The sequence below is a fragment of the Harpia harpyja genome, chromosome 2, assembly GCF_026419915.1.
Source record: "Harpia harpyja isolate bHarHar1 chromosome 2, bHarHar1 primary haplotype, whole genome shotgun sequence".
Classification (NCBI taxonomy): domain Eukaryota; kingdom Metazoa; phylum Chordata; class Aves; order Accipitriformes; family Accipitridae; genus Harpia; species Harpia harpyja.
In genome coordinates, this window is record NC_068941.1 from 47,470,080 (window position 1) to 47,542,168 (window position 72,089).

Below are 72,089 nucleotides of genomic sequence, written 5' to 3' on the forward strand. Positions count from 1 at the left end.
TTTCAAACTTTGCCCATCCTATTTCCAGTTATATCAGCATGTGAAATTGGGATAAACTTTTGCTGTCTTGATGTCAGCAGAACCTGTATTAATATCCAAGGGGCTTTCTGTGTGACAAGATGACACTTGTTTGTCCCTGGATACTATATGCCTCAGCTATAGGAGAAAATCTAGTAGATAAAGGCACTGAATTATATACATAATCTCAGGTCACAGAGTGGTGTACCTCCTGTGTTTTGCTATGGCTATTTGACTAGCAAAGGAAAAAACCCAGAGAGTCTTGTCTTTCTGTGCTTCCATTGTAGGAACTCTTAACTTCTCAGAAATTTTTCCTTTGGGCTGGAGCTCCCTACCCTTGTTCTGAACTCGTGGGTGATTTCCGAAGAGCAAATCCAACAAAAATGCTAAAACAATAGCTAATGTTTTAATCCTAAAAGAAAATGTTACCAGCCTTGAAAGAAGAGGAATGGTGTGTTTGTTACCTTGCACACAGAAAGCCTGCACTCAAGATATTTTAAGCTGTGACATTAGGCAGGCAAAATTCGACCTGCAAATTGAGCATTAAGACCCAAACTTTGTTGCTTGGACCGAACTCCGGTTAGTAAAAGAACTGCAAAATCATGTCAGTAGTAGCTATAATAATAATACTATATCTGCTTTTAGATGACACTTTTCATTGATAGATCATCTTTTTCCTGTTTTATGGGTAACAGCCTCAAATGTGCAGAATTTCAGTCTATTTGCTGTACTAGTTGCAAAGCTCAGGTTTTCTGAATTCCAGTTCAGTGCTCTGTACTTCACTCTGATGGAGCTATGACGTTCAAGCTGAGTGCTTTTGTGTTCGGGTAGCATTGGAAGTGTCTGAATTGGTCATGAAGATGTAGACATTTATACTTTATCAGCTGGTAAAGTATTGCCTTTCTTCCTGAGCAAGGTTAGCATATATCTGTAGTCACAGCTGCGGCAGGAGACAATAACTGTGAAGCATGAAGCGCTATATGCCACAGAGCTTGAGCACATAGGCAAATCAGGCAAAGCCCTTTTCTGCAGGGCACAGAACAAGAAAACAGCTTGCTTTCTTAGATGTGGCACGGCCAGCAGCCTTAAACCCTACAGAGAATCTGCCAAAGCTAGTTGATAAAGTTTGCAGCAAAGAATTGCTAAGTGGCATCCTTTGTTTGCCCTCAGCAGAATTGCACATGCTGCAGCAAAACTAAACTCAGACTCTGCCTAATACCACAAAGTTTGCAATAAGGAAGCAGCTCTTTTCATTTTAAGCACAGATTCCATCACAAGAGGTGAGTAAAAGATAGAATATTAATGAAGAAAAAGACAGTATGACCATTGAGACTGAGTTTCTGCATGCTACAGCTAAAGATCCTCTTTAAATAATTTCTGCACTGACTACAACATTTCCCTTTCAGAATATATATACAACTTTTTAGAAATATATCCACTTTTGATCTGGGATTTCTAGGATGTATGCCTATGTAAGTTATTCCAAAAACCTATTTGAAGCTTCAGTATATATCCCTTTAAATTATTGCTGCAATATATACATTGAAGCTAACAACAAATGAATGTTTTCCACAGAAATAATCAGTAGGAATCACAGAGAAAACTCAAGACAATATGTCATGAAAGATCTTGATTCAGACTAGCAGGACTTAATGTAGTGTTTAGTGTAACCAGCTCATTCTGTCAATCACATCACATAAGAGAGGTCAGCCTAGTTTTGCTGGAATTCTTGTTTTATAACTATGAATATATAGCTTAGCTCAAAAGTATAAAATCTATTGTCTGCAATAGTCATTATTATTCACTATGTGTATATATCACCTCCTATTTGTGATTCTCAAGGAATTACACAACAGTAGGTATTTTTATTAGAGCTGGTTGGCAAGACATCAAGGATGATACTGACTTTGAAGGGCTTTGAAAGATAAGTTTTTCCCATGTTAATTTTTTGGGGAAAAAAAGTGCAAACAAACAAAAAAAGCATTTGTCTAAGTTTTGGCATATTTAGAATAATGAATTCTGTTGTGGGGTTTTTTTGTTGTTGTTTGAAATGATGTATCTATTTCAATTGCTTTCTTAGCTTTTATAAAAAAAAACCCTCACAACTAAAATGAATCAAAAGATTCTGATGGAGCAGAAATGGATTTTGTTTTGGTTTTATTCCCTTTTAAAAAGTTGTCCTCGTGTAGAATTTTGAAAATGTTGAAGGGCTTCTTCCCAACTTGAAATATCACTATCTTTTGCCAGGCAAAGTTCTGTTTTCCATCCAGGTATAGTCTCTATTATACGCTTGCAATCGCTGTCTTTCTCCAATAGCTACCAAATGGGGAAACTTGTGAAAGGATCTGCCCAGTGTGACAATGGCTGCTGGTAAAGCAGGACACCCCTTGACTCCAAAGCCACTTCTCTAAGTACCAGATTTGAGGATGGAGGTCAGGTCAGGTTACCCCAGATTCTCTTTTAGTGCACACACTCCCTATTTCTCAAAAGGTGAAATCACAGATCTGGAGGGGTGGCTGCCCACCCACCAGCCTACCAGCATCTGTCACAAATCAGCAACAGCAAATTGTCTCTTTCTCAAAAGTCAACCAGCAGGTATTGACACTTACAAATTACTAGGCAGAGCCACATACTGTTTTTCTAACAAATACAAAGCAGGCATCAAAACCACTGGCTCTGAGGTTGTTGGGCTTTTTTGGAGGCAAGTATAATGTATATTGTACTGTATAAACAATATATACACTACTTTATAAATAGTATGTTATATTGCATATTATGTATAGAATGTATATGTAATGTGTATGTTTATGCTACACAAAAGAATTTCATGCTGGTAAACAGTCAAAGAAAGTGTCAGCACCTCTGAATGGTGTGCAGCAGACTGGGGCTCAGTCCTCCTTTCTGCCATGGATGTTACATGTCCCTCTGGGTACACTATATAAAATGCAACCCTATCCCTGTGTATGTCAGTGACAAAACATTACTGCCATTTACCAGTGTAAGATGTGCCTGAATGGCACAATGTGAAATGGACGTTCTGAGTCTTCTTTTTCCCTTCCAATTTTCTTGCCTTGTCTGTTTAACCCTCAAGTTCTTTGCTTTCTGAAACAGAGGTGATATTTTATTATGTACATGTTTGTACTGCACAACAGAGACATGCATCTGAGTTGGAGCTGCAGAAATAAATAGAGTAATATAAATAAAATTCAGCATCAGATGATGTATCAAAGGCAGATAAGTAAAATGAGCAAAAGACAAACATGTATGCTTGGAAATAGTGCCTTAGAACAGCTCTTGCTTTAGAAATAGGGTGGCTTTTTTATGATACAGCAGCATGTTCTTTATTACCTTTTGGAGCCAGCAATGAGTTTTTGCTTTTGGTTTTGTTCTGCTCAGAGATTAATGTGGGATTCCACCCTTGCATGAATATTTTTACTTTGTTGAGTTAAACTTCTGTTTGCCTAGTCAGTTCAGCTGACCAAACTAAATTAGCTGCTCTGAGAATACACTCAAAGCAAAGCATTTTAGTATGGTTTCTCTCATAAAAGTTTAATGCATTGTATAATTAGAAAAGGTTGAGCGCTTCCATTAATTCTGCAAAACTTTCTCACCCATTTATTCTGATAAACCTAATATTTTGCTGACAGGAGGAATCTAGGCTCAATTAAAGGTATAGGCAAAGACATGCATCATTGTACCCCAGAAACAACATCCCACAGGAAGGGAAACAAAACAGGAGTTTTGGGGAGGCTCAGCTGACATTTGCTGTCCTCTCAGAGCTTTAGGGAAGATGGAGCACTCCGTGGGAATGTTAAAGTTTGGGAATCCCAGATATGTGGTTAATGGAGTTGAGCAGATCAGTAAGATGTCCCTGAGGAACTGGTGCCTCTCTGTTTCTGTTGCAGATCCCTTCCCCCTAATAGCACAGGCTGGGCAGAAGCCGCGATGTTGCCACAGTCATGTAGCAGCAGCAGTAGAAAGAAATTTGCAAGAGTTAATACTGCTTGAGGCATCATTAATTCCTAATGGGGCTTGAGGAGAACAATATTGTGGAGATCCTCTCCTGCTTGAAATCCCATGCAGTCTAATCTCTCTGTGTACTTGTAATAGTAGTGATGTAAAACTATGCATGGGTGTGTTATTACGTCTTCTGCTTTGCTCTCTGTTTATCTCTTTTTATTGGAAAGTTGGTTAAAATTAGGCTTTCACAGGAATGTGCAGAAAGATTTATCCTTAGGATTATGACTTTAAGACTCTGAATATTATGTATGTTTCTGCTGTACTTTGTGGTTATAGCAGCTTCCAATAAATCTTGGAGGGTACTATATAATTTCTTATTGAAATAATTTTAATACTGTTTCCAGACAGTATTGCTCACTTCAGAACAAAACTAATGTGGAGCAAATTAGTCCATAAATGTGTCTTACAAGACTCACCCCCACTTTTTTATTGTCAAGTTTCAATGCAAGATTTCACTGGAATGCATACATTTCCATATTTTAGTACACTAAGCTACAAGGTGTCTTTAATATAGACACCTGATCATCTCAGGGAGATGATTTCGTAGTCTCTGTTGGGTGGCCTCGTAATATGTGTGTGTGAATTCTTGACTCTTCTGAATCCAGTAGAACAGCAGCATTTTACCTCTTCTTAAAACACTTCAGACTGCTTGGCAAAATAACAGTTCAGTGATTCCCGAGCTAGTAAGTTGGCTGCTGCATCAGTTCCTAGCCAGGTCAGCACTGCAGCATGTTGTAGGTAATGGAAGGCAGCTCTTACAGCAGGTGTGTATCATCCTTCCTCTTCTGTGCTTGTATATATTGGGAGGGCTGTGTTTGTATGTGTGTGTGCACGCGCTTGCACATGTAGCTTTTCCTCCTTAGGTTTAGTTAGTTCATCACTGAAGTATGAATGTGTGGATGTTAAAAGACTTTGTACCTTTAATAAAAATTTTGAATAAGCAAACACTAAAGGTATGTTCAAATTCTTTCAGTGCTCCTTACTGCTTTCTAAGATGCCTGTCCTGCTCTCTACCCTATCCTACTCTCTGCACACATACAGGGGTACAAAGGATCCACAATTTAAATTATGTCTTTTAACATCTTTCCCATTTTTCCAAAAACAATAACTATATTGCAATATTGCTGCAACAATATAATTCTGTTCCTTAGACACGCACCCAGATTTTCTGAAGGGCCAAGGAAACAGGGAGCAAGGCTCAGGAGCCAACTGTCTTCCTAAGAAAAAAGTTAGCATAATTTTCCTACAAGAAGTGGAACATTAATCCACAGCCAGACGTCCTAACTGCTAGCTGTTTCTGTGAATCAGGACTGCGAAGTTACTCCAATGCTTCTAATTTGTACCAGAGCGTCTAGCACATAGGCTATAATAATCTTTGCCACGGTGCCACTGAAATTCATCAGGGATGTCAGGAATGGATTTGGCTCCACTGTTTTTTGGCCTTTTGTACTTTGTCAAAAAGGTTTTCCATTGTCTGTTTCCCAAAACAGTTGTGTCTTTCCATAGAGCACTGTACTGAGTCCAAAGTAGAGGGAACAGATTCCTCATCGTCCATTCCAATTAAAGAATTTTTAGAGGGAAGGAAATCCTGCCATTGTGCCTGAGTCACCAAGCTAACATCAGGGACCAGTATCTTGTTCCCATTGAGTGCTGAATTGATTCTTCCTGATATAATTAAAATTATATCACTTTTTCTGCTCTTGGGAATGTGGAAAATTCTTCTGGGTTCTTAGTTGCATCGTAATGTGTATCTTTTTAACTGAAATTTAAGACAGAACTCGCAGATACAAATACTCATGCACTTTCTGAACAATTTGTCTGAAGCAAGTTGTGTGCCACAGAGTCTTTGTTTAAATTTTAAAAAATTGGAAAGCAAAATGAAGTAAAAAAAAAATTTAAAATCCCAAAGACCTACTTGTCATGATTGTAAAGAAAACCTTAAAAATATGTCCCAGGCTTGGTTATATGATGTTATTCAAGAACAGCTATTCCTGAGTAACTCTGTATGTGTGTATTCTTATTCCATAATTAGCATGGCTCTCATTTTTAGCTCAGCTCCTTTTCAAAGTGCATTACGTTGAGCAAGAGCATAGCAGTTTGGGAAAGGAAGCGAAATTTAAAACCAGCCTCCTGAAGAGTGCCTCACTGTCTTAGTAGTGTAGTCAGGTTATAGGGTGCTTTGAAGAAGGAAAATGGGGGAAGACCATACCAAACCAACTGTCAGCCCAAAGTGTTGACATTATTATTGTGGTTGCAGTATGGAGCTAGTAATAAGCCACATTTTTTTTTTTTAATACAAAGTTACAAATACGCAATATGGACTGTAAAGTTCAGGCAGGAAATTCTTCGAACTGAAACACGTGCAGCGAGTCATCAGCACGGACAAGGGAATAATTCTACCCCTTATTGACAGAAGGAGCTGTATGGTGGGTTGACCCTGGCTGGATGCCAGGTGCCCACCAAAGCCATTCTATCACTCCCCTCCTCAACTGGACAGGGGAGAGAAAATATAACGAAAGGCTTGTGGGTCAAGATAAGGACAGGGAGAGATCACTCACCAATTACCATCATGGGCAAAACAGACTTGACTTGGGGAAATTAGTTTCATTTATTGCCAATCAAATCAGAGTAAGGTAATGAGAAATAAAACCTAAATCTTAAAACATCTTCCCCCACACCCCTCCCTTCCTCCTGGTCTTAACTTTACTCCCGATTTCCCGATGGTCAGCTGACATAGTGGATAAGGAGGAAAAAAAAAACGTTTTATGACCCCTGGCAGGATTTTAAATGGGAGGTGGCTTATAGAGGGTATCATTCTCCAGCATGATAAGACACTCTTTAATGATTGTTACCTGAGACGTGTGTGTCACTGAAAGAGGGAACCTTTTCTCAGGAAAATTTGCAACTATTCAACTGTACCATGAAAGAAAGGTGTAGGTAAAAAGATGTTTTTATGTGCATCTAACTTGTTTTGTGGTAAGAGTGATTTTGAAGTAGCTGGGTAATAAGAAGACATTCCACACCCAGGACTGTGGTGCCTCTAAAGCCATCACATCTGGGGCATCAGGGACACTGGAGCAAGTACCTGTGTGTTTTGCAATGTATCCAAAGGACAGCAGTTGCCCCATCCAGGTGGAGAGCATGTATTACTGGGGTCTAGAGAGGAAGAAGGGTTTTCTAGTGATGGGTTAGGGCTGATGGCAGAGTTCACTGACAATCAGAAAAATACTGGAGAGCACTCTTGGACTCTGGCTGGCCCAAGAGGAGTTCACTACAGTCAGCAACTACTCTTGGCTGGCACAAACTGCAATTTCAGCACCTCTAGTTTACGGGAGCAGTAAAAAATATAAGTATCACAGGGCACAAAATACAGACTCCATGCTCCACTATGCAGGCCACACAAGAGTGGTTATAGGGAAACATTTAACCCCCAAGACACATAATAGAGGTATGTATAGCACAGGGAGACTTTCAGAGTCTGCCTCAGTGACTTCATGAAGTCTTTGGAGACTCTGTGGTGGTTTTCATGGGTTGACTGAAATTGGAAGCAATTGTCTGCTGAAGTGTTGAAAAGAAACAAAAGGATCCTTTGTGAAAATAACACAGCCAAAAACCTCTGAAAAACACTGCCCCTTGTTTTGTGAGACCCTGTATTTCCTCTTTATGCATGAAACATAAATGGAGTTAACATTGCTTAGAAGTGAGGAGCTCCACACAGGAGTAGGTTTTATTTTTGTACCAGTTTGTTCTTCTTTAGCATATTTAAATTGTTTACTTTTTGCTATTTTCTTTCTGTTGCCTGGAAACATTTAGTAAGTTGTCAGCACTATAACATCAGCTGATTTAAGATTCAACTAGAATGAGCCTTAACACAGAAGCTTATAGTCTGTTTTTTTAAAACACTGCAAGAATATTGAATTAAAGGGGGTTTTGCTTTGTCAGGTTTTGAGCAACTAGGAATTAATTTTACTAGGACAACAGCATGAATGTACTATTACAGTAAGATCAACTTCTTGTCCTTGACTCTGTATGCACTGCTGAGGCAAAATTTCTCACCAAAACCTTTAGCCCTTTCTCTGAGAACCAGACTGATGACATCATTGCCTGTGTTACATGTCATTAATTCAATACAGATTTTTTTAAAATTGCACTTTCAACTTTCAACTTTCTTTTCTGATTTTAATCTCAGAAAGCTGAGGTATCTTCTGTGTGATAGGTCTATCAGGACTTTGACTCTGCAACATTTTGAACACCTCCCTGAGGCACGCTGTTAACTCCCGTTAGAGTTCATGGAAGTTAATGGTGAAGAGTGTTAGACCAGCATTGGTATTTCTGCAATACTGACCATAGGACTCAAGTCATTCAGGGTGAAGTTGCACTGTGTTGGACATATCTGCAAAGAGTTCATGTCTGGTATTTTAGAGTAAATATCCCATCAGCACTTTTAAATGTCTGGTTCTATATGTGAGAATCTCGAACAGGAATTCCTAAGCCTAAAGTAGGATAATTGAAATGACTTGATTATATGAAATTGTTTCCAGGAGAATTCATGTTAATGATTGGTCTCAGTTAATACCTCTCTCTAAATGTTTATTTTGCTTATGCGACTGTTTGAAACATGTCGATATCTCTCCTCTAAATGTACACCACTGCTCATAGGTGACAGAATATTAATAGGTTCACAATATCATAGAATCCACACTATTTATTTTTAAAAGTAGTTTAGTTTTAGAGTATTTAGAGTCCCAACTATATTGTGACTCATAAACCTTCACTACTTCTTCTGTAGTGATATTTCCCTAACTGAATGAGCTACCAGGATGATCTTCCTAAAAGTTCAAGCCAAACAAGAAAGCTAGCCAACAGTCGTTCTGATACATGTTAATTGGTTGAGATGAAAAGCAGTGCTGAGAACTTTCTGACATCTCATTTTAAACTCAGTTGTATGTGTGTTTTATGTGTCAGTTCTTCTGAGAGCCCTCTCCTCTCAGTCCTGGGGATGATCACATGCGTAGCCTGTGCCCCATTTTGAATTTCCAGGAAAATCTTGGAATAAACAGAAAGGCGGCATGCAGTAATGGAGAACAAAGGAGCAACAGCAGAGAAAAGAGTGATGGCAAATATTGGGAAAGAGCCTGCACCCTTCACAATGATACTATTCATATATATAAATCATGTGCTTATGTCTTTTTCTGGATCTGGGCCTAACTGCACAACTGGATTTCTTTCAAGCAGCAAGTAAGCGCAAGAAAAAGTAGAACACAAACTCAGAGACACAGATTCCTCTGGTGGAGGGTGTAGTTCAGGCCCACAAATCAGAAAGCCAAGGACTGTAAAGGAAAGCTGCAAAAGACCTAGAAAAGAGAAGAGAGTAGTATGTGACTTTGCACAGTGGTGATAGAGTGTTAGTATTTAAAATTGAAGATTCTTATCTGGTGAGCTTGAAGGTTCATTTTCCACCTTCTATTAAACTCTGGGTGTATTTTAAGAGAATGGGACTGGATGTGGACTAAAGCCCTTCTGAGGTAAAGAACAAGGCTGTATTTTGGTCTCTGAGGAGGCTGACTTCTGTTTCAGTGCAGAATAAGGTTTTGAAAACTTTGGTAAGAGTGCATTATGAAACCCTGAATTGGTAATGGATGGTGACTGTGAAAGATATCGAGGGTATGGGGTGTGGTAACAGATTGGTGAATATCCTGAGTGCTGTGCAGTGTAGAACTAAAGTGCATGTGGGTCACAGCAGATTCCCTTCAGATCTGAATGGTGTTAATATGCAGAAGGCAGAATACAGTTTGTTCATCTGCTGGATCAGAGATCCTGCTACCTTGCTTAATCTGTTCTTTTGTCACGCAGCCAGTTGGCAGCCTAAGCTCTGTGCCATACATTTTCTTATTTTTAATGCTTGTGTGTTGCATAATAAAAATATGAGAGGTGTGGAAATAAAATTGCAGCTTGGTCAGTTTCATTTTGAAGCAGATCATTCATTTGAATGGAAAATTAATGGCTATTCTAAACTGTATTTTCCTCTACACAAATACATATGGATATAGAAAAAGCATTTATTAATTGACGATACATTAATGTCATCTAAAGACGTAGTGAAACAGGAAGATAATTGGATTACTGTGTAAAATACAGTATTTGAGCCCAACAGATCTAACAAATGTGACACTGTGCTTTATCTAATGAGTGTAAATGAAATCTCACACGAGATTAGAGAATGCAGTACTTTGTACTGCAGAATCTTCCATTTCCATTCCAACCACATAACCATAATCATAAGTCATTCATGAGAAAAATCAATGATCTTAGTTTTCTGACAACTTTTGTTCACTGTTCCGAGGAACTGTTTTCTATCTTTTCTCAAGAGGGTATTTAGAATTTAAGCTCCCTCTCTCTGCTTGTTTATTATGTACAGTGCCATTCATTTGCCAAGTGACCATGGTGCCAAGTTCCAGCCTGGCATTTGTGGAACATTTTCCTTTCAGTCCCTTGAGAATATATGCTTTGGCCTCTCTGAAGCCAGCAAATTCTCTGCACTCTAATGAAGTGGTGTGGTCTAGGCTGAAGTGGGCAGAAAAGTTACCAGCATCTGTCTTAGTGTTTGTGGTTACAACATGGCGCAAACGATAGAGTTATCGACGACAGCTTTTGAAAGAAAAAATATGAAGGAAGACTTATTTTTTTCTGATTCTGTATTTGAATAAAATCTCTCTAATTGCATGGGTAGAGCATTAAAGTATACTAGTACATATTATATCCTATAGCAGACTCTTAAAGAGAAAAGAAAAAATGTGCAGCAGTAGGCCAGACTTGTGAAAGATTGTGTAATTCTGCTCCAGTAAAACTGGCCTTTTACAATCCATTATATGCTAAGTCAACATTAAGGCAACAGACCTCATTTACAAACTGGGAATTCCCAGTGTAGTTGCTTTCCAAACAGGGTACCTGATCAAAAGCATTTGCTATCAATTCTGCTAATTGACAGTACCTTAAAACCTTTTATTCTGTTACCTGGAGGCAAGCTGAGGACAACCACCATCATTGAGAAAATATTGATTTTTCTGGGACATCCTGTGTTTGTTCTGCAAATTGCAAATAGACACAGAATACAATTTATACCATTGTGAGAAGAAAGTCTTGTGATTAAGTCTGGAATCTGTGTTTTCCTAACCTTTCATTGCTCCATTTTCACAGGTTAAAAAAAAAAAAATCATATAAAACTCTCCTTTAAAACACAGCAATAGGTCAAGTTGTACTTTGTTAAATCTGGCCAGCATCCTGCCATTACAGAATAAGATGAATAAGCATACAGGGCTTAACCAGGCAGAGGCTTTAAATCTGTTAATTCATCATGATGTGCCTAGCTTCTGCACATTCTCCTTTAGAACAGAATAGTTGGTCTGTTGTTAGGTCTCTGAGGACTAGCTTTTTACTTGTGTGCTGGCAAGTGAACCCCATGCCTTCTTGTAAGTTAGTAATGGGGAGAGACAGAGGAAGAAGAGCCAGACAACTCTCCATTAGCATTAGTCAACTTTGTAGCTGCTCAGTAAGAAGCAAAAACTGACTGGTCAGAGCCTGAATAGGCAGAAGGACAAGGAGCTGTTGCTGAGCGGGTGATGGGTGACGTAGTTCTTTGGAGAAGAGGGGCTAGGGGCAGGGAGCTGATTTTGCTGGAGGTGTTTTTCAGTAGTAAGCGTGGGACTGTCATCTTAATTCCATGTCTATTGGACTGGCCCAGTCTGCCTCCAGCTCACTCCCGCCTGCCTCTTCTCACCTGCTCCCAGCTTGTCTAGATTCACAGCATCACAGCCCTTTTCCACTTGAATGCTGTCAGACCTCTGCGACAGTCTTTATCTGGTATGGTACAAAGGCAAGCTCACATCGCCAGTACAGCTGACCTGCTCATTACTCTGTGCATTTGCATGGTCTTCAGCAGTTACCTCACTGAAGAGCCCATGTTTAGTCTCCCTTGAAGAAGAACTATGAGGTAGTGCTAAAGCAAATAAAAAAGAGGGGTACTTTGGTCACAGTATCAAGCCAACAGGATGGAACTGGGTTCTCGTGAAAGGGTCTGACTCCACCATCCCAGCACAGAGACTTTGGTGATGCTCCCAGTGCCCTTCTCTGGTCAGGAAACAGGCTTGACTTTCAGATGCAGTGCGATCACCCGAACAGTCTGGGGACTGCATCTTGCAACAGTATCCATAGTCACCTGGACATTGCCAATTTACATGATAATGGAATAACATTTGCCTCCTTATAGTATCGAAGGTTACCCTGAGAAGTGTCTTTAGCTACTGGCAGCTGACAGCTACCTACCGGTTGTGATGAGCTTCCATGCTGCAGTGAGCTCCATCTTTGGTGAAATTTTAGCTCCTGCATCAATTTTACAAGCAAGATCCCTAATAATTACGTAGGTGCTGGGGTTTTTTTTCTGAAAAACATGTGAAACATTAAGTACTTCAGAGGCTTTCAGTCCCTGCTTCCCTGCTGAGAAGGGATGGGTATTCTCTGGAGTTTTTTTCTGAAATTGGTGTAGAGTAGGAACATAGTTCTCGGTGCTGTATCATATAACATTTGGCTAATGCTCTGGGGCTATTTCTGGTAACTGCAACAGGAGTTACAGTGTCAGGGTAGGTCTATTATATTGTCTAATAAAATAACCAGTAGTCTGATGCAGACTACATGAATAACAGAGATTTGGAGCCTTTCACCTCATTTGTGGCATATATATTAAACACTGAGCTCTGTGCTTAACAGAGATTACACGGGGATTATGAAATGTAGAAACTGTAGTTGCAAAAAGCAGTTTTATTCAGCAGCAGATTACTGTCATTTTACTGCACACTTATGAAAAACTGGAGTTTCTGGTTAAAAGAATACAGAAAAACAGACGCCATTAACATGTAAATATCAGCCTATATAGAAATACAGCATTTCAGTTAAAAAATGTGAAAAAGCATTTATCAATGCATTTGAAATTAATATCATTTACATAGTATTACCAAGCTGTCTGCAGTGTCTTCAAAAATATCTAATTTAGAGAGGCCCCTGCACTTGGCAAGCTATCCAATGAAAAAGATAAATGAATCCAGATAATGGATAGCTGATGTACAAGTGTAGGAACAGTGCAAATGTGCTATTGCATCCATGATGGGAAGCTAAGCAAAAAGAAACATGTTATTTAAGGCAGACATGTATCATATATAAGTTTTTTGAAGTGAACAAACAAAAGAACATAGCATATTCATAGACGCATATATGCCTGAGGACACTCATTTCACTTGTATCTTGGGAATTATGGCTTTACCTGTTCTGTTGATGCTGTTCTGCAAAATAAATCTGCTGCAGCCTATTGATTAGTTCATCCTGCACCAATCTGGGAGTAGTTAATTGTACATCTGCATAATTAAAATTGAATTATACAGATGGGTGTGAGCGATCCTGCCCCAAAACAGGCAACTGAAAAAACATTAGGATCCTCTGATTTATTTTAAAACGTGTGGAATTTTAGGGCAAACAAAACAAAATCCAAGCAGCAAAACAAAACACAAAAAAAAGGTATCAAAATGGAATGGGGAAAGGAAGCAAGAAGATAAATCTTCAGTGGAATATTGATTTTTATACACAAAGAAGAGATCACACAGGGTAGAGAATGTTTAACCAAGAAGAAGACAGCAGAAAAGAAACTCACTTCCACCAATCCCTTAAGGAAGCTGCGGTCACCTAAGCAGAACCATAAAAATGACTAGAAATATCTTCCCTGATAAAAGGTATCCTGAGAGAAGGGCTGGGCAATATGTTCCATATTTTTGTGATAATTTACTTTGGGGTTGGGGGTGAAAATTTCATTGTTTTTAGGAATGTCCTTTTCCTCCACTTGAGTATGTTTAAAAACAAATGAACACATGATTAAATGAGTTAGAATTTAATATACTCGGAAGATAAATCACCTGTGGAAGTTTCGAGTGAGGAGAAAAATTTTCCATTTTAATCTTCTTAAATTTATTTCTATTTTTTACCGCCTTTTCCTGAGGCTGTTTACTCTGCACGTATTAGAGGGAAGGATAATGAAGCATTTTAAAGAGGCAGGATCCATGCTTGTCTCCTTAGAAGGGAGCTTCTTTTTCTGGCTGATACTTTTTTTTCAATCCTGCTTTCCGACTAAGGTAGTGTTCACCAGCAGGAAGGAGTTAAAGGATATCCAAATAACTCAGGAGCTATCTGTCAGGGCTAATCTTGAGGTAGAAACAGTAAGAGGCTTCAGAAAGAGGGAGGTGGTGGCAGCATTTATTTTTCTTCTCTGTAATTATCAATTCAGAATGACTGGGCCCGAGCCATTAATAAATATGAGTGGTTTATTGGGTGGTATAATCAAAACCTATGCAAGAGAAGACACAGGTATTTCGGAAAGACCAGCTTGTGCATCTCAAACAGGAGCTCCCAAACTCCGTGGCTCCACAACAGGACAGGGTGGCAGTCTGTGGTTGGCCTTTGATGCATAGCTAAATAGTCCTGAAAATAATTTAAAAAATGGTAGATGAGGGAGACAAGGCTCTTTCTGATACCTCTTGTACTCTTTCCATGCCTAAGGTGCTTGCCCACACAGGAAAGGTCTGGTTAGAGTAGATATAACAGGAATCTGTTCTCAAAATATAAAGTGGCTATAGAATGGCAAACTGATTTGATACTGATGCTAAATTTCTACTCAATCATAAGCAAGGTTTTACATGTATTCTCCATGCTATACAAGGCTGGCTGTTATTTTTTCTCTTTCTTGTCTTGTCTTCTTGTAGTATGAAATAGCTTCTCGTTACATAACTTGAGTGTCCTAAGTCTGCCACATTTATTGTTTGCTGCCATACATTCTGATTTTGAGTAAGAAATTGGTAACTTAGCTTCAGTTTATATTACTGTCTTTGACCAATTTACAGACTTATACATGATACCATGGATTCACGAGTCAGCCTTTACTGTAAGAGTATAATGACTCAGTTTGGGCCTGGGAGCCAGAAAGCTAAATATAGGACATAGAATTAAAGCCTGGTACAGCTGGGAAAAAAAAAAGTCCATTTTGGGACTTATGAAAGGTCAGTTTGGCACAGAGGTGCCTGGAGTGCAGAAACACTTGTCCTGACCACTAATTTCACTCTCTTCTCATTTGAGAAGTAGCACTGTGGAGCTGGTGGGGACAGAAAAAAGCACAGGAAGGTAGAACGGAGAGAGGAAGAGATGGAAGAAATGGACACTGAAAAGGAACCGATTCTCAAGTCTCTTAGCAGGTTATTCCAGGCACTAGTGCAGGCTGTGGGCTAGAAAATATCCAGTCCTGTGGGAAAGTGGTGCTGTAGCGCTGCGAATATCTGGGGTACTAGCCCTGAGCTATGCACCATCTGTCCCTGGCTCGTCTTAGTAGGAGAGCAGAGACCTCCCACTGTCCCCATCTTTGTCTCTGTGGAGTTACTACCACCAGCAGCTTTTAGTTTTGGAGTGCCGCTATAGTACTGATGTAAGGCAGTCTCCTCCACATGATAAACATCTTCTCATCATAAGAAGTGCTGGGGGCAGCCTGTTTCACAGTCTTCAGGAGCGTAGCTCACTGAGACCAACTGGTTGGTGGTACCTTGCCTTCCTGAAAAATGCTCCAACAAAGCTGTTGGAGGAGTTCAGCATGCTGGAGCGGAGCATCCTGAAGTGATGCTGTTCCATATAAAAAAAAAGTCACAGCATGTCCAACTGCCCCCATTGCAAGACAGGGTCCCATGCTGAAACAATAAAATAGCATATGGTTCTAGCCATATGTATTCCATTTTTATGATCAGTTTGTGACCCTTTCACTATTTTTCATAGGTATTTGTAGATAAATTGTGGATGTCTCAGCCCCATTAACTCAACTGAAACTGTTGAATAAAAATGTTTCTGAAAATATTTTTCAAAATTGCAGCACTCTTTCAAACAGAAGAGTTAAAACATGAAATAGCTATTGTTTTCCTGCTATTGGCTATGTTTTTCAGCTTAGAACAGGCAGCTGGCAAGAGCAAATCTTTCATGTGTGAAAGGGCAAGTCCCCCCCACTCCATCTCTGTCAGTGACTGCCACTGGCTGCTAGTTGTGTAGCACCAGCAGAGCCAGCACAAGGTATTACAGTGTCTGCTTCAACTAGGTCCTGCTGAAGACTGTTAGGGCGTGATATAGTCCAACTGCTGTGGGACAGGAAAGCCATTTCACTTCATCCTTTTAGGGTGGATGAAGGAACGGGGGCAGGTATGGCAACACACACTTCTATTTTGTCTTGGTACTAGGGTGCCTCTGGGAGAAAAGACATTTACTTCATTGGCCCCAACTCTGAAACAGCAGCAAGACTTTTTGCAAGGCCCCACGACAGGGCTCAGAGGGGAAACAGCAGACAAAAAAGTCCTTTGGATTACATGTGGAAGTGCTGACACACTTCCAAAGAGAAGATGCTACATACATGAGCAATCTAGGCTATTGATAACAACACTGACTAACAATTGGGTCTATATTCTGAATAATGATAACAGCTCCCTTTCAGAGTTTTATTTAAACTTCCTTTCTAGGTAAATAACTCCTTCTCCTGATCAAAGTTTCTGGAATATTAGCAGATGTACAATGAGAGACATAGTTCACTTACACTTGAACTGGAGCCATGGCATACTCTTAGTAGGAAATTATCATCTTGTTGAGTGTGTACAAACTCAGCATACTCTGTGCAAATTCTTTATTGAAACAATGATCAATTTACAAGCTGGATCACATTTCATTTTGCCACTTCAGCATGAACTGGTCTCTTTGTGGTTTACGGCTGTGAACTATAAAATCATAACAGTTATTTAAATCAAAATACAGTAATTGCTTCTCAAAAGAACACATTCATATTTGTCTTACATTTCTTGTAAAATCAAAAAGGATTTCATAATAAATGAAATATAAGTTAAGATACTTTAGTGCAAGCATTTCCTTTGCATCTAAGAAGCTTTCAGTTGTCCCACTAAGTATGGCATTCTTAAGAGGCCAACTCTTAAAATAGCATGCTGCCAAGATATTCCATGAGAACTTTTAAAATTTGACACTGTTAACACTTTCCAGAATTAGTTGATCTGAACCAAATTGAACATCAGAAAGCCCTGGTTATAAGTTACAGTACTTTTGTCAAAGGGTAACTGCAAATTAAGGAACTGACATAGTATGTACATTAGAATAAAACAGGCACTGATTTTAAAAAAATCAACATCTGCCTGCATATGCCATTCTGCAAGTCTTATGATTATACAGTAATTTTTAAGCACAGGAGTGAACTGCTGTACCTTTCCTAATACCAATAAACCTGAATCAAAATGCTGATCTATGGGTGCTTATAAAGTTTTTTTAAATTACAATCTCAAAATATGACTGAAGGGTAGGTTTCATCACAAGCATATTCAAATCAGAGAGCAAAAAAGGATCATCAGTAAACCAATGCTACTCAGAAAGAAAATGTTGAGTAAGTAGATAGTGAGTACTATGTTCAAGTGGTCTGATTAATATGCTCTTACATTTAGTGAAAAAAGAACAGTAAGTGTGAAATTCAAATCCAACAGTGATTTCTTGTGCTGCAGAAATCTAGTCATGTTTCATGAAGTTTTGGCAAAAATATTTTAAAATCGTGTAAATATATCCTGCAAATCTCTCTTCCTTTCTAAGCCTGGCTTGGTGTTTCTTATGCTTTTAGAACACAAATACAGTTGGACTGGATTTTCTAGACACTGAGTATTTTAAGAACCATTAGTGTTTGGTGATACAATAAATAGAACAATGTAACAAAAGATGTGCATAGTCCAATGAAGGGAGCAAATCACTCTAATGTCCCTGAAGTGCTTAAGGTGCATGAAAATACACAACAGTGCAAACGTTAATGTTTTCTTAGAGCCATCATTAATTTTACACTTGTTGATTATGTTCTTGCACCATAAAATATCCATTCCCTAAGAAATACTGCCAAACAGAATTGTTTACTTTATAACAGCACAGCCAGAAAGTTTGGAACAGGAAAGAAGGGTTTGGGTCTTGCTTCCCATCTATCTCCCACAAAGGAAGTGCCTCAAAGCACGTAAAAAGCTTTAGGCTTACAGGTGTTACATGATGGATGCATAAAGATACTGAGCAGCATACATGAAAACAGAAAAAACCCCCCCATAAATCAGAACCATTACAATCTGTATTTTCTTCAGATACAGTGCTGTTTTGCTTTTATTCTGATAATACCACAAAGCTAAATGTCCAAAGAATTTATAGCAGACTGGCTGGACCAGTCCTACCTGTGAACTCTCAGCTGTGAGTGAGTCCAGCTCCAGCAAAGTCGAAGTTCCCTTTGACCTTGCAACAGCAGGAATTCAGCACTACACCTATTAACATGCATCTAATCCAAATAACTGTCGCTCATACGTGGTTTGCAATGTACGTTTGTGTGTACTTCAAATATATGCTCTTTGTGGGCAACCTTTGGAAAAAAACATAATCTGTATCTTCAAGGAAGTTTACACAGAGATACTGAAGAAAACCATGGGGATTATTTGCTTTCAAATGTTTCTCAATAAATAAATAATAAACAGGCTGGAGACCAGTCTGAGGGCAGCAGTCAGGATCAGAACTGCCTGGTACCAATCACCACATGAATACATGAAGGGGTCTGGTCTCTACTCTAAAAAGTTCATAATTAAAAAACAATTAAAATTAAAAAACTGTAGTTTACTAAATAATTTTGAAACTCTTTTTTTTTTTTTTAAAGTGTAATTTAGAAGTTATTTTTATGCTTTCAAGGAGAACATCCTTGCTCATCTGTGTAATCTTAGCTGGGCACCAGGCAGGTAACTTTAGAATGCATGAGCATTGTTTGTAAATACTGGACAGGCAGAAAAATCAAGATCCCCCTCTTTTCAGGAGGTTAAGGTGAATTAAAAGAATTTACTGCAAGTTCCTGCTTTTGTTTCTGCTCTTGTCCTTTTTCACACCAGAAGCAAATTAAGTAACTTGAAAAACTGATGTGAACACTAAACAGAAATGTACTTAGGACTCAGACAGGAAGTTAACAGTTTACATCAGTAGTATTTTCAATTGCACTGGTCAGAAGTGAGGTTCTTTATGGTATTCTCTTAATCTACCCTGTGTTCTAGATTTATATTGCTTTGCTGGAACTAAAATATTTCCAGCCACATTCCTAAAGGGACTTTGCCCTTGCATGTTTCCTTTTGAGCATGTGCAAATGCATTTTATATAGATACCTGCCACTGTGGTGAACACAAACAAATACTAGGCAACTAAATGCTGTCATTTTCACAAGTTGGTCGTAAAATCTGAAGTCCATTATTAAACATGTATTTTTTTTTAATAACCATAGAAAAGATATGGAGCCTTCTCTGCATCACCTACGTAAGTCATGGGGTGTTCCTGTATTACACTGCTAGGGAAGCTCTGCACTTTAACATGAGGAAGTTGACATAAGACCTCAGTTCATTATCAAGGGTTTTTTTAGATAGCTGCAACATTGACTTTGTTTGGTCTCAATTACCTGCGCAGTTAATATACCTGATTGCCTCCAATGGACACCTTATGCAGATGTGGCTACATCAATAAAATGTCCAGAGAGCCATCCACACATCGTCTGCCCATAGACCTAGGTGACTTCTTTTTCTGCAATATACTTGATTCCAGATTTATTTTGAGTATCTGTACTTACACTCCTTCTTAAAAACTGCAAGGTGATAGGTTGTTCATTAGTTGCAAATTAAATGTGTGTCAGGTAACTAAGTAATATGCTATTAATACTACACAAATTCCTCCTTGTAAGTGCTTTCTTTCCAGACTCACTCCGGAGACGGTCCTTTTTATTGTCTGTCTGCAATAGAAATTATCACTTCCCTTCCACCCCTGGCATTTCCTGGCATAAATGTTGATCCTTTTTAATGCCACAATCGCTGTGATCATTAAAGCTTTACTGGGGTAGAGTCACATGTACTCAAGCAGTGAACGTCCTACGTAGGTAGGAGGTTCTTAAAATACCAAAGCAATTATAACACAGTAAATAGTTTGTGTGATCGTCATTGTAATTTCACAGGACACTTGATTATAATTTTTTTTTTTTTTAGTTTGGATGAAACACTCTCAACCTTATGCTTATAGATTAATTTAGGATTGATCTTCAGAATATGAATCTGCACAAAATTGAGAATCCCAATAAAAGGCTCTTCTGCCGTTTCAGCCTTGTCATCAGCTGATTACGGGCGTTTGCAGGACTGTTAAGGAACCTGCATATCTTCTGGTAAGGTAGTGCATACTTACTCCTACCAAATTACTACAAAACAAGACATCTTGCATATTTGCTGCTGTTTTCCATATAAACTTCTGGCAAAGTAAAAAATGGTCAAATATATGCAAAAAAACCCTGCAGGGCTGTTGGACTGGAACTTTCTGTAAGATGTTTATGGGCTTTCCCATCTGCAAAATACACCTCAAAGTTGTTTCTTGATGTGAAAAAAACAATTATTGGCATCTTCATTCCATGGAAAAGGGAAAGCTATTTCCCATGTGCCTAAGCAGTGTGGTCTCAAATGAAATGGAAACATTTTAACTTTCTTTAATAGCCCTCTAAATCACAATGCAGCTGAGCAAACAGGCTTTGTAAATGGGATCTATTAGGATTTTATTTGACTACTGGAGTGCTGCCTCTTGGGCAATATTTCAAATTCACAAGATAATATTTGCAAAAATGCAATAGATGGAAATAACGAGAGTGAAGGAGGAAAATGAAAACCAGTTTTATGTTTAGTAAGTTCAAGTGTCCTACATCAAAGACTACCAATGACTTCCAGGAGGCCACTATGGGTGGCTCCAACCTAGAAATTGCTGAGGTAAATGTTTCTTGGAAATACTCCTAATTGAAAAGAGCAATTAATATTAATGTAATAGCAATTACTCTGCCATACATCATGGTAAACTAAAGTCAAACTGAGAAGAAAGTGCCAAATAATCCACATACATGCTTTTGCTATGATAGTCTCCAGGTAAGGCTTAGCGGCAAGTACAATATGTATATTTAAAAGAGCTCCACCTGATTTTCCTGCTATGCATAGATTCAGGAGTAACTATCATACATGGCTTTCATATATAATGCATGTATTTTTGTCATTTGCCAATGCTGTGTCATCAGAACTGAGTTCAGCAGAAAGCTCAGGAGGGGGCTCTGCAGGAAGTGCTGGTGTTTGAGGAGTGTCTTCTTCCTTGGTGTCCAACTGCATGCTTTCTTGTGACTGACCGTCCATGCAGTCCTTTTTGGACAATGGGTGAACTGACACTTTTATTGCAATCTGTTGAGGTGGCTCGTGCAGTGACGATGCGTCAGAATCAGCTGTGGGAGAGTCACTACGCTTCAAAGCATTCGGAATCATATACAGCTCATCTGTATCAGTGGTTTCCTGGCCTTCTGCTGTCTGCCGTACGAAATTCTGTCCTTGCTCCTCCAGACCGACAACCTCCATAATTTCTTCCATTATAGTCCTGCAGTTCATGATGAGAGGTGGCAAAGGTACACTCCGAGCAAGCTCTTCAATATAGCGAGCAAATTCCATGGTCTTGAACTGGGTTACTTTGGCAAGCTCGAGCGTTTTGGCTGAAGTGATAATTGGGATACGCTTTGCAATCTCAAAGGCTTTCTGGAGTTTCTCTGCCCCTTCTGTTCTGAAGAATTCATTGATTGCTTTCTCTGTTTTCTTCAGGTGACTGCTCATCATACATAACCGAGTAATGTTCAGTATCATAACAATGGTAAAAGCTACAAGGCAGACAATCATGTAATAGATTCCCATATCACCGGAGGTAAAAACAACCCTCAGCGTCACAGTATTGTTAACACTGCCATATGTATTAGATGCGACACATGTGTATTTACCTCTGTCTTCAAAAGACACGCTGGTAATGTTTAGTAGCCCATTGTCAAGAAACCACCATTTTCCTGCTGGAGAGGAGACAGAGTAACTTAGTTAGGAAGTATTTTGTTCACATGATCAGCGTAGTCTTAAAAATCAGCTTTGTCAAACTGGCTTCAGATTTTGGAAGAAGGAAATAATGTTCAGAAAAAGACAAAGAATTTACCGTCACAAAGGTCCGCCTGTCCCCAAGATCCTAGCTGTGTTACTATCAAATCCCTGACATCAACTGTGAATAATCAGATCAAGCCCTAAAAGAGTCTCATAAAAAAATGTTAATATGCATGACATCTATCACAATCTTATGGTCAGCTGAGTTACAAAGGTAGGACTACTTACTCCAGAAAGCCTCCCAAACACATGCCACACTTCCTCAAAGAACAGTAACAATGGGATTGTGAGGCAGAAAAACCTACTAAGCCCTCCCTAGTTTTGTTCCCTGACAATGCATTTTCTTACAGTTGGGTTATTTTTGGTGTTTTGTTACAGTATCTCATATAATTCTGTTAATGTAAACTTTAAAACCCCTAAAATTTCGGACATCATGTATTAAACTGCCTGGCCTCTGAGGTGTTCAGAATCTAATTTTGAAGTATGATTTTAAAAAAAGGGAGATAGGATAGGAGGAATAAGATGGATGGGAAAGAGAAGAGCCATGACGAGGTAAGAGAACATCTTTTTTGCCAGTATGAACTCCTACGCACCATGATGGAACTTCTTTTACTTTTAAAAGTCATTTCTATCAGTGTAATATAATTAACATCTTTGGTCACTACATGTAATTGTACATGTACATTTCATATCCTTTGAACCTGGCACAGCAGAGCAATTTAGCTATTAAACTGAGTTTGAAACAACATGTTAAAATCCAGCGCTCCTATCACTGCTAAAGTGATTCAAGATTCAGCTGGTTACTGTGTTTGCCATTATATATTGGTAACGAATTAGATTTTTAGTTCCCCAAGTGAGCTTTGTTTTTATTCAAATATCACTACTATTTAAGAACTGAGGATGTGTATTTTTTACTTTATTCAGTGTGATATGATTTATTAAATTGCAACTTTGTTATAAAAACCATGATTTGACTCCAATAGGAAAGCCTGGTGTCAATCCTTTCCTTCATGTAAACCCACCCCTGGAAGTGTTGACATGGTGGAGGGAACAGCCAGAAACTGTAGGAGTGCCTCTGTGCCTTCTGAACACTTCATACAGGGAGATGTCATACAGAAGATTGTCTTTTAAAATAATGACATAGGCTGATGTAAGCCAACAAGATCATCTAATACACACTGCTGCTCAGAGGCAGACTCAACTGTTTTCAATCAACGTAACACAATCCCAAGCCATTTCTGACAGGTATCTGCTGAAGGCAGTAATGGAATTTCAATAACCTTCCACAGGAAGGAATTTCAGGTGTTCACCTATCTTTACTATCAGAATATTGTTTTTCCTTAAACCTAACCTAACCAGCTGCAATTTAAGTCTATTAAGGTAGCAGAATCTGTAATTAGAGGACTAAACCAGCGCAAAACCCCCATGCAATGCATGTAAATCACAAGGCAAGGATTGCAGTCCTGCCACAGGTTGGTGTATACCTTGCTTCTATATTTATTTTATCTTTTTCACGGAAGTTCTTTCATTGTTAAAAAGATTATTCTATTTTTTTACTTTATTTCTTTCAAGGAAGGATCTGTGGACAATTCTGAAACTCATTAGGCAAAAAAAGCCTATAATTCAGAGTAGTTATGGGCTTTTACCATTTTGAAAGTTTTTCTAATTAAACATGGCTTATCCAAATTGTTTTTTTACATTATCTCCAGTAGAAGCCTATGTAGAAAGTATTCCCACAAGACCCCTGCCTCAGTTCCTGTACGGACAGTTCTTAATTACATCTTTTTATCCTCTTACTTAGAATTTTTAACTTAGCTGAAATACTATTTTTTGCCCTAGCTTAATTCTTGAAAACAGCTGAATCACTTTGCCTGAAATTAAAAAATATAGAATAAATAAAAAGCTCAGTCTAAAGCAGACCTTCCCATAAAAAAAATCACTTCAATCTGCTAAAGTTAGGCAAATTCAGAGGAAAACTCTCTTACAGAGGAAATGTCAGCATCTGTAACAGATGACACTTCTTTCTCCACCTCTAGAATAAGAAAAAATACAGAGTATTGGCTGCTCCGTAATTCTTTGAATTGCAATGTTGGCAAAGTAGGTCTTTATTAATTGTAACATCACAAGTCACCTTACTGATGTGTCCTGGCTCCAGCTATTATAAATGACATAATGGCATTGAACTGTGACTCAATGACCGGGTCTGTGCCAGTGGAACCTGGCAGATAGTATAAGCCTAATGAGAAAACAATGATAAGAAAAGGTATCATTGCTAGGTTTTGATTAACAATTCAATGCCATAATCAACATAATTGTATACATACTAAAGAAAGGTCTTGTGCTAGGAAACATTTCTTACAGGAAGACAGTCAGTTTCTTAAAGGAGGAAGTGCACTGTGGAAAGTCTAAGTTAAAGTGATGTTGTCTTAATACTACATCTGCAATTTTTACTGGTTTGGTCAAAGTTTTTGTTCATCTACCTAAATATTTATGTTAGTGGCTACCTCTCTCAGTTGACTATACAAAGACCTGAAGTTAGATGCCTAACTAAAGGAGAAAATTTCTGTTAGTGAGCCTTAGTAAAACACTCTAGTGCACTAATCACAGTATGTTGTCATGACCGCACAAATTATATCTGAAAGTCTGCTAACTAGCTCAAGTAGTTCCTTTCTCTAGCTTTACTCAGAAAATTATAAAATACTGTAATGTAAAATATAACCAGTTATGCAGTAAGCTTTTACAGATACACTATGCTGTTGCACATCCAGCTGGGTCAATCATTACTCCCGTCATAGCAGAGTTCTCCCTCTGGTCAGCTATTAGTTAGCAAGCTATCTTGCATTTAGTATGAATAACTAAGACTTTATTTCATCATGCTGTGAACAAAGCAGTCAGTATGGAAGGATTACATGAGCAAACCACCCTTCATCCCCCCTGAAACGTTCCCTAGAAGTATAACTAGGATTATCACCCAACCCTTCCGTTTAAGGAAAACAAGCTCATGTGTAATTAAGGTCTCTGGCAAATGCAACTGAAGAGTCTTAACTAAAGCCAGGAAGGCTCAAACTTGGCTTGTCCTTCTGACTGCTGCCTTATATAGCTTTTTCTGTTGGTCATTCAGGGCATCTCCTGTTTCTCACACTCCCATGGCACTATGCATAAAGGCAGCAGATATATCAGGGAGTTAGCTGTGTTGCATTCATGTCAACAAACTATTCGCATATGTCAAGAGAATCCTCCCTTGAGTTGGAAAATAGCTTTTTAGTCTTTTTTGGTGCCAGAGGACAGAATGGGAAATAGGATCAAACCCGGTCTTCCAGTGAAAAGAAGCCTGTCTACACCTTCTGTTAAGTGCTTCAGCTTGCTATGTGTTGCTATAAATAACACATTAAAAAAATGTTACTGTTTTCTTCCAAGGTGTGTACAACGAATTTATGACTGCCACCGGCTTTTCATATATTTTCACACAGGAAAATACCACCGTCAGGCCATTAAGTTCAGGTTATTACTCAACCTGCTGAAATCAGAAGTGTCTCTGGACAGGCTACATCAGTGAGAATACTAACATCTTACCTTTATTCTCCTCCTCTTGGAGAAGGTGGCCGTTGGAATTGTACCATCTGTAATGTGGACTAGGACTACCTTGGACATTGCAGTCGATCAAGGCACTACTCCCTTCCTTGACTATAACATGGTCGATGCGGGAGATCACCACAGGCACAGATCCCACGTTCATGTCAGTGTGGTTGAAAGTGCTGTTAGTCACATCCTTAGCAGTTGTCAAAGCTGCTAATAAGATGACAAGGCGTGTGGTAGGCAGAAAGTACAAAAAGTGGTGGCTGTTCAGTATGTTCATTTTCCTTCAGTAGTATACACAACTGGCTGGGAACTGGGATCGGTTCTGTTGAACACAGGCCCTTGAGGTGAGGAAGTCACACAAGAGTTCTACTTTGATCTGTGCAATTTTATGTTTGAAATATCCTATAAAATAAATAAATAAATACAATGAGATGGCATGTATAAACAATCCATTAGATGTGCTCTTTTGAAATAGTGACACATCCATTAATGCATTTCACAATCATCAGCTCAGTGACTTGTCTAAATGCTAATATTATCACAGTCCTTATTCTTACGGGAAAAAGATGCATACATTTTCCTGACAATAGTGTTGTTCGGAGTGGCAGGCGTGGGAGAAGGCTTTTATCACCTAGACACTTAGCAGCAATTTAGCTACAGCAGCAGCTACAGTTTTACGCCAAAAGTTCTACAGATTTTTCTTTTTTTTTTTTTTTCACATTTGCAAAACCAACAGGAAAAACAAAGGTACAGCATGTTAAAGCTGTCAGTACTAGTTCAGTGCTGCAACTCTGTCACGTGTCTGGTCTTAGGTGAATTGTGGAACATGGTGTAAGAAAGAACTGCTCCAGGAAAGGTTTTTGGAGCTGATGTTGGAATCCTTAATACACAATTTTGTTCAAATGCAATAGCACATACAGCAAAACATCTTAGACCATTCACTTTTCTTAAGCTACTGCATTTTTTTAAGTTTTCTGAGGTAAAACGTAGCATGGAAGAATATTCCTAAAAGTACTTGATAAAGTAATTTCAATGTCATTTTTAGAGCAGATTTAGAAAGAAAAATACTTGCTAGTGACATAATTATGGGTAAGGTTTCTCTGAGATACAAATGGAGTTGGGACTTTTCCATTCCTTATGTGGCATTAAGCATTTTGCCTGTATATTTTTTGCACACTCTCACTACGTTTTCCCTCAACTAATCATCTACAATAAGCCTTTTCTTAAACAGTGATTTCAGTTTGTAGACAGAGGAGGGGGGGTTTACAAATGTGCTCTCTATTGGCCTCATTATGCTCCCCGCGAACACAACTGGCATTCAGTACTGACTGAGGGCACAAGGTTGGTCTCAAAATGAGCACCTTTGAAAATTTCACTCAGCGTGTAAGGGCCACAAATGATGTTAAAATCACATCAGAGTATCTAACTACAGTGGTTTTACTCATGTGTTTTTGAGGTAAATAATTGAAACTTAGTGAAACTTATTAGTTAGAAGAACCTGGAATGCAAATACAGGTAACAATCTAACAGACTTTCCCCAAATGAACATTCCACTTGCAAAACTGTTTACATTTTATTAAAGATCTTGTTGACACCACGGTAACTCATCTACCTTAGCACAGAAAATGACTGCTGACAAGGTTAGGTCAGTTCCATATATAAAGGAAACACTAAAACAAAACCAACCAACCAACGAATCCCCTTCCCTCTTTTCTTCTTTATTGAAAAAGTCTTTCACTGGTAATATTTGACTTAGGTTGTTTTCTTCTCCATCCCCTGTTCTCTGTAAAGCGATTTGATTTCATACAAATAGATACAACTGTTATTAAAAGAGCAAAATAGTTTCCTCCATTTTGCAGGATGAATCATTACTTGAAATGACAAACTATGGTACCTTAGATAAGTTGCATGTATGGTGTGGATGCCTGTCACAACTCCAAGCCTGCCCTCATTTTTTCTCTGTTTTTCTAATTATTGCATGTGGAAATATTTGTCTTGAAGAGCCAGGATAATTTTAAACTTTAAATTAATATGCAAATTTCATTTGTCATATAAAGCTATATAAACAATGACTTCAGAAACCCATTTCCAATTATGCAAAGTGTGTACAGCCTGCGCTTTTTAAGTTCTGTATAGGTACAGCCTGTCTGAATTCGCACTCTGGACAAAATCCTTCAATTCTGCCTATTCACTTCAGTAACTATTTACATCTCATTTCTACTACTCCATTAACCTTGGAGACAGCCATTCTTTATGGTTACACATATTCATCCTATAAAATGTTTCTGTACAGTGTTATAGATCTGCACTGCACCATACAGAAAAGCCAAAAGACACGTCACACTTCCTGGCAAGGGAGCAGGAACAAAGACTGGCTGGATTAAGACAATGGGAAGGGCAAAAGAACAACATAAATTGATTAAGCTTTGTGTTGCTAATTACTGGCTGTGGCTTGTTATTATTGTATTTGAGCTTACCATATTTTTTGATGCAGAAAGATCAGTAGCAATCAAAAAAGGTGTTTAGCGTGGAAAGTAATTTGCATTCCAGAAGGAAATGAAATAGCATCACCCCAATGGGTGAACAGAAAACCTGTAAGGAAGGACCTGCAGTGTATTGGGAAGCTCAAGGCAGTTGGTGGCCCACTGAATCCCTACAGCACAGGGAAAGCGTGTGATGGCAGTAACAATGTAAGGTGTGGCTATTCTGTATGTTTACCTGTGTTTAACGCAGAGTGTATGAAAGTAAAAAACGTACCTTTGTGTAGTGATAACAAATGTGACTGGTTCTTAACATGTCAAAGGGCCAATTACTTGTCTGAAAATAACAGCAACTCCCTCACTCTGGCACAGAATTAAATCATAAATAACTGCAGTAAATTTTAAGAAATAGAGCCGAATAATTTATGTCTACTGTGGGAGATTCGTACCTATTCATGTCACTCCTGGGAATGTACTTTCCCATGTATGTTCCTGGAATGAAGAATATTAAGAAAACACTAAATACCTCTGCAGATGCATTTCTGTTTGAAATAAATACAGTTTGATGGCAAGTATGAGGAATAACCAGGCAGTAGGTTTAAAGCAGAATGTTTGGAAATGGTGGCTGCTGCTTTCACATGCCATCCAGGGAAGTACTCTTGATGGACACTTGAGTATGTTCAAGGTGTCAGGGAGAGATGTCTCTGAAGAATGGTGTTTTAAGATGTAAGTTTAGACAAATGTTCCCAGGACAACTAGGAAGTGATAGGCAATCTTTTCTTTGGTATGCACCTTCTGCGCTATTAGTGGGGAACAAAAAAATGGAAGAAACCAAAGAAGGTTTTCTCAGCCTCACCTAACACAAGAAAGTTAAAAGGTGGCCATGCAGGGACCTACATGTCCAGGACCCTCTGCTAACCTTTTGGGCAGGACCAAAAATGCTCAAGTCAGGTTAGGAAAGCAGGAAGAAGCAGAGGGAGAGAACTGAAAGTGTAGAAAATGTGCTCACACCACTCTGGTGCAAAGGGAGATTTCCTGAGAGTTTCTGTCCTACTGCTTTGCCATAGGCACAATAGCAGCCTGAGAATATCAGGGAAAACGAACCTGGGATCCAGCTGCTTTGTTAAACACAAGTGATGTAATGTGTTATGATTCAATCACACAACTAATGGGGTGAAGGCTAAAGAGACTGAAAAAGGACTGCTAGCGATGTCTGCCCACTTCTGGCAAAGAAGCAAGAGAATCCAGAATATTGGAGAAGCGGGTACAGTGCTGTCACCCTGGATCGTGGCCATGAGAGGCGGTAATTAGCTGTGGCCCATGATAAACCTGATGAAGGCAGCCAAAACTGTAACCTTTTAGTCTGACCCAAAGTCAGACAAAGCTGGATTGAGTAGACTAAAACAAAGATTCCTGTAATAACTCCTCACAACTGAGAGTAACACAGGACACTAATATAGGAGGACATCTGCAATTTTGAGTATTGCTCTGTAGGAACAGACTGAGTCTCTGGGAGCATTTTTTGCCACAAAAGGGTCACTATAAACAAAAAGTTAAATTTCTGGTCATGGGAAGAATGTAAGCGTTCTTTTCTCCCATCCCCAAAGCACAAGCTACCTGTAAAAGACTTATAAAAAGTAAAAGTTTATAATATATTTAATGTGGTTACATACACTTTTTTCTTTTTTTTTTTTTTTATTTTAAAACTGTGGTGCGTGAAAAGGAAAAAGAACACTCCCGGCTATTCTGAGCTACCTTTTCCACTCAAAGTTGTAATCAGGGACAGGCTTACCTTCCAAGATGGAATCAGATGAAGCCCCAAACTCTCCTCCAGCATCTAGAACATATATATAGATAACTTGCCCTGCTGTATTGTATCTGTAGCAACATTTACCACTGAAAGATGGTTGCCAGTGGTCCTTATATTAAATAGTTTTGGGTTTTTCTTCCCCAACCCAAATGGTATAAACTGAAAATCTGAAAGTAACAGATTTACTGCTCACGGGATTAACTTTCAAGGAAAATTGCACGTGACTTGAGCCACATGAGGGAACTACGACAGGCTTTTCTTCTAAGTGACACGATAGTCAGATCTAGCATGCTCTCTATGCATTTCTGTCCAGAGAAGTTCCCTGGAATGTGCTCCAGAACAAGCACAGCTGCAGGGTGGTGGTATTAATCCTAACTATGTGAAACAGGGACAAAAACTGAGGTTAAATCTTCCTTGTCCAAAATCAAGCATCAGTCTGAACAGAAGACACAGCTCAGACTGGCTGTGAACATTAATCACTCAGAGACATGTTCTGATTGACCATTTATTTTTTCATGTCATAGATGAGTTTGCTTCCCAGTATTACTGCCACCAAAGAAAATGACTGTGGGTGAGGGGCCATGTTTATAAGTACTGCATTTGTGCAGAACAGCATGATGACAGAGCACAAAAGAACAGAAAAGGAGGGCAGTGATGCATACCTTTTCCTGGCTCGCTCACTTCTGTAAGACTGGCCTGTTCTTGTTCTTGGAATAATGTGTAATCCTATTAACTGTGAGGTTATTCAATTCAGAAGTGAAGCACAAGAAACCAGCTTATTGTATAATGCATAAATTATGTTCCTATAGCTTTAACATCCCAATGCTATCTTGCTTGGCTTGTAAGTGATCAAGAAAATGAAATGATTTTAATTCTAGTTCTCATTTCTCTATGAATAAGTATTAAGGATGATGCTACAAAACAAAATTAAAGCTAATTCTTTATTATTTAAAAACTACTTACTACCTTTCCTAGTTTCCATGGGTAATGCCTTTACAGAGTGGGCAAAACTGAAAGTTAACAGGTTTTACTGGAACACGAATGCAAATGAAGGGACTTATGCCACATGGAAGGCAAGAAGCTCACTGACAGTTCAGGGCTTAAGAGTGAGAACCACCCACTGAAAAGGTTAACCTATGACGAGAAATGTCACTCACTCACAACTAGCAGAAACTTTCTGACTTATTTTTCTAGTCATTTGCTAGTGAACAAAATATTGAGGCTTGGTTCCAAAAGAGCTGCTCTGTTCATTCTCCTTGGGGGGACTTCAGTCCTTCATAACTTCATGGTTTTCTGCTTCCCTCACTATGTTGAATAGGTTGCACACTGGTGATGTTTGTAAGATGAAGAGCTTCCTTCTGCACATCTAGACTGGGGCTTCCCGACTGGGCAGCAGCTCCCAGCTATGTGCACTTCAGTCTCTTCAGCTGCTTTCAGCTGCCTGGGAATCCTTTAGAAACTCCTCATCAGGGCTGTGTGATACTGCCCCGGCCATGCCACGTGTGCTCAGCCACTTGGTGTCACACTTGCTGCCTTCAGCCACCTGATGGGACAGTATAGAGAAGACAGACCCAGGCTCCTCTCAGAGGTGCGCAGTGAAAGGACAAGACACAAAGAACACAAGCTGCAACAACAGAAATTACGACTATTTATGAATAAATATTTAAGCAGGAGGTCAGTCAAGCCCTGCAACAGGTTGCCCAGAGGGGCTGTAGAATCTCCATCCTTTGAGATGTTCAAAACTTGACTAGACACAGTCTGAGCAAACTGGTCTACACTGGCCCTGCTTTGAGCAGGGTGTTGGATCAGATGGCCTCCAGAGGTCCCTCCCAACCTAAAGAAATGCTCATACTCAAGAAACACAAATACAATAATTGCCTTGGAGAAGTCAATGTGAAAAAAATATGGCTAATCCTAAAAATTTCTATATGGGATGCTGGGAAATTGCCTTCATGATCCCCTTCATAATCCTTTTATTTTTGAGTAGCAGTATTTTAGAATGATGAGACAGGCTGAGAGTGTTGACTACAGTCCCCCAAAAAATTGTTTGGCCTTCTCCATTATACTTATATGATAAGTAAGTACAATGATAAGTCCTCTTTATCATATATAGAGGACTTATTTTCAGCCTAGGTAACTAATGAAATATCACTTATTTGGAGTGTCTGCAATAGTGAATGTTGGGGTTTTTCCCACATGTAGATAGTCAGACTCTAAAATTCATGGGTTATTATCTGCTGATAGATCTGGCTTCTTGATGCTAGAGAATTGTCAGTTGTGGTGAATCAAATCTTGAAATAGAATAAAGCAGAAATAAGTCAGACTCAAAGACAGACTAAGATAACCTTTTCAGACTACTGACTTCAGAGGGTAGATGAGTAAGAAGAGATATTATTAAAAATATACACAATATTGAATGGTTTAAAGAAGACAGCTGAGGCATATGTATTTACTGCTTCTCATAACACTAAAACAAGACAAATTTCACTGAAACCGAGGTGGAAGATGGGGCAGTAGGAGGAAAGAAAAGGAAGTTTTTGATTAACAATGGCTAGACTGCAATTTCTTGACACAAGATAAAATAAGGGCTGGGAATTCAGGAAGATTCAAGAGACAGTATAGAATTTACCTGCACAGGATCATAGATTATGATGGTTTATGCAGAATTTGGGGACTTAACTGTCTTCTGTGTATTCATTGTCCTCTGAGGGTACGGCCCTGGGCAGTGAACAAGAACGGCTGTCAGTATGGCAACTTGGAGCCCTTTTCTAGGACTCCTGACTAAACAAAATGATAATAAAGAAGCCTATAAATTAATTTGTTTTGTAAGCACTGGTAAGCTATTACAGGCAAACACTTCTCAATTTGTTTTGCAAGGTGACAAATGATAAATAACAAAAGAAAGAAAATGGAAAACTCAAGGGACGTAGCTTATTCTACCATTAATGGCAGAAACAGAGTAAGATTTGTAATGAGTATCTTCTAAAGTTATTTTGTTCTGAACACATCCACTGCTGTCAGGGATAACAGAGTAAAGTTAACAACTGTAAAGATTCAGTTGTCTTAGTTTCAGGGTTCCATAGTGTATCAATAAACTGCAGCAAGAAAGCACCAAGTAATAAGGTGATTTCACATTTTGTATGTGTGATTGAAAATGAATGCCATATCCAGACTTTTGGTGTAGGGAAAGAAGCACATGCCATTCTATTCAGCAATGGTACAATGAAGGAGTTCTTCATGTTGCCTTTATGAGTGTTTAAATGTTTTAGAATATTTCCGCTGTAAATTTCTTGTCAGTTTTGTTCCTCTTTATCCTACTTTATGTCTCAATATTGCAAAACTAGCAAGCATATGGCATCCTAGAGACTTTAAGACCCCCTTCACTTTGAATATTTGAATGGACCCATTCATTTAACCGTGTCTTTGAATGGTCTGATGTGCACTCCCCTCATGTCAATGAATACTCAGAGACCCTAATCCATTAACCTAAAAATAAATAGATGAAGGCTGTTGGTAGATAATTATTGGAAAGATTATTTAAAAGCACCTCAAGAATGCCAAACCTCTGAAACGTTCCCTTCTGATGTCGCAGCTCCTGTAATCCCAGCATCTCTGCTGTATTGAATCAACTTTTTGCGAAATACACTGAAGTAACAAAAACATTCAAGCAACTTGGATGCTTAACTTTTCATTAAATAAGTTGTAGTTCATATGTCCATTTTCATAACGACTGAGTGATTTAAGTGTTCCTTCTTGGAGGTATTTTAATGACTGCAGTAAAAGCAAAGTTTTATATTTAGTGGAGAAGCTTGCTGTTTTTAATCAAGACAGATGCTGTGGTGGCAATGTCGTACTGAGTTGGGAGCTACCCAGATCATAAAGCAGATTCAACACTATCAGTAGTGGAGACTTTTTAAGGCCCAGCTTATGTCTGATTAGGTACGCACTCTTTACAGAATTTTTAATCTTACAAATAAATACTTCATTTATGTAGATTATCTAGATTTATTCAGCATTTGTATTTATTTGGAGGCTGCACAATTACCACTGAATACAGTTTTGTGTACAAAGCTATTATTCCAGAAACATATGTATGGCTTTAAGAGACACTTGCTTAACTCCTTGCAAGCTTTCTGCATAGCTGCTGTTTTGCTGTTGCAGTAAACGCAGATGGATCAATGCTTAAAAGTCCCCTTTGTTGAGAAAGGAGGAACAAAGAAGATGCACAGAGAATGTCTCCCACACTTCCACATACACGCTGCCTGGCCTCACCAAGTTCTACATATCTTTCATTTTCTTTACTCACCTCTTATCTTTTATTTATACCGGCACTCTGTAAGCATTATTCTGCCAACAGTTTGAATACCAAAGTCAGCAAATACAACAGATCTCATATGCTCTTGGCATGGCTTATGTGACCCTGCTAAGAACATAGCGGGGCCTGATTCACTTCCCTCCACCACCTCTTTTGAGCTGTGTTTGCCAAAGCTAACCATCCTTTAAGCACATCTAATTGTTTTCTTTTTCCAAATGAAGAAGAAGAATTCCAGATATAGGACGTTCAAACAAGACATAAAATTAAAAATTAAGTTTTGTTTAAACAAAGATATGAAGGGCTTTGCAGGGCTAAAGACTTCTGCTGTTTAAATTCTGTATGTGCTTTGAATAAGAGAATGTTTTCAATGCACTGATACAGTTTTCATTATACTATTTTAACAAAAGGCTCCCATTTTACTTGGAATATAAAAGAGAAAAAAAATAGGAGAAAACAGATTTCAGTATGACTAATTCTTCTCTATCCCTATAGAACTGCAAGATGGATATAATTTTTAATGACTGGCTTTCCCATTCATTGGTTTCTGGGATACAGGGCAAAGAGGTTACACGTGGATGCTGTGATTAGGACAGGATTAGCCTTGTCAGAGGGGGAAGTTAAAGGAATCTAACCATTCATGACTGATTGCAATAGAAAAGGATCATTTCAGGTTAAAAGTGCCTGCGCCTACTTCCTCCACAAATAACAAAGGGGATAGCAGACAGGATTCAAAGGAGCTTGCCCTGCACCACACAACAACTTAAGTCTTGCTTGTACACAAATGTGATCAATTTAGCCCTTTCCAAGGATGCCTACATAAGCCATGCATATGCAATAATTTAGCTGGAAGTCCTCAAGAGTTTACTACAGAACCTCTATAATTTCAGACTTTTGTGCCAGTTATTTCTATGTCGGATTGAAAAATGTAACATAACTTTCTCAGCATCCAGTATTGTCGGTAGGACTCTGTACCACACAGTCACGCACATATGACTGTACATGCAGCAGCGCAGTTGCAGTGCCATATACATGCCCTGGCCCTGCATGACTTAAAAATATTAGCAGAAATCTTTTCTTTGTATAAAACTCTCAGTGGCAGAACCATGTCAATTAAAAGTTAAGTCTGGGCTAGGTAGATTATTCTTAATGTAATTCCTCCACGTGTGGTGGCCCTCTTCCAAAATAAGATATTTACATGCAACTGTACAGAGTTCCTCATTTCTGATAAACAGGTGTTACTCATGGTAATTACTTTTACTCTGAAATAAGAGTCCACTACCAAAATTTCTTAGATAGCTAAATCAAAGTCGCTAAATCTGTTTGAATTCCTCTATCCTGACACAAATAGGTACAAGTTTTATCTGCCCTTCGCGGCCTTCCTGGCAGATAGAACATATGCTACTCTAAAATGCTGCTACGAATGATTTCAATCATAGTAACTGTTGAAAAGTAATAGCATCTCCACTGTCTTGGAAATGACGGTTCTAAGATGGGTCTGTATGTGGATCAAAAATGCCACTGTTGTAGTTAACAGAACTAAATAAGAAAATTAAGACTATGAAGAGAGGTTTGCAAAGGCACACATGTCTGCATGGATGGATGGCAGCTAAGAATCGCAGGAATGAAAAAATTCTGGGAAGCATCCAGGACCTTGGTCTTACCCCACAGTCTTCTGGTGACATATTAATGTAGTCCACGATATCTCAAAGTAGGATCATAGGCATTTATGCCTGCAAAAACTTCTAGTAAAGGTACAACTTGCTGACAGTGAAAGAAGACCCTGCTAGCAAAGCTCAGTACAGGTTACTTTAGCTCCTGGCAAGCTCACTCTCCCTGTTACAAATTGCATCCATATCTCAGTTGTGCCTTACACTGGCAAGAAGCTTAAACCATAAAAGAAATGCCAGTTCCCAGATTCCAAACCTTCTAGGCAAGAACTGAAATGGAGATTGGTTTTGTTCCATTTAAATCCAATACCCCAGCACCCTATCATTGTGTCACAAACGTGACCCTCTCCTAAACTGTATGGGGGTGGCTTTGCATATTTCTGTTGGTTGGTTTTGGGTTTTTTTCCCCTGGTTAAAGTGACAAATACACTTTAACCAGGTTCCTGTGCTGACTCCATCCTCCTCCTCCATATTAGAGCAGGACCTGTCTAATTGCAGGGAGGCAAGGGGGATGGGGCAGGGAGGCAAATGGAGTTGTACAATATAGATCACTTCAGAATTCAGTGCTACGCTCCCACCATGTGTTAAATGTTTTATGATGGACTGATTTTATCTGTAAGCTTTCAGGATGGGAAACATGCTTTGGACAAATACCACATATCACTGTATTAAAGTAGGAAGAAAGCCTTTTTTTTGGTGGATGTTCTGCTGTTTGTCTAGACCTCTGAAAACTTCAAATTCTTCAAAAAAAAGGATGTACAATGTGTACTCCAGCTGTGTAAGTTGCACTCAACATCAACTGATGTTGATATACTGCAGTCTAAATGAGAAGGCTTTCTAATAAAAAAGGATTCCTACTACACCAACCACAAGTGTATCAATGGTGCTGTTGCTAACTGTACACACTAAGCCAGACAAAAGATTCCTGCCATGCAAACATCATCTCCATTGAAAAGAGATCTGCCGTATTTTGTCCTACTGCAGTGAAGAGAGAAACCTTCCACAACGTAATGGCTCTAAACAACTAAAAAGCTACATTTTTTTCCCCCTTTTAACTCCTTTGTCTTTTTTCCCTTGAACAAACTTTACAGTCCTTCAGGCAAATACAGTACCAAATGAGGTCACATTTAGTATTTAGCATTGCTTACACAGTTGGTGCTTTTATTTCCGGAGCAGGGTTATCAGGGAAGCTCCATCTGAGATACTTCAATCTAACAACTGAAAGAGGACTGTGAGGAAGCGTAGTCTCTTACAAGACTCTCCACATAAAGGCACTAGAAAAGTACCCGCTCCGTAGTGCTCTCTGTTCTCTTAGGCTCCCTCGTCCTATGCTGTTCGAATCTGCCCCGTGAAGAAACAGTATTCGATAGTTATTGCAGGACCGCTCTGGCTCTTAAGTTTTAGACTGTAGTTCCCTCAGGGCACTACCGAAATGGAGTTTTATCTCATGAGACTACCCTGTGAAGTAAAAGGGTAATTAAAGCAAAATATCACGAGGCAGCCTTTATTTTAAATTCAAAGCGGCACAACTTAAGCTTTCTTAAGAAGTCAGCTCCCCCGAAGAGCCCTCTGCCCTGAATCAATACCCCCCTTCCTCCTCGCCAGCGCGGGACAGCAGCGAGCATCCCGGCTCCAGCGGGAGCGCGGCAGTTGAAGGTCTCCAGTAAAAGCTTTGGGCTCGTTAGCTCTTTTGCCTAAAGAAGCGCATTTCCCTGCAAGCCCCGGTGCTGATTTCAATTACTCTCTTAAACTTTCACGCCGAACACAGCGTTACTCCGCTCCCGTTGCGCGGGTAGCTACCGCTCTCCAAGGCGGGCTCCCCGGGAGCTGCCGGGCGACAGCCGCCGCGGGAGAAGCATAGCGTCGGGCTTGCCAGGCTCGCCGTGCTCCCTCCGGGCACGGCCACCGTCCCCGTGCTCCGGACCTCTAGGCTGCCCGGGGGCCGCCGGCGGCGGGGCAGCGCGCCCGCTCCGGAGCTCGCCGCGGCGGCTCCCCGCCGGGGACCACGGAGCTCCGCAGCCGCCGCCGCCGCCGCCGCACAGGAGCCGGTGCGCAGGTCGCCGGCAGCCGCGGCAGGTGCCGGCGGCGCGGCGAGGCCGGTCGAAGCGGCGGCAGCGGGCAGCTCCTCCCCGGGACCGCCGCCTGCCCGCCCGCCGGGGGAACGGCGGCCCGCGCCCCCCGCTGCGCCCGCTCACCTGCCCGCCGGCTGCTCCCGCTCGCACGCTGCTGCCGCCGCCGCCCCGCGGCAGCGCCCGCCGCCGTGCCCCTCAGCGCGCCCCGCGCAGCACCATGCCGGGGCCGGGGCGGGCGGAGCGCGGCGCTGCCGCAGTGCCGTGCCGCGCCGTGCCGTGTCGCAGCGCTACCCGCCGCTCCGCCGCTGCCGGCTCCGGCAGGGGAAAAGTAGGTCAGGGCGGCACTGAGCATGCTCGGGGCCGGGCCGGGGGGCGGCCCCGGGGCCCGCGGGGGGCGCGGGAGGCGGCAGCGCCCCGGGGCCGCCGGGGCGAGGCCGGGGCAGGGCCGCCGCGGCAAGGCCAGCGGGGGCCGTGCGGCGGCCGGAGGCGAGGCGGTCGGGGGCGAAACGAGCGAGCGGCTGCGAGGCCGCTCGGGGAGGGGGAGGCGGGAGTGACGGGGGGGGGGGGGTGTCACTCCGCCGCCCCCGCGAGTCCCCTCGGCCCGTGCGGAGGCTGTGGTCCGGCGGGAGCGCTCCCCCGTGGCGGCCGGCGCAGCCCCGGCCGGCGGGATGCGCACGCCTGTCATCGCACGCCTGTCATCGCATCCCTTCTCAGAGATGTCTGCGGGAGCAAGGGCTGCAGGAAAGGGGGAAAAACCCGACCTGTCTGGATAATCTTGGAAATCAAAATGCTGTGCTTCAGAGGAGTGGCACGCGTGGTTTCCCCGCAGGGCTACATTCGTAACGGGATTACAGCACCCAACTCCAGTTTAAGCCCAGCCTGAGGAGGTCCCAGCCTGCGGGGAGCTGACGCTGACTCCGTAGGTATCCAAGTGCTCTGTCACAAGAGGGTAAAGCTGTCTTTAAGCTCGAGCAAAACTGCTTGAATGTGGTTGGTGCTAACTGTACGTGCTGTGCAGCCGCTAAAAATGGATTAGGATGTATGCGGGCAGCCTCGGGCAGGAGTCTGGCAGGGACCTGGTGTGTGCCGGTGCTGTCCTGTGCCACTCTCCCGTACTTCCTTCCTCACCATGTGGCATCAGAAGAGGAGGATGAAAGGCCACCTTCAGCTGAGCATCAAGGCCAGTGGGTTAAACCATGGGGGTCTATGTTTCCAGGTGTTTGTAATCCTCCTATAGCCAGGCTTGGACCCTGCTCTTGATAGCCTCTTCTGATTGCTTCCAGGGCAGTAGTAACTGAAGCTCCTCTGCTCCTCGGAGGAGTAATCAGATGAGAGAGCATTTGCTGAAACTGCCAGAAGAATATGGGTTAGGACTGCATCTCATTGCAGGGGGAGGCATACATGAAGTGTACTGTGGTGCACATCAAAGCAGGACTCCAGCCTGCACAGGGAAAACTGAAGAGGAACAGCAACAGAGGGCTCAGAAATGGAGAGGAAGACCCGCTCCAGGGAGCTGGACTAGTCATGTTGAGGGCCTGGGCACCTGGACCCACCACCTTGCATGCAAGAAGAGCAGGGGTGGCTGCAGCGGTTGAACATGGATGCAGCCAGTGCTCGGGAGCGGTGCAGGCACTGGTGAGATGGTCCCTGGCGAGATGGGCTGCTGACAGCCAGGGCTTCTTGTGGTCAGGGTCTCCAGTATGGAAGAATTGGAAGACAGTGGGGAACATGCATCTGATGTTGTCAGGCTTGGCCAGAGCCAGGTGCCAACTGAGGGAGTAGGTCAGGGAGTGTGCTTCTTACTCATCCACTCACGCAGCAAAACATTTTCTTGATGGGAGGAGCTGGTTTGGTCATAGGACCTTGTTTGCCACTGACTTGTGACTTGCACTAGCTTGGCCCCACTTACTATGCATTTGTTTTTCCTTCCTCCCACGTTTAAGTACTGGTTTTGAACACAATTGAGTGGCTTTTATTTATCAGTTAATGATGGAGCAGTTAGATAACTGAGTCCCCAATCTCACAACCTCCTTTAAGTCAGGTGGCACTGCTGCTCTCTGAGGGCATGTCAGATCTGTGTGAGATGAGGTTGAATTTTTGTGTTTGGAAAAGTCACACATTTTTCCTTAGTCCCCCTGAAAGTGGCTACCCTTTCAGTCTCCCTGGGTTTCAGTGAACGTAAGCCTATGTTGCTGGAGACAGCCGTAGGAATTTGGATGCCCACACACCTGCTGAAGAGGCAGTTTTGCTGGGACTTTTGTCTCCTTCCAGCACTTCCACATCTTGATATCACCCCACTGCTGACAGTAGAGCCACCACATTATTTGCTCTATGCCCTTTCCTGGGAGATCACTATCTCCTATGCTTGGTGTGGCCTGTGCTTGTCCTCCCATTCACTATAGCTGTTCTGGGGGTAACTCAGCAGGGAGATGTAGACTACCATGGGAAGTCTCCTGTTGTTCTTCATGGTCTGCAGCAGGTAGGAAGCAAGGACTTGTACCACCCCAGCAGTTAAAAGCAGTGGCTATGCTGCACTGCTTCCTTCGGTTCAATGCTTCCTTGATGTCCCTTTCTTCCTTCCCCATCTCCCACTCTTGCAACCAATGTGTAGTAGAGTAGCCCTGAGGAAGACAGCTGAGCTGCGAGGGCATACTGCCTTTTCCAGCACCCGTGGCACGCAGCCACTATCTGACCATAAGCTCCTGAAGACCAGCGAGGAACTGCCTTCCAGCGGGTCAGGCTGCCTTGCTCAGGGCTTGAAATGGCTGATCCTGGGCCTTTCTTCCAGCATTAGGTATACCCACCTGGTATATCATTTGTGCCTTGAATGCTGCAAGTTGGGCAAGCTTTCTGAACTGACTCTGCACCCTGGTGGGTAAGCTTGATGTCATTGGTGCATAGGAAAAAACAGCTAAGGCCTCTGGGAGAGAGAGGGAGAGCTGGCTTCAAATTCATGCTTTATCCAGTCTGGAGCAAGGTCTGAAATCCCAGACTGTCAAGTGAGTGTGTGGACTTCTGGAGGCGTTTTTCCATCCCACTTTTCCAATAGTGCTTGCACCAGCTGCATGCAGAGGACTGGCGCACTGAGTGGAACAAGGACTGTAACACGGATCTTCCAGATGTGTACTCTAGCTCTAGATTAGCTATAAAAATCTCCCTAATTTACCTGAGATTAAATTATTATATACAGATGAAAGAACATAAAGAATAAAACTGAGAATATTGTTATTTTCTTTGATAATGCTTGCCATAGATAAACACTGGCATTTTATACTTAGTAATATAGTGGGCACATTTTGCTCCTATAAAACCAAAGCATTATTTAATAAGAGGCAGCCTTTTACCTTGGAGCAAACAGAACTTTGGTATTGCTGATAGTTGTATCTGAACAGCGTAATCAGGGAAGCCTTGTAATCATGCTGTTAGAAAACTAAAATAAGCTTAAGTTGTACATTTTGTGGGATTACAATCCCTCCATCCACTAGGTGGAGTGGGATCCGGGAATGGCTGAGACAAGCTTGTGTGCCACACAACGTCAGGTAACAGCAGAGAAACAAAAGCAAAAAGGGAAGTTTTCAAATAGTATTGAGCAAAATAGCTGTATTAACTTGCCAGTCAACATAGATACAGGAGGGGATATTCCATTTAGAAATTAGATCGGCATATTTCACATAAAGTAGAAAGGAAAATTTTGATTACGAGAAATGCCTTTTTTCAGTATGGTGATGTTACTCTTTTCTTTCTTTTTTAAAATTTCTAGACCCAAGTACAATTAGATCTTGCATGAATACTAAGGAGAAAATACTAACTTACTTTATTAAGATACATATCTTCGGCATGCTATATTAACTCGATTTAATTGTTTTCTGAAATATGAGCTGCATTATAGTTTTATTCATATCTGTTACCCAAGATTGTTACATTAGTGACTGTCATCACATTATTCCCATCTAAAAGACCGCAATTCCAAGCTGGACCAGCACTGCTTTCTTGGTTGGGTAGCATGCTGTTTTTTGGGAAAGATGCGGACACCTGAAAGGCGTGGATCTTTGTTGGGAGGGAGATGCAGAAATCGCACGGTCCTGGAAACTCCTGGCCTGCACCAGATGTGCCAGACTGGTGCAGAAGGAGGTGTCACGGGAGGGGATTGGTGTTCCGACCTTGAGCCAGACAACTGGGGTCTAGTTCAAAATATTTATTAATTTATTTAAACCAGCATACATTCATATCATGGCCTGTGTTTTGTTCTTGTTCCTCCTCCCTACCCTTTGAAATAACTCAAATTTAAAAAGAGTAGGCATGAAGCTCATGATCTTATGGTGTTTTTTATTTGTACCTCATTGTATCACGTAGTGATAACTACTTTTCTTCTGCACTTCTGGATTTGTTACTTTCAAGTTTTGTTGGTGGTTCCTTTTTGTCCTCTACAAGTGTATGAATGGGAATGACCAATTAAATTTTATTCCTCCCTATGCCTTATCTTTTAGGGCGTGGGGTTACAAAAGTAACTTGTTTTTATACCTTTACTGTGACCCCTCTCTTTGCTCCTCCCAGAGGAGGAGAAATTCTTGTCGTGTTGAGGAAGATGTTCTCTGCAGTGATCCACTTTCATTACTCACTTCGGAGGGAAATTCCTTCCTGAACTATGTCAAAGACACAGTCCATAAATGAAACAAAACTACTGATTATGTGGTCACTATAATATCATCTTACACAAACGCAAATTTGAAATGAACAGCGTATCTTTTGTGGTTTCATTTCCTCTTTGAGGTTCTCTTGGCTTTGCAGTATATTCTCTTGATGTAAAGGTCTCTCCCTGTCCTACAGCATATATGTGGACAGTTTCTACACGTGCTTGTAGTTGCGTTGAAAGTGTTGTCGCTCAGGCTCTTCAGTGATGTGTGCTACAGAAAGCCTAGCCATGTGGATAGGCTAAGCCAAGGGCAGATATGTCTGCATAAATTATTGGCAGCTGAGGACAGTGTGAAATCCACACCTCTTGTGATCTGAAGGGAAAATTCCACAATGAAGTCACAGAAAACAGGGTTCAGAGGGTTTGGCGCCATTGTTTAAAAGCTGCCAAGCTCTTTAGGACATGAAGAAATAAAAGAAGGGCTGATGAAAGCCCCTCTGTCCCCATCCCTCCCCCCAGCAACTTGCAGAAAAAACTTTCCATGTGTAAGTTGAGGCCAACTGAGAGCACTTCTTACAAATAGAAGAGTTTTGGTTCCTTTCTTTTTCTGTACCCCCCACCACTTCCCTGCCCCATGATTTCCTATACATTTCCTTCTAGCTAGTGGAAACTGGAGAGAGGGTATTGCTTCAGAGGACACCGATGAGATGAAACACGAGGCTGGAAATGAAAGTCACTGAGCCAGGAACAGAAGGATCTCGGTTCTCTGTCGAAGCCTAAGAGGGCTTTTGTCTTCAGACAGAAATGTTGGATGACAAGTGGATTAGTGGGGACCCTGAGTGAGCCAAAGGCCTAAGGGTCAAAACAATTGGTTTACAGTTACCTTAATAATGTCAGATGCCTCAGATTCTAATTCTTTCCCTTTCTACACCAAATAATCTTTTTTATTTCAACTATCTATTGTATGAAACAATGATCATTTCTCTAATCGCCTTTGCTGACCTTGCCTGGCCCATAGCTCTCCAGCTAAATAAACTGAGATAGGGCAATAAAAAACAAATCTACACCACTGATTAGCTTTTGAAACATCAGTGTTTACCATTCACCGCATGAACTGACTGTCAGGCATTATACCACCATGGAAACAATCTACAACTGCATGTCATGAATGTAAAATAATATGAGACACAGAATACAGTGCTGAATTGCACATGAATGAGAAGATACTGGGAATGCTGCATGACCTTCAGCAAGATTCAGTGTTTATGTCAGTGAGAAAGATGAGCCAAATTATTCATGAGGCTGAAAGGGGGAGAAAAGGCGTGATCTTGGAGCAGTTGGAATTATCTTATTCTTGCGGGAAAAAATCAAGATGATCATGTTAATATTACCATTTCTGTTACACACTCACCAGAGTCAGAATTTTAGGAATGTGTGAAGCTTTGTGTGTATTATCCAACTGCAAAAAGATGATAGGATTTTAAAGCATCAATCAATGCAGTTTTTATTCCTTTTTGGTTTTGTATTTTTAAAGCAAATGCTTTCAGAAACGAGGCGAATCAATAGGTGTGAATCATCAATAAAGTGGCTATAGGATGGGGGAAACTTTTAAAGAATATAATGTAATCATGCATTAGTATGTAAAAACCAAAAAATATGACAACTAACTATTAAGGATTTTATAAAATAAAAACAAAACCCCAAACTATTTTCAGTAACATAGTCTGAAGCTATGTTCTTTAGTGACACTCTACACTTATCAGGGGAAGTTGAGTGGTTTATTGCAGGAGATAATAGGAAATGTGACTTTGAAGATACTGTTTATTACTAGGAATGAGAATTCTGTTTTTCTGCATGGTCTGCAGTTGGGTAGTGCTGCTGAGTGGCACTGGTGCAATAAAGGCAGAATTTGTCCTGACACAGAAGGTGTGCCTGGCTGGGCTTTTTTACTTTTCAGAAGCCCTGTGTATTGTCAGCCCATGCATTTTCTTATTAGCTCTTCACAAGACAAAGCAGGTAACCTCTTTTTATGAATAAATATAGTATTTCCACTAATCCTCTAATTCCACAGTATAGTAGTGAAATTAAATATGTGAGTAATTCAGTGAGGCAAGCCAAATCTGGCACAGACCAAATGAGAAGCAAAAGTATTGGGTGTCTGATGTCCCAGCTGTCTCTGAGGGGGGTCCCAACCTTTGAAGATGTTCTCCACCCACTGAGGTCACGATTTCTCATATTGGCAAAAGCAGTACAGAATTCCCTTTTTGGGGTGCTCTTTTTTTGCTCAGTCCCTAGAAAGAGGCAAACACTATACTGTCCGGCTGAGCTGATTTTGGTCCTCAAAGCCACTTTTGCTGATCACTTTCAGTAATATTTGTGAGGGCTTTTTGCTTTTCCCATGACTTTATTCTACAGCTGGCAACTCCAGTGGATTCTCACATTAAATACTGTGTTTTCTGTCTTGTCGGTTTTGTGATATAAACAGTTGTCTAAATGAAGCTCATTTTTAACAAAGCTAATTTTTAATATTGTGTTGAGGTTCAAGATTTTTCACTACCTTAAAATATAGCTTCTTCATTCCCAGCTCACATTAGATCTGTTAATCCAACGTGTGTTTATGCCTTTTCAGATATTAGTTCATTCTGCTAATTAAATATACTTAACCAGTACTTGAACCTTTACCCAGGAGCCCTTTCAACTTAAGAGTTTCAGCTTTGTCACAAGGTAACCCTGCCATCTACTGGCAAGTCTTTAGTAATGGTTTTTGTCTGTAAAATTGGAGTGGGGATGTCTACACTTTTTACCTACAAAAAAGGCCACTGCTATTCTGAAACGCACAGGCTGATTTCCTGTTGTTCGGGGAAACATGCATCTGAAATGCACAGATATTGAGTTACCTGGGAAGGGATCAAATATGTAGTAAACAAGGGCTTTTCCTTTCCCTCTCGGACAGTCAACATTTTCTCCATCAAAGGTTTTCAAATCTCTCATCTTCCCCTGGAGCTACTTTTTGGGTGGTGCCCCAGGACTAGGGAGGATGGCTGGGGAGTCCCCTGGCCTCCCAGTTCTCTGTGTGGTCGGAAAGGTTGGGAGCTCAGTGGGCAGTCAGGGGTGCACAGCTCCTTTGACGGCTCAGAGATTTCACACGTGCATCTGATTACCAGTCAAGCGTGCATCTGGACCCTGGTCATCACAAGGTATTCATCTGGAGAGAAGGAAGAAGCAAGCATGTGGATAGACCAACCATGACAGACCAGCTGTGCTGGAGGAGCTGTGCATGTTTCTGTGTTGCCAGTCTCTGCTTGCAGGTGATGCTGTGAGAGGGGCTCTGGGGTTACCTGGTCCAATTTTGTCCTCTTCTCTGTAAGTTGCTTTGCAGCTGGTAGACTGCTGGCATCTGGAAATACTGGGTCTAGTAAAAGACAAAGTCTCTTCTTGGCTTTCTGAGCTCATGTTTTTCCTTCCCTGTGTATTTGTGTAGCTGAGAGGTGCAAACAAGTTCTTGTAACATGGTCAGACATATACTGTTATGCCTGTGCTTCTGGGAGCATCTTGCCTTGAAGGCATCAGAGCCAAAATCTCTGCTGACCACAGACCCGCTCCATGTCATGCTCTTCCTATACTCACTCTTTGTGGGTGAGCTTTGCTTTAGTTATTCAACAAGACTGGGTTTTTTGCCCAGAATTAAGCCTATGGCTCTGTATAAAAGTTAATCTAAACAGCAAGAGGAATTACCTCCTCTGAAAGAGAGGGAAAGAAAACCCAACCCAAAACAGTTTGTCCCATAAAGAGTTGAAGGGATTCATAAATCACCTGGCATTGGTTTGCAAGGACTGGAAGCTATGTCCCTGTTTAATCAACTGCCATGCAGAGATTCACAGCTAAAACTGTCCGTACAGGGGTCTGTACCCCTTAGCACAATACAGGCAACTTCACCAGTTCAGATATAGCCATATGTGTTGCATAATGTTCAATCCCAACAAATAAACTCAGCAGTGACTTTAGCTGTGCTGAGCAGGACATAGTGCTTGGTCAGACTCACATCCAGACATCTGGGGTTGTGTCACTGTATGGGGCTCCCTGCAGATGGAGCTAGGCAAGATGTGCCAGCACCTGGCAATGCAGCTATGCCTAACTACAATTGGCTTAGCAGTCATGACAGCTTCCCATTAGCAAGCAGAAGTTTCTCCAGAATGATTTTTAAGTGTAAACAGCTTTGCAAATGAAGTATATTAAGCATCTGCTTCAGTTTTGATTTTAAGACTAGTTTAAAAAGCAGGATACAACAGGCAAGTGATTTTAAGGATTATCATGTAATGGCAGAGATGTAATCAAAGTCTCATTAGTGCTTTCTTTCCTCCACATACTATTTTTCAAAAGAGATGATATTTCTTGGTAGGAGACCCTTCTATTTTGATGTAACTTTCTCTACTCTCCATTAAAATAGTCATTTTACAGCTTGCCTCCTCATGGAAAGACCTTGAATAGGGTTGATATTACTTCCAGATACCAAAAGAAAAAAGTAATTGGTACCAGGACATTGTCTGGATGTTAATAATATTTCAGTTTTACCTTTGTTGAAAAAATAATTTATTCCCACCGTATATTAGAAAGGAGGAGGCTTGGCACAATCATAGGCTTACCTAAATTTAAGCTCAAAACCATTTTAGCTTATTTAGTCTTACAGACCATTGTCTCCTACACTATACTAGACAGCAGTTTTAAATGGCAACGTTTTAAAGCCCCAGACATGGAATATCATTTATCTAGGACTGAAATGGGATGAACTGCAGAAGGTATGGCGTCAGGGATGGGACTGGTGGGGTCAGCCTCTCGGCTTTGCAGAACAATCTTTGCATTAGGCATAAACAGGGGTAGTTTTGCAGGGAGAGGACACAGGAACTGCTCAAGCTGCTTACGATCAGAAGACAAAAAAAGAGGGATATTTTGGTGATTGCCAGTGAAACCGGTTTTAATTTTCTGCTTCAGCACTGAACTAGCACTGCTGGTACTTAGGCTGAGAGAAGGGTGGGATGGGGTGGGACAAGGTACTGTGACATTGCTCTACCCCCCTGTGAACACCACGTCTCTTTCATGCAGCCAGCCAACTCATGTGGGTTGGGTTATTTTTCTTCCTCCAGCTGCAGTGCATCTCTGCATGTTACATTGAAATATGTCTTGAACAAAAGCGGGACAATTTCAGTCATGGCTAGATCCTAAAGGGAACCAAAAATATTGTGGTTTAGCTTCTCCTGTCACATCATGATACAGTGTGTGGGGCAGTAGTAGCAAAAATCTCTTCCACCTCCCCTGCATTTCACCTCCTGAAAGACCAGCTACTGTCTACTCTATGCAGAACATGTATTTTTTGCACACATAGCTCCTTTTTTTCTTCTCATAGTTTTTAAAAGCTCATTAAAACTGCTTCTTCCTTTTCACAATCCATTTCACAGGGCTGTGATATTTATGCATTATAAAACTTTCCTTTTGTCTACAACATGGGTTGATTGTACTGCCTACTCTCATTGTTCCCAAGCCTGCATTAATGAGACACTGTAGGAGAAATCCTAACAGATACTGGCAGATTGCCTTAGAGGGAGAAAGTGGTACCATTTACTAGAATAAATTAAATTGCAAGAAATTCCAAGACTCATAGACTGCAAAAATATTCATTATTGCAGAGTTAAATAGGGTAATTCTTGTTTGCAGAAAGCTACCTATGTACTTTTCAGAAGAGATAGATGTACTAAAATTCTTTGAAAAACAGGAAGAACAGAGCAGAGTATCCATCCGCCCAGCCTCCCACCAGCAACCCTTCCACTTCTGAAGGTGGGAATGGCTGTTGTGAATACATTGAGCATGGTCAGGAAAGGGTAACCACAATAACTCCAACTGGCAGAACGGGGTATATTTGGTGTTTCTTCTGTGTTCTGTAGAATTTTATTCTGTCTTTTATCTTCATTAGTGCCAAATACCCATCACCTTTAGCACTTGCACTGAGTAGCATTGAGTTGTCCCTCCACTCTGAAGAGGAGGATGGTGTCTGTTCTTGCTTACAGTGGAGATGCTCTGGAGGGAAGCAATGCAGTGGCAGGAATAGCACACCCCCAGATGCCCTTTCCCCCATTCTTCATGCACTTACAAGCCAGGAGTCATCTTAGATAAACCCAGCTGGTGTGAGCCATGTCTGGCCACCTCACAGGTGTGGTGGGGTGAGCATATTCAAGCTGTCCACATCAGGTATTCGGTGGCAGATGTAGCTGTGTATTTCAAGCAAATAGGTAATTCAAGATAATTGATTCCTCACAGCAACAGGAGCACACGGCTTTCTCTTCACCGCACATGAACTGCTATGTGGGTAATTGGTTTCTCTTTGCATGATATGTATAGCCCATGTACTGATGACAAGCAGTTGTTGAAAGTATTTGCAGCTCTGGAAAAATAAAGCACTTCCACTCCTGGTGTTTATTGTTCGATGAAAGATACATAATTTTGCTTGAGGAGTTTATTTCTGGAGTCCAGAGAACAGCTTAATCACTTTAGAAGGCTAATTTATGAAACTGCTGGAAAATATCACAGTCTATAGAGTAACTTAACATGTGTACAGGATGGCTCATAAAATCAAACAGTGTTTTAGCATAAAAAGTGAGAAAACTGTTTGATAGTATATCTGTTATTTAAAAAAATTAGATAGGAAATCAAGATGTATTAGAATAAACAGTACTCTATCATTTCTTATGTTATTTGGAAAATATAAATTGGTGGTAAAATGAATTAGCTGTAATATCTATTGATTTTAAAGTCAACTGAGACTTTTAAAATGTAAAAATTAAATGGTTATTCACTCAAATGTCATTCATTCTTATAAAGATAAAGCAAACTGTCAGTTCATCTGAGTGGGCATTTCCTATTATTTGTTTGTTTGGAAACAGTTTATGAAGACATTTTCAAAACTAAACTTTTTCTTTTGAAACAACATTATTATTACCAAGATGTTAAGGAAAAGGGACTCTGTGCTGCAAAAGAGATTTAACTTTGGTGACATTTCTCTATGGAATGTAAGGTCAAGCGCATCAGATTTGCTTAGGTCCTGTGTGGAGGTACCTACGTAGAGGTGCTGCTGGGTGGTTGCAGGCTGCTCTCATGGTTCTCTTCTCCCTCACATGCCATGCAAGGAGGATTGCAAATGCTCGGATTTACATGGGGAATATAGAATTCATCCTTTTGGGTCTGGCCTTTCATATTTCAGAGCACTAGAAAAAGTATATGAAGCCACTGAATGTATGCAGCCACTTTCTTTAGTATTACAAACCTTATGACTGACATGGTAGTGACACTGCTGAGCAGCCAGTATTTCTTTCTCATTGGGGTTCTTGGGCTGCTTGTTGGTGAGCATAAACACACTTATTAAAAAGGAAACAAAATCATTGTGCGCTTTGGTCACACTGAGAGGCAACAATAGTCTTAAGTCACACGTCCAGGGGGCTGGATGCTCTGAACTCCTGGGCTCTCAGTAAGGTGGGGTGTATCCTTGAGCAAATTGCTTAAACTCTTTGCCCTGAGCTGCAGTTTATACACCAGTAAAATGGGGATAGTAGATTCATAAGTAGCTTACAGAGATACTTTCAGGATGTTATTGCTGGATATTCTTTTGTTTCCATATACTGTGTAAATTGTTATTCTTTGGAGTTATTATGCAATTCTTGATAGTTACTGAAGGTAAGATTGTTACTTTTTTTTGATGTCTCAGTGAAATTAGAGCCACAATTTCTATACATTAATAAATGCAGGTTTCAAAAGCACCAGTTCACAAGAGAATTTTGTTTTGATCTCTTCATATGATTTATCTTACAGTTTCTGATAGTGTCCTAAAACCCTGCTGTTGAAAATAGAGGAAAAAGCAGATAAAACAAGTGTTGTAAAACAAGAGAAGCTGGAGTTGACTTAATCCAAATACCAGCAACTAACATACTGACTGCTAATATCAAACTGTAATACTGTGCTTGTGGGGAACTTTAGGCAGTAGTGTCATTTCACACGTTGAAAACCCCAGGCAAGCTTTCCATCTTGCTCCCCTCCATGCCATTCCACTTGATGGCACTTCGAGGCTTTGTTCTCTCAAGTCACGATTGACTTGACTCGCTTGTTTAGGATGGCATATAGGCTGATGTCTTACACTTCAGAATTTGTATTTTAATACAGCAATTTGTCAGTGTCTGAAATGACCCTGCTCTGAAATGAACTGAATAATCAGTCTGAGGGAGCAAGGGAGAAATGGGCAGCACTTCTTGCCTGGGACAGTCTCCAACATCTGGAATCAGCAAACACAACGGTGTCTGAAAGCTATCTGGTGAGATGCATAAATTGTATATGAGCTAGAGATAGATGGTTCAGCTCTGGAGAAAAGCACATGGAAGCAGTGAAGTATATCAGGAAAACTGCGCTGATTTGTCATGTTGCATTTGCTCCCTTCCCTTGGGCAGACAGGTGATCTTGCTCTGCACCTTCTGAGCAATGGAGCTGGGCACTGCAGACACACAGTGCTGACTCTGTCCTGCTCATCTCACTGCACCGTACGCTTTGCATCAAAACAGCTCAGAGAACTTTGCAATAATAATCTGTAGAGCTCAAAATCACCAGGCATTAACAATTATGAATTTGCCAGTATTGTAAAAATTAATTCGACTGCTTACAAATAATGAAAATAACCACACATTAGTGAGGGGTTAAAGATGGGTGGCATTTTGGATGGGTCCACTAGGTAGAGAGAAAGCTAACCATGTGCCATTATCTGGCTTTTTGGGATGCAAGCTGGTGTTGGTCAGTGTAGAAAAATCTGTTGTCTGCCTGGGCTGGCTGACTGTGTGAATGGCTACCAGTCCATTGCTACCACATCTGGAACTGCTGAGATCTCCAATGCCTTGGCTCAGCTACTACCGACCACTTTGATTCTCACATCCAAACATCCCCTGGACTTTCTGACCCACAGGGTGAGAGCCAGTAAGTATTTTCAGAGCATTCCTGCGGCAGAGGAAAGGAGGGTATGTGTTCATGTGTGCTGTGTCAGCTGCCTGAGCAGTCTTGAGAGTTCAAACCTACCAAGCAGAGCTTCTAGCTTAGTCCTTGGAGTTAGCCAGCCTTGCTAGAATGGTACCACCCCTGAGCTAACAAGCCTTCTCTTTCAGTTTATGCATGTCACCACTCTAATGTAGCTTCACTGCTACCAGTGTCAAGGCAAACCACCTCTGCTAATTGGGGGATGTGCTCCATCCCCTGTAGCCATCATCTGCTCAATCAGGTTGTAGGGTTCCCAGCACAAGTCTGCAGATCCCTTTGTGCAGCAAAGAGGCATTGCTCCTAGGAGTGAATAATAATTATGAACCACTCTGGATTTTACTGCCCAAGCTCCCAGCTGTAAAATGAAGATTTTATCTATGTACTAGGCATGTTGTGAAAATGCCTACACTGTGTATTATCCAGCATTCCAATACTATGTTAGTCTCCAACAAGCAGAAGCAATGCCGCTTCTGATTTTGTTCAGGATACCACTTCTTAGGTCTTTGTGACTTCTGTCAAAGTGAACAGAATTGGCTATAATGTCGTGACAATGTCAGATGTGATTATAGGCTATAACTAACTAAAGGGTTATCACAGACCCTCTAGGCTGATGGACAGAAGAAGTCACGGCTAACGGGAGCTGGGAAAGAATATAATTGCTTCATTTAAATGAGTAAAACCCAAAGAGCATATTTAGAGTAAATGAATGCATTTGTGATGGATATCCAAGCCAACTCCAGTGAGGGCATTAAAAAAAAAAGTTATTAATTGCATTTCAGTTGGCAGATGATTGGAAAATGCATGTAAATATTTGACAGTGGTGCAGTGCAACTGGGACTAAGTGTCAGTTTATATGACTTGGTCACTCATCAGTTGTTTAAAACAAATCATTTGCATCTGAAGGCAAACAAAAGTGAGGAGGATTTAACAGGATTCAGCAGCATGAAAATTAAGCATCTCAGTCATCAGCTTTAGTTTTCCTCACAACACTCTCGTATTTTTTTCCGACGAGCTTAAGTATAAGAACTATCCCTTCTCTGCCATCTGTGGAGATTATGCCTCCTTGTGTCAGAAGCTTAATCTGAGCCTTACAGAACTTCAGATAAGTAATTGCAAGCGTTTTGGGCTAGATTCTGACAAATAACCTGTACAACTATTTACAGAAATAACTGAGGGGTTTTCTGTTTTGTGGAAGTATCATTCCTGTTCACAAGTGGAGGAGGAGTTAGGTGCCACTTTGGTTATTGTGGCACTATTGTGTGGTTATTCACAATAGTGAAGAAGGATGTATTGCAGACCTAGAAAACTCCTGTAAAGTCCCTTCTGCTAATTGAAAAATGATTCACAGTCATGGTAGGATTAGGAATGTGTATCTGGTTTTGTCCTGGAAAAAAGTAAGTCAATGGCTTGGTTACAAGTGTAATTGGCATTAGAATAAAAATTGAAGATGGAAAGAAAGCTAAGACTATTGGCAGGATATTTCGTAGACTTTAGAACAGCTGGGTTTTGTTTCTCCACTCTAAAGGTTGGGTTTTTTTCCCTAGTTTCCTTTTGGTTTTCGCATAATGTTTGTAAATTGCATAATGTTCCCAAGTATTTATAAAGAAAAAGTAATCAATAAGTTAATTTCGGGGCTTCCAAGAACCAACAAGCCCACACCATTTAAAATTCTCTATAGTCTGTGTAAATACATTTTTCATACTTATATCTAAGGTGCAGTCCAGGTTTCACTGGGGCTGAAAAAAGCCAGTGGAAATGCTGTTATTGGAGACAGCATTTTTGAATATGTGTGTGGTCGCTCAGAAGATCTTCCAGGCTGATGGTGTCCTTATAATACCATATTCATACTTTTTCTAGTGTTTTACATTTTGTAGTGTAAAAACTGTAAAACTGCTAAGTGTTCACACCCTAGTCTTGCTAATCTTGTTATCTCTGCCGTGATACTTCTTGCAACTTGCTAATCACATTACCTCTGCAAAGACTCAGGTAAAATAATTGGTAGAATCTTTTTTGTCAGTAGGTGAGAGAGATTGGTACAAAGATTCACCCATCCTGGCTTTTGTACATGCCTTGGGAGACGAGCATTTTTATTTGTGGGCATTTTCTGTGTCCATCTCATTTAATGGAATTTTATGATATTACATTCCCAGAGGAAACAATGTGCAAATAATGGATCAGATCCAAATCATTATAATAACCATGTGATTCCCCCTTCCCACCCCTTGAAATTTGATTGTCTTCTGAAAGAAAACATCACTTGACTCACAGCATATTCAGAACAACAAAAATTCACAATACAGGCAAAACTACTTGTGGAATAATTTTTTTTTTTCCCTGAGTGGATAGTTCTTACTTACCCCTCCCTCTGTGGCTTCTTCCATGATCAGCTGTTGTGTTTTGGAGGATTCCTTAATTGTAATCCACAAAACCATTCCAGTGGAAGGACAGTTCTACTCTGCCAAGCCTGGCAAAAGAAAAGATATAAAATGAATGTTTTATTGATCCTGCAACTCTCCAACACTGTCATACTGAAAGTAGCTTCAAGATGGGCAAGATGCTGTGGGTAATTTACTACACAATTTTTTTACAGCCATGTTTTATGTGATGACCAAGCAATTCTTTCTTTTTCTGGAGCCTGGGCTAGGTTTCCCTTTGTCAATCAACGTTCATTCCAAATCAGTGATGTACGCAGTTCAGCATAACTTAATCAATGCTTTTTAAAAATTAAATATTTTTAAAAAATAGCTTAAAAAGCATAATTATCCTCCATTACTACCAAATGTATACTGGCACAAAAGGTAAAGAAAAGCAGGAATGCTGCCTTCATTTGCTCTGGTAATGGCCAGCTAATTTGATCCTTTTCTGTGCAGCATATATGTGTATATGCAAGGGTGCATGTGTAGACCCTCCGGACGTATATTCAGAGACTGGCAGCTTGGTACATTGCCTCTTTCCATCATTTCATTATGTGATCTGTGCCTGCTGCTAAATCATTATGTTTGCAGCAAATCATGGTACCAGTTTGCCTTGTATTTCACTGTGAAAGCCATAACTTTAAAATTATGCATCCGCTTGAAATAATACTCCTTCCAGACAGCCTGTTTGCAGCTAGCACCTTTCAATGAGAAGCCTGCTAACTTAATTTGCTACTATCTGCTTTTATACAAGTGGTGGGCTGTAGGGTCATTGACAGAGTCCATGTTAGGGAGAACTTTAGGCCCCTCGGTTTTTTTCCTAGCAAGTTTGTATAAGTAATGCCTTCTGATTATCAGCATATGCAGCTGTTTGAATAGTAATTATTCCCTCAGAGGATTTATTTCATTCTTGTTCATTTTCTGTTCATTGTCAAAGAAGATAAACAGTGTTTTGTGGAAAGCCCAGCTTACCAGGTCAATTTTGCATGGCAATTATTTTTTAAATAAAACAGACAGCATCACAAAACAACTTTCTGGGAACATACATGTCTCATATAATTACCTCTGAGTAAACTTATGCTGTGAACATAAATCTGAACTGCAGGGTTGATGATGCAGTTAGAAATCCTTCTAAATAGTTTTAATATTTATAGCAGTTCTTAAAAAGGAAAGTCCATGCAAGAAAGTTTAGCGAGACAGGCCTTGCATAGCTTATTTGCCCCACAGAGAGCGACTACCCCTACAGTTTATCAGGTGAAAAAATGTTTCCCTGAAGGAAATGAACCCACTGTACTCTGTACTACACAGCTTGTAGACAAGCTCAGAGTCTGCAAACCAGCATTCAGTTGCCTTAGCAGTGCATTTCAGACACTGCTCATCATATAGACCATTGCCAAGGCAAGCAACTTTGTGGCCCCAAGGCAGTAGGACAGGCATAAAACTTTCCTTTCCTGTTCTGAGCACAAGCTGCAGGGGTTTATGGGTTACCGACCATTTCCTCTGCCAAAAGCAGTAATTTGGATTTAAAAAAAAAAAAAAATTAATTAACTTATCTTTTATGCTTTGTCTGGAAGTCACGACTTACCTCAGGAGAGATGAATGTAGCGGAGTGCAGCCACATTCCATCACCAGAGTGACTCCAAAGTTAGGTCGCTCCAGGTGCTTCTTTCTTTCTCTGCGAGGCTCCTGCTCTTGGCAGAGCTCAGAATATCTTTTATATCCTCGCTAGGCAAAAGATTTCACTGGACCTGCCTCTAGTCGCTGGCCTTTGACAGACAGCAGGACAACCCTTGGCAGAGCCGAGGGTGATTTGCCTTTGGAACCCCGTGACGTTCCTGCAGCAGATGAGTCTCCTGCTTTGCGAGCGCTGCAGTCTGATGGCTTTACATGCCTAGCTCCTGCCTGCACATTGCTCTCTGATAGCTTCTGGGAAAACTGCAGGTATCACTTATAGTCTCTGATGGCCTGGATGATTTAGGCTCTCTGCTCTTTGTCTCTGTCTATTCCACTTTTTTGTACAAAGAGCTCACTGAAGATGCGTGGGAGGGTGTCCCTTTCAGGATGGGCTCCCAGCTGAAATCTCCCTAACTCTCATGTTCAGAAAGCTGTGGAAATGGTCCTGGAGTTCATCTGTATGTAGTCCTTAGTGTCTGCCTGCACTTCTGTACAGAAATGACTTTGTACTCCAGGTGAAGAGGGGCTTCTCTGCCAGGCTAATTTCTGGTAGCCTGGTGAGGTGTTACAGTGAGTCTGATCTGTAAGTTTAAAGCCAGAGATGATTATGCTAATTTAAACCTGTTCTACGCAGTTTGGCTCTATGTGTGTGTAAGTGTACATATGCAGACTCTCACTTCCAAAGACAGGCAGAGGCTGCATCACCTTTCCCTCATTTGATTATGTGGCTCACCGCTGCTGCTAACAGATTACATTTGCAGCTATTACCAGCTGCTCTTAGTTATAATTGTCTTGTTAGATGCTTGCTGTGATGTAGGCAGAAAACAAAACAAAAAAAGGCAATTTGTTATCAGATCATATTGCCTTATAAAACATTTCCAATTATTACCTTTAAGTTAGTTAATAATGTGTTCTGATACTATGATGTAAGTGAAAATGTGGCATCCAGAGTAATACGAGATGGTACACGTGCACAGCAGACATTGACTCATCTCTAAAACATCACTGTATCCCTACTGCAAGAAAAATAAGTTAATTTTCATACAAACTTAAAGAACCTCTCTGATTCTTGTCAAGCTTTGAGCATTTTAATGTGTTTGAAGTTCTCTTGGCACTGCTTCTGCCTTAATAAAAGACAGTTTTCTGCAAGGCAGGCAGATCTGAAATGCTGGTACTCCTGGCTGTGTATTTCTTTCCCAATTAAGATTACATGTCCTGGTGAGAGTAAACAGAATTTGCATAGAATTAGAGGTTGTTCATGTAAATTTATAAAGTCATGTAATAATTAACAGTAATTAACAGGGCCCGCTAAACTAAACTGAGAGGTGGTGCTATCCAGTGTCATTGTGAAACGAGGTCTGAGATGGGAGGTTGGGCCACTGGGTAACATGGTGGAGTAAAGTAGGGTTTGACCTCCAAAGATAAAAGAGACAAGGCAAAGCTTGAGCTCATAGCAGGTTACCAGGGAAGCTTTTTCGGAGTTCAGGTGTGAAGCACTGAGCTGCGTTTATGCTGGGATCCTAAAGCAGTTTTTAGGCTATGATTAGCTTTGGCTGGGAGGAAGGTGAGGAGTCAGACTGAGTAAAACCATGATTTATGCAAACCTAAAAAGTAATCCTAAACTCCACCATAATCCTAGTTGTAGCTTCTAGCTGGCCTAGAAGAGGTATGGGGCAAAACCACGTCTGGGAAAAGAAGTGGGGTGCAATAGCTGGAGCTAGAGTTGGGGCTCGAGTTCACAAAGCTCCAGGATAAAGGAGAGTGTCTGCACAGGGAAATGGAGCTGCTGTTCTGTGTTTTGGCTGGCAGGGCAGTGGCAGGCTAGGAAATTCCACTGAAAAAGGGTGGAGGTGAGATTGGGATATATGTTGAGTCAAGGCTAAGCTGATCATTTGTATCAGACTGACTTAAGAAACGATGCCAAATTTGGTTTCTGAGCCACTTTTTGCTCTGGGGCTTAAATGCAACGTTTGGGAAAAGATTAGTATTAGGGTTGGTGTACAAGCTGGGATTTGCTTCTGCTAGTGCCAGTAAGTGTTGCTGACAAGTTGGTTACGCAGAGGTGGCCAGACTATGTTGGGTGTCAGTGCCAGTTTGTGTCACCGTGATGTTCGTACATGTGGGACTGGGCAGTGTCACCAGGTTAGGGGAAATGCTAGGTTTGTACTTAGAATGAGAGTGAGTCTGCAAAAGAAAGGGTGGGAAAACCTCAGATGCAAGCCTGTTTAAACTGATGTGGACTGTTCTGCACAAATGTATAAACAAAGGTTAGCAGTGATGGGTATTTTTCAGGAGGCTGAACTAGAACTGCAGGTAAACACTCTTGAAATATAATTTTCTTCTTTGAATTTGCTTGGATCTTGGCAAATATAGCAGCAGCACAGATGCTACCGATGTGCACTGAGCACACTGACCTTTCAGCAATTTGCCTGTGTGTCAAGCATTGTATCCTTCTGGGCCTTGGGGAATCCCAGGACGCTGGAAGCAAACCCAAGTAAAAGTATTAAAAAAATCAATGTTCTTGATTTCAAAGAACAGCAAGGACATGAATCAGTCACAGACACGTCATTCCTTACTACCCTCCCTGTCATGTTCAGCCATAATTTCATTGGAAATCGATTTTAAGTGCTATCCTAGATGAAGCTGCTGCTTACTATATTTTTTCCCAAGTCCTTTGATTTTTTTTTTTCACGCAAGCTTTAAAAAAAAAGAACAAAGTTCGTAGCTGACCAGTGACAACTGATGAGTTAATTGAATGCCTGGCTTTGGGAGGAAGCAACCAGGCAAAAAAATGCAGCTGGCTATTGCCTGATCACTGGAGAAACTGTCCAGCCTGTTGGCATCTGGCAATGGAGCTGCACAACCCTTGGGGAATAGCTGTTTCTCACAGTATTATCTAAAACTAAGATAAAAGACAATGTCAAATTCTGTTGTACATTACATGTGTTTTATAAGCGTAGATTATGGTAGACTTCGGTCTATAATGCACCCCTCTGATTACATGGAGAAGGGAGGTCTTGTGGTTGAATCAGAGAACTGAAGGTCAAAAGGTCTACATTTCCATCTTTACCACAGGCTTCCTCAGGAACTTTGGACAAGTCGTTATTTTTGTGTCTCAATGTTCCAAACTACAGAATAAAGATATTTAAACTATGAGGTAAATGTACCATTTTTTGTAAAGAGCATCTTAGAAATAAAATGTTTTTTCTGCATCTGCCAACAGTTTGCATGCCTACATCCATTTGGGCTTGTGAGCCCTGGCATGAGATAGTTCACCTTCTTACCTGAAGACAGGTACTTTTCCCTACTTTTGCTCTGATGTTGTGCATAGAGAAAAAGAAAAAGCATCAAATCAAATGCGTATGATCTGCAGCAGTTTATATTAGACCGTGGTTTTGCTTTCTTAGAATCTGTTAGGTAGATTTCATCATGTTTTGGGAAGCTGATGAGTCATGGCACTTGAAATGAGTGGATCTTTGTGGGTTAAATTATTGTCTCCTATTATGTCATATGTGCATTGCACATTATGTGAAGTAGCTCTGCCTGACTTTACTTATCATCAATCATTACAAGTAAAAATTAAATATAGAAGGAGTTATCATGCACATGGAGTGTAAGATTTTATTGATAGACTGAGGGGTGATGCCTATTTGGTGTTTGCCTGTGCTAAGTAAATATAAAGCCTGCTTGCCAAGGATGAGCCCCAAAGGAATTGCAAATCTACCGATTTGGTTTTTTAAAGTATAATCAGTAAGAGGCCACTCTGTGGTCACTCATAGGTGAATCAAGAAAGAACAGTACTTGATTCCTCAGGGACTTGTCAGGGAGAAGGACTCAAAGTCAGCCACTCTACTTTGAAGCATGGCAAAGGGCATACTGCTGAGGAGTGTGGTGTCAGGGAGAGAAGGAAGATGTTCTTAGATCTGTGTAATGAAGCACTGCTTCTCCACTGATCTCAGCTATGTAATTGGAGGTTTGCTATACACAGCACATGACATTCCAGCTTTAAAACATTTTTTCAGCAAAGGCTATTGAAGGTTTGAAGCTCTTTGTTCATTTGAATAGTACAGAAATCATGAATATGTTCTGGAAGTTGGTAATATGAGAAAACATTTTGAAGTTGTGCTTGTCCAGCAGAGATGATTTTGGGAAAAAAATTAAACCTGACCACTTTACCATCAATGTTCATGGAAAGAAAAGATAGTGTCTTAGGCTTTTAATATTCATTTAAAAATAGCCTAGATGGTACAAAAATGGCCTGGATGGCTTTTCTGGGGTAGTGTAAAGAGGCAACCTCTTTGACTTTGTATCTCTGTGGAGGGTCGGGTGAAGCTTAGAAGAACCTCGCTGTGCTGAGCTAATGTCTGTGGGAGCAGAGCTCCAGGGAAGCTGAATTTTAAGGCAAGTTCAGCAATGAGTCTATGGAAATTCTCCTTCTCCAGCTAGCTTGGCCAACTTCTCCTGCGGGGATCTTTGAGGAAGGGAGTGGTGCATTCAGCATCCCTTACCGTGCCTGTTACTGACCCCCCACTGTCAAGTGCACTGCTGGGGCTACAGGTGAGTATTGTGTTAACCAGCAGAATTGTCAAGGCAGCTTGATAGGAGCAGCACCCACCACCTACTTTTCTCTGCACAGGTCCACGCAGCAGTTGTACTTTCCAAACATAAGCACCAGTGAGTTTAAGCAGTTCTTGAGTTTGCATATATACAATTGTATATGTTTCACTCTTGCAATAGTATAAGTAAGTGGGTTTTGTGGGCTCAAATTTGACCACTGGTGAATGACAGCTTGGGTGGCCTCTAACTGCCAAAATATATTTAAAACAAAGGATTCTTTCAATATGTTTTACTATTTGCATGTTTTAACTGGGGCAGATGAAAATACCTTGTTCCGTGGGAAAGAAAAATTGTTCATGACAGGAATACTAAAAACCACAAGCAAGTACTTACCTATTCCTACTGAAGAATGTAATATGCGTCACCCTCTGTCATAAGGAAATCAAAGTCTTGCAAGCAAAAAGGAAACTATATTTAAAAAGGAGCTATATTCTACATTTTCTTCATATCACTGAAGAATACTGACAGAGAAGAGGTAGTGTGGTCTATCACAGTGCAACAAGAACCAGTGGAATTAAATTATATTTTTCCTGGAGCTGTGTTATTCCTCTCACCATACAGTCACTAGGGAAATTGGGGAATGGTTATGGGCCAGGCAAACTGGAGGGTTTTCTAACACCTGCACGTGCAGAACCAATATTTATCTCTCAGAGTTACATTCTGGTTATATTCCCCTATAGGAGGGACAGAAAAGAAACTGAAGTCTGGTCAAAGTTACATTACAAATTTGTCATTGACAAAAGGTGCCTTTCATTTACACAGACTTATCGCTGCAAGTTTTCTGTGACTCAGCAAACTGAGGGGTTTGGCTGTCAGAATAAATTAGTCTCTCGTGGCATAACGCCAGAGTTCGGTGTGCTTACACTTAGTGTTATCAGAAACTGAAAGTCAATAAAATTTATAGCAGCAAAATTTTCCAGCACATCCTCGACCTTGCTGGAGAAAGTTGTGCATTCAGCAGTGCCAGCAACCGTCTCTCATTGTTCAGAGGTTGAGTCCTCCCTGTGGTTTGTATCAGACTACCTTTTGTACGGGAGGAAAAGGATGGAGTTTCATGACATTTTAAATCCTAGTCTTATGACGTGCTGCAGTTTAAACTAGGTTATACATTATAAAACCACTATGTACTGAACTGGTCTCTCCATCTTGCTTTATCCAGAAGTGCCAGGGAACAGCTTTCCATAAGAACTTTGAAAAGGGATAATTTTCCTTTCTGCTGGGGGAAGTAAGAAAAAAGCTTCAGGGGGCAGAAATCTGGCTTATTTTTCTGGACATCCTGTGTATTGCTTTCTAGCTGGGTAAGTTCCGTTGCTTTATTATGAGCCCAGTCCTTAGGTTCATGAAGGCATTTGCTAAATTTTCTGAAAATATTCTGGAGAATTAAAACTAGAATGTAAATTCAAGAAACCCTATTCACAGGTTGCACATCCTAGAGAGTGCATACCTTTTCACTTCAACAGTCCGATGAAACAGACCCTGCATGGCCTCGCTTCAGGCTTCACGACATTGGCTATGGCTCACTGATGGGGTTTCTAAAGCTTCCCATCATCTGGATACTCTGTGCTCTCAGTATTCTGTTCTTTTTCTTCCTCTTCTCAGTAGGATGATTCCTCTCTCTTGCTAATAGGATAATGACTCCTTTGTTTTCAATATATGTAATACATTGCTCACAAATCAACTGGTGAAAAACGTCATACCCCTTTCTGCTATAGAAATACTGCAATGGATGCTAGTGTTCTGCTCTATGTTTTTGGAACTTTTCCCATAAATCATTTAATTATGTTTTCTCTTTCCCTGATTATCTTCACCCTTATCTCGATCATTTTTTTCAGCTGCTTCATCTCTGTATAAACCAGAGAGCAAAGCAGCACAATACTTGGGCTGGCAACAGCGTTATATGTTGTTAAGGAACCACTTGTTTTGTAAATGTTGAACCTGGGTCCTGAAATGCATTCTGATTAAAAACCGTGCTGTTAGATATTAACAGATGATACTTGCCAGAGCTTAGTATCAAAAAGCAGACAAAGACAAGAATTGAAAAAGTACCACCTGCTTGTAAATTCACTTGAAAAGCCCTTGAAATAAGGTGGTCCCTCGAGTAGGTGAGCACATAATTTCAGTGAATAATAAAGGTAATTAATAGTCAAGTGCAAACCCACCTTCCTTAAGCTATAGCTGTTGTAGCAATTGACTTATTTATCACCTCAAACCAAAGCAAACCAGATCTGGTTTGATACTGTGTGGTTGAGAAAATAAAATCTTACTTTGCAGATAAGACTGAGTGAAAAAATAGGGCCCCAGAACACAGAATAAATATAAACACCTTCTCCTGAATGACATTATCAGATGCATCTGTTCACCCAGGGCTGTTCATATTCAGCAGCACTATGCCCACTTGGTCCATCTAGTCTAGAGATGCACGCTGAAGGAAGATTATAAAGAATAAATGGGGTCTGTGCTACTACTAAATACATGACCAGAGAACATCAGTACTTCAGAATTAAGGTACTGCAATAGTTTTCTTAAGATGTTCCTTAATTTGAGATAACTTGCTCTATAAAATGAGTTGTAAAAATAACTTGTGAGCTATAAAAGTAAATTTAAAGGAATTAAAGTATGTTGTTCTTTGACAGCATAAACACATGGAATTACTTTTTCTTATCTGCTGTTCTTTCCAATACCTCTTCAGATCAGACACTTTCTGAAAACTTGACTTTTCTTCTTATGCAGCCAGGAACAAACTATGTGAGAACTGAATTCTGTATCTGTGATTGTGGTGGGATTGGGCAGATTCAAGACAAGGGAAATTTTGAGCCTGTAATTAAAACATGCAAGACAAAAGATAAAACAGTTTCTTAAAATACTGTCAAGCAATTCCTGATGTAATTTTCATTTTTAAATGACAGATAATGTTCCAAGCAGCTGATGTTTGGAGACCTCCCCATTGGGAAGTTTACATCTAAATCCGTGTTTACTGTTACTTTGTCTTTTATGTAACGAATGCCGATTTCAGCAATGGAAGAGGAAAATGCTATATAGTAATACAAAGCCATCACTTACCTGCATGCTTCAGGAAGCCTCATTTTCATGTCTGAAGGAGTTGGGATAATGGTACCCAAGAAAGAAGTATCATTATTACTGCTTAATAATTTGAGGGCTGCTTTGTCAGTTAGTGATCTTGTCCATATTTTGAGAGCTAGGACAGCAGTTCTGTGGGCTAAGCTCTGTCTAAATATTATCACCTGGGGACTTGCTAATATGTTTTATCTTTCTGCTTCTTCACTGGTGTGGTGGATGGCACTTCAGTTTGAAACCACGGATTGCTTTCCAGCCCATTTTATCATTTAATGTGAACACCCCAAGGCTCTACATATTCATGCTCTTCTAACACAGGTGGTGTGGACCATATTCTTAATGCTGTAAGGCTTAACAGAAAAAGCTTTGCTCCTTTAAAATTTTCTTTAACGGGCACAATATTGTTTCCACATGTCATGCCCTTTTGGCAGCTCTGTAACCCTGCTTCTGTTTAACCTCATGCAAGAAAGTGGAGCTGGCATGCATAAAAGGGAAAGGCATTTGTTATTTGCACATCAGCACTCATCTTTATGAAAAATCTCAGATCTCTGAGATCTGCATTCATAGAACTGTGCTGATAATAAGAGTGTTGAGATCAGTTAAAAGGCCCAATTTTATTTTTAATAAATCTCAACTAAGTAGAAAAGTGAACTCTTTAGGCCTGCTATTAAAAGGTACCTTTAATTGCAGAGATGACTGGTTGAGTGTATGGACTTAACAATGTGACTGGAATAGTGTTGTACCTGTGAGAAGCATAATACAGAGTGCTGGGAACCACAGCTGTGTGCACATTGTAGAGGTATTTCCTGGTCACTATTCTGGAGCAGCGCTTATCCAGGAGGAAAAATAGCTGATTCAACTAACAGAAATATTGATGCCTAAGACATGAAGGGAAAAATGAAGTTATAAATGAGCTAGTTGTATTAACACCAAACCCACCATTTTAATCTGCTTTTGTTAACCAAGAAAACAAAAAATATTGCAATAATTTCTAAAAACTTCCACTAGGCTGGCACTAACACACATCTCTAAGAGGACATCCAGTGTGACACGAAACAGCAAAAATATAACGTCATGAAAAGAGCTATTGAAGATGAGATTCTTCTCACAGAGCTTTTGATAGCTAAAATATAGTCCTCTATAATGAAGCGAGTCACTGTCTACATAAGGAAAAAGGAACCTCAGAAATACCATTCATCTGACCGATTTTAAACCTCAGCTATAGAGATTAATTGCATTGACAGATGTGAGTAATTCAGATGCAGATATGTACATTGTAGCCTTCATAAACTGACATTTGTGTAGATGGGTTCCCCCAGCAGCATCTAGTAAATAAGCCAGTTTAAAAAGCTTTGTAAATATTAATAACTTAATTTTCCCTCATAATTACTGTTAACGTATTGATGATTTTTTCCCCATTTCCTGCCCTATGCTTCAAATAGAATTGAAATGAAAACGCTGTAGGACCAGTTCTTGCAATGGCTCTAATCAGGGGGATGTTTTTAGGAGGAGCTTATGAGGGGATCTGCAAGGGGGGGATCCTTATGGGATCCTATGAGGGGATCCTTATGAGGGGATCTGCCTGAGGGGACAGGCACTGTGATTCAGCGACACCGCTGATGCTCTGCCACGGTGAGACTTCTAGAGCAAATGCTGCTTTAAAATCAGTCTGCTTAAGAATGTGAGAACCACTATGGCAAGTTAAAAGACATGTATACAACCCTGTAGTATCCAACTGCCTCATTTAACACAGGATTACCTCAAATGCATCTCCCTTCCTGCATTCAGCACTCTGCATTATGGGAGGCTGAGTTAGGAGACTGTCTTCCTGGGCCCCTGTGCACTTGGTGGAGAGAGATGGGGTAATTGCCTTCGGTGCAGCTAGAGTGACTCGGAGCAATGAAGCCTCCTGATCCGGACATGCCTCTCTTTCTCCATTGCCTTCAGAGTGACTGGAGAGATGACCCTCCTAGCATGGAAGTGATACAGGAGCTACTAGTTTAGATTCTTAAAGACAGGATGTATACTCTTATCTTTCTGCTCTCTTCTTCCCTTCCTCTGAACACTAGTAAATTCAGAAAAGAATTTTTACCTCTTTGAATCACAAAAGATGAAATGGATCATCCTCTTCTAGAAGAAAATAATAACAGTTTGCAGCTATGAAAAAAAAAATCTCAACTAAATTTGCATTCTTTGTCAGGTTCTACTAAGTAATAAGATGATGTAAGTACCTAGGAACGTCAATAGCAGCATTGGATATCAAAGTTCTTTACAAAGGATGGTAGCTATTGCTATCCCCATGGGGATACAGAGAATGAAGGGACTTGTTTGAAGTTACTCAGAAAGGAGCAGGAAATCCAGGTCAAACCCTTTTACAACGCTCTGCCCACTTGGCAACACCATTAGGATTTTTTTCCCTCTGGTACGTAACCAAAGTGTTGTTCCAATGCAGCTATTCATTCCATCCTTATTCAAGTGCAGTTAGAAAGGGGAAAGGAGATATTTCATATAGGCTCTGCATGATAATGTAGCCACTGGCTTCAGCTGAGCACACAAAAGCCAAGCCAAGACTGGAAAAAAAATGTGACCTAAAGAAAAGCTTGAACTTACTGAGCAGTAAACTGACTTGGTGCCTGTGCATGAACTGAGGATTACTTCTAAATCTTGTCCCTAGATTTTAATTCTCACTGTCACTAACTTCCTACACAATAATCTGTCTTGCCTAAATTGTCTTTGCTAAAAACAGAGAGACAAGCTAACATAAACACCTGTATTGCCATACTAGTTCAGACCAATGGTTTTTAGTCCAGTATAGCGTCTCTGACAATGGCCAAAGCAAGAGCATAAGAAATGGGGAAATATTTGGTGATCCTTTGAGCTCCTCCCTCATTTAGGCAATCATTGGATTAACAACTCCTGATCTGGACCATGCAGATCATTGTGTTTAATAGCCTTTTATGGACCTGTTCCCAATCGTTGTGTTTAATCCCTTTTTCAGACCCATTTGTATATTTGGCCTGCACAAAGTCCTGTGTAATGGTATGGTGCATGTAGCACTTTTCCTGTTTAATCAGCATCCGCTGAGTAACTCCCCCCTACTTCTTCTGCTATGAGAACAGTGCATAACCACTCCCCATGTGTTTTGCCTGTGCTGTTGCTGGTTTTATAAATCTGTCTTGCATACTTTCAATCTCTTTCCAAACTGCAGTGCCTGGCCCATTTTATACATCCTTTAGGGAAGCTGTTTCATACCCCTGTATGCTTTCTAATGCTGTGATGCTGGCTGCATGTATAAAATAGCTCTGATTTTCTGAATAAAGAGTGCTGCATAAGAGCAAAAGAACAGGTTTTGTTGCAGGTTTTGGTTTTTGGCAGGGGCAAAACGTTTGTGTAGCTCATTCATCGCAGTATATTGTGTCTTCCGTGCTCTGTGGATCTGTTACTGGTAGCAAGCTGTGGCAGCTATTAAATTTCTAGTTTGAAGGTAAAGATGTTAGCAAAGCTATTAGCAGAATTCTATTATAGCCTGGAGAAAAAACAGAGTAAGCAGTATTTTCGATGAGACTCTTTGAAGTGTCAGTAGTTACACAGTCATATATGATTGTTTTGGCCTGATGTTTATCATCCTTAATATATAAATAAACTTTAGAGAAATAAAAAATTTTTGTCCCTTGAGAAAGAAGGCCATTTCACAATCAGAAAGTGTGGTTAGCACTGTGAATGAGTATTAGAAACGTCTCTAACAGAGTCAGTCTCTCTCAACAATTTGTATGTGGCTTTGGGGCACATTTCTTCTTGTCTGTTATCACCGGACTTTTCTCACTTCATTTGTCCTGAGCATCACCAATACTTTATTTTGAACAGTGAGAGAAGGGTAGGAGCATGCTACTAAGCTGTTTGCGAAGATCTTTTCCACTGTTATTAGACCTCTGAGGCAATGTGTGGGTGTGCACGTGGTCATGGTGTTGCAACATTTCATCCAGGAAGCTCACAAGAACATGGCTAAGATTCCCTCTTGCCCTTACAATTCTGAGTCATGAAACTTTTATATGGGATTTCATTAAAGAGGACATCAAAACCATGTAATTGTCTTAGGAATTTTAGTACCATTTTAAAAACTAACTTGGTCATTCGGGAGTCTAATTTACAAACATAATCAGTAGGACTTCAACTCCCTACTTTACTTACTCTGAAAATCAGTTTTACTTTTAAAAACAGAGGATCGTAGGAACTTTTTACCCCATCCCACCTTCATGGCTTTGGTACCACAGCTAAGGAATTCCAAATCATTTTTCTGAATGCCACTTTTACAAAATAGCCTAAGGCCTAACCTGCCAGGATGCAAACCAGGCATATCCAATGGCCTTTTTAAATAAAATGCTACTGACATCAGATGTCTATGTGGTTTATGATAATGTAATAATCATAAAAGGCTCGAATGTGATTTCCTTATTTCTGACGCCAGACAGCAGATGGTGATTTGCCAATACAGAAACTATTTCCATTGGTGTATTTCCCACCTGCTCTCTTATCTACTTCACAAAACCTTCCTGTCTAAAAGGGAAATTTCATGTTTCCCTGCGTAGGATAGGTTTCTTGTTCGCAGCAAACACCACTTGCAAACATGACTGATATCCACAGAGTTCAATCCCTGAATTATCAGTGCATGTTGCTTTCTAAAAGTCCTCTCTGGTCACCTATTATGTGGAAACTAATTTAACATCTAAGGGTTATCGCAGAATTGCTAGGGAGCGAATTAAATGTGGCCATAGAAGATTGCCATTGTAATAGGCTTCATAAAAATACTATTGCTGAGTAACCTAATTCATCTTGAGAGTAAAAATAAGGAGTTCCTGAAGGTATCCAACAGAAAAGTTTAAACTGAGTAACACAAAGTAGTCAGTTTCCTGATAAATATGACTAGTTCCTAATTTGTATGTCTGGCTGGTAATAAGTAACAATAACTAAATAAAAAGGAATAAAAAAGATAAAAAAAGGGAAACATTTTATTATGCCAATTAGGAAGCAGAAACAAATAACACTTTTATTCATTTGGCATAACTGCTGTTACTTGAAGATATAGGCAGTATTATATTCCTGATAGTTACCCTTCTGAGGTACATCTCTCTAAAGTCAGTGCTGGTCTCCTATAGTGATGCTGGCTGCTTTAAATGAGAAAGTGTTTGGGTCAGACTTGCCGCCAGCCAGAGATTAATTATGGATGGCATTATGTCTGATGTGACCTACAACAAATGCAGACAATAAGGTAATAGCATACTTGGTCATCAAATTAATAAAAGATAAACAAAATGGTGACAGCTGTAGGAAAATAATTGGCCTTGATTATTGAAAAAAATATGTTACCTGGGGGGCCCATGGAGGGAAGGATTAGAGAGCTCCATGAAAAGAGCTGAACAAAGAAGTCCAGATGAAAAAAAAGTGCACTGAGAAGCAAAAGTGTGGGTTAAATACTTGAAGTGGAAAAGGTATGAACAAAATTGAATACTGAATAATGTATCTATAAGAATCAAGGCTGTTCTCTTTTGGTTTCAGTATGTGATTAAGTATTTCCTTTCTTAGGTATTTCTAAAGGGCTTTTTGCTGTTTCCTTTCATGTTTGTGAGATGCCTAAAACGTTTACAGTTTAACTGGCTATGCCCATACTAAGACAGTAACTCTTCTCAGTCTTCCTCAGAGATGCAGGAACTAGCTTATTTGCTTATTAAGTAATGTCTTCCAAGTTCTTGGAACTGTGTTGACAACAGTATTTTACATAGTCCACCAAGAAAACTGAACTGGTGTTTCCATCCCTCCTCTTTATTGTTTTGGGGGAGATGCAGACAGGGAGACAGTAGATTAAATTATACATTGTCTAATTGAAAGAGGATTCCATATAAGGCAATAAAATAAATTGATCTTGTCAGAAAAACTTCTTTATCCCAGAAAAACAGAAACAGAAGTCATCAATACAGATGTAACTCCAAAAACTCCTGCAATAACTAGGCTAGCACTAGTACAACTTTATACACATAACTAGCAGTAGTATAGGGATTAGTTTGCCCAGTTAAATTTTGTTTAATATCGGCTTTCACTAGATGCAATTTAAATTTTAATTTAAAGACATTAAAAAAAAGAGAAATGTAAAAAAAAAAAAGTAAAGAAATCCAGTGTTTCAAATTGTTCCTGCATTCTGGTGGCTACAAAATGGAGGCAAACAAGCCATGTTCATGATTGCTAAAATCAAACTTTGCTATCAGTTTCATAGCAAGAGGTGTTCTACCTTCTGCTAAATTTTCATGGCTAAATAACAATAGAAAAGCTAATGTTCTATCAGTTAAACTGGGTATTCTCTTAGGAGCCAAACTAGATAGGTTTTTCCCAAAGTGTTTTTATATGCAGATAAACTGGTGATAATTCAGGCTGATGACACAAATAAGCAGATTTCTGATTCAAATGATGTAACAAGCTGAAAAAAGAAAAGACTTCTGCAATAACAATAGTTTGTTTTTATATTCTCGGATTCTGGGTTTACACAGATGGTTACATTCTCCTTCCTAAAAGAGACACTGCAATGGTTGCTCCTCCAGGGTTCTGCTGATCTGGCGTGCATTCACATGCTGAAATGTGCAGTGTACAAAAGCTGTGACCTTGTCCTTGCTTTAGTGCTGTTGCCCACCATTAATTCAGGATGTGCCCACATCATCTTCTGGTGCTTATTCCAGTATGATGGAGCCACACAGATGCTCCACCATGTCCTTGGTGGCTACAGGCTGGCAGTGAGGTGCACTGAAAAGATCGAGTTTCCAGTCTGCTAGTGCACCTGGATACCAGGAGGGTTTTAGCGCTGGCCTGGTGTCTCAAGCTGGATCTGGTTAGAAATTCCAGCATATAATAAGCAGGAGCCAAAATCCTGGGCCAGGCCAATGGTATTCTACCTCTGTTAATGCCTGATTTTTTTGAGGAAAGTGCAGAAAAATATTTTTAATCTTTTGAACCTTTTAGGTTCAAAGTTCATTAGTAGCCAAACTTAGAGAAAGTTCAAAGTTCTATGTAAATCAAGGAACAGAAATACCTTCGTGTTAATTTTTTCCAGGTCACATCACAGTATATTCACTTGCTATATCCATCCAGATCTGATCTAATATAAGTTGAAAATAAAAAGAAAATCTAATTTTGAAGGTATTCTCCAAATTCTGCAGAGCTAGCAGGGAATCTTCTAGCAGCAGTCAGATTTGTTAACACATTTCTGGACATTCATTCTTGCAAAGAATCAGCAAGACCCTTATCCTTCTCCCATGGTGATATCTGAGCTTTGCAGGGTTACACAATAGCTTCCACAGCCATTATGAGAGAAGTGAGGTACTGGCATTCCTGGTAGCAACGTTAGAAGAATGAAAATGTATGTTTCTTTGTATTTGCAGAGTGCTTTTCATTCAGAATGATTACGGTTCAAACACTGCAATTGTTCTGTTCCTATCTAAGACACAGCCTACAGTGGGCTGCTCAAAACCTGTTATTAAATAATAAAGAAAACAAGTCAGATTAGGGCATGCACCAGTACAGCTCAATGGAGTTCTTTTAAATATTTGCCCCAGTGTATCACAATCCAGCTTGCAAAGGCAGAACTGAAAGTACTGCAGATCTGTAGGCCACAAGGTTTTAAAATACAAGGCTCCACACAGAGCAAACGATTTTTAAAGGATGAAGTTTAAAATGAAACTTGCATTCAGAATTTAGGGGACAATCCCCCCAAACTAAACTGTTTTCCACAAAAACTCTATAAATTCTTGGACACCACCACTGATGCTCAGGGACTGACATTCAATTAGATGAAATAATTCTCTGCACGCTCACAGTTTAATGTAAGAACTGTCATATTGTATACACACATACATTCTCTCTTCTAATGAATTCCCCATAAAAATATTTTTTTCCTCAATTACTCATTAATCACAGCTGTGCTGAAGGGCTCTCATTTGAAAGTAAAGGGGGATATTTTCCTTCAGATCAGTGACCTGTGTGAACCTAAAATTTGTAAATGTATTTTATGCAGAAGTTCAGGAATTATGTTGAAGTTGTTACAGTTAATACTTCCATTCTCCCAGGGAAGAACCACTCCCCCTTGCTACATCTGTAAAACTCGCAAAGCAGAGGTGGGATGCATTGCACGAGTCTAAATGTGTGGAACAACACATGCATACATGATGTGCGTTGGGTGGGTTGAGGTTTATGTCCCTTGTACAGCAGAATTGTTTGGGTCGTACAGTGGCCATTTGTCCAGAATTTCTCCATGTTTTTCATCTGTCAAAAGCCTGAAAATCCAGTGGAACCGAAGCGTAGGTACAAGAGAATGGGCAGGTAATTGCCCACTCAGAAATAAGTCTGGAGAGCCAGCCTGCCTGGAGCTGCCCACAGGTCAGGCAGCTCTCTACAGCACTGCTGTAAGCTCTTTCACAGCTGCCCATACCTAGGTAGCATCAGAGGATGCGCTTCCCACACCGAGCCCTCTCCTTCCTCTGTATCCTCTCTTCCCCAGTGGTAGAGTGTGTCACTTACATCAGACGGC

General features: G+C 40.4%; 1 protein-coding gene and 1 long non-coding RNA gene across 5 annotated transcripts; one reads left to right on the plus strand and one right to left on the minus strand.

Annotated features, from left to right (window-relative positions):
- Positions 1-12,837: 12,837 nt before the first annotated feature.
- MFAP3L (microfibril associated protein 3 like) lies at positions 12,838-38,430 on the minus strand. Of its 4 annotated transcripts, XM_052779048.1 has the most exons (4): positions 38,177-38,428; positions 37,094-37,439; positions 25,704-26,111; positions 12,838-22,048 (listed from the first exon to the last, which is right to left on the minus strand). In XM_052779048.1, exons 3-4 carry the CDS (start codon positions 25,984-25,986, stop codon positions 21,183-21,185), a joined length of 1,149 nt encoding a protein of 382 aa, XP_052635008.1. In that variant the 5' UTR covers positions 25,987-26,111; positions 37,094-37,439; positions 38,177-38,428; the 3' UTR covers positions 12,838-21,182. The 4 variants fall into 4 exon arrangements, with proteins under 4 accessions (XP_052635008.1, XP_052635025.1, XP_052635001.1 ...); XM_052779065.1 differs by lacking the exon at positions 37,094-37,439 and having other exon boundaries at positions 12,838-22,045; positions 38,177-38,430; XM_052779041.1 differs by lacking the exon at positions 37,094-37,439.
- A 314-nt stretch (positions 38,431-38,744) lies between these two features.
- Positions 38,745-42,357, plus strand: LOC128137847 (uncharacterized). The gene is made up of 2 exons (XR_008233878.1): positions 38,745-38,972; positions 39,443-42,357. It is a non-coding gene; the product is annotated as an uncharacterized LOC128137847 (long non-coding RNA).
- Positions 42,358-72,089: the final 29,732 nt, after the last annotated feature.

Excerpts from the sequence above, each read along its gene's own strand:
- MFAP3L (XM_052779041.1), bottom strand. The coding sequence starts at position 25,986 with ATGAACATACTGAACAGCCACCACTTTTTGTACTTTCTGCCTACCACA. Across the intron at positions 22,049-25,703 it reads CCAAGAGGAGGAGAATAAAG|CAGGAAAATGGTGGTTTCTT; the intron begins GTAAGATGTTAG and ends TCTCCTCTCCAG.